This window comes from Ostrea edulis, chromosome 5 (assembly GCF_947568905.1).
Source record: "Ostrea edulis chromosome 5, xbOstEdul1.1, whole genome shotgun sequence".
NCBI lineage: Eukaryota > Metazoa > Mollusca > Bivalvia > Ostreida > Ostreidae > Ostrea > Ostrea edulis.
Window position 1 is genome coordinate 5,461,086 of NC_079168.1, and position 72,089 is coordinate 5,533,174.

The 72,089-nt window shown below is 35.6% G+C and overlaps 1 protein-coding gene across 1 annotated transcript; it reads right to left on the reverse strand.

Annotated features, from left to right (window-relative positions):
- Nucleotides 1–26,242: 26,242 nt before the first annotated feature.
- Nucleotides 26,243–50,762, reverse strand: LOC130055219 (N-acetylated-alpha-linked acidic dipeptidase 2-like). The gene is made up of 17 exons (XM_056167097.1): nt 50,513–50,762; nt 41,598–41,898; nt 40,913–41,038; nt 40,637–40,823; nt 39,734–39,830; nt 34,465–34,554; nt 34,301–34,386; nt 34,073–34,192; nt 33,880–33,965; nt 33,740–33,803; nt 33,480–33,639; nt 33,294–33,384; nt 31,391–31,480; nt 29,714–29,879; nt 29,550–29,631; nt 29,344–29,436; nt 26,243–27,036 (listed from the first exon to the last, which is right to left on the reverse strand). Exons 1-17 carry the CDS (start codon nt 50,737–50,739, stop codon nt 26,835–26,837), a joined length of 2,268 nt encoding a protein of 755 aa, XP_056023072.1. The 5' UTR covers nt 50,740–50,762; the 3' UTR covers nt 26,243–26,834.
- Nucleotides 50,763–72,089: the final 21,327 nt, after the last annotated feature.

The window sequence follows — 72,089 nt, forward strand, 5'->3', positions numbered from 1 at the left end:
CACAAATTAGTAAATTACACGCAAAAGATTCTCATAATCTGACTGTCCTCTACTTCTAAACCGTGGCCTGACCTTTGTACAATGATCATGTAGCCAGAGTATTGTGACACTTTTTTCATACTGCCCTGTCCTCCTTTCTTCTTCCTTTATTTGTGAGTGCTTGTTGTATGAATATTGTTAACTTTACATGCCTATGGAATCTCCCATATCCACTCGTTACGTTGGAATGTAGAAATTTCTAAAATCCTAACCCAATAAAAGTCAATAAACAGCATTTACTCACACAAATAATGAATGTCACAAATGATTTTTTTATTCGGAATACTTAACATTGAACAATGAAGTTAAAGATAACAAAGATCAATAGTCTCATGGATTATACAAATAATTCGACAACGGGACAATACGGACTACTGGACACACCAGCGGTGGGATCAGGTATCTAGGACGAGTAAACACCCTCTGTTGACCGCTATATACTAGCCGTGACTCCTATATCATGATCAAATTTAATAATTTGTTACGAGTACAAAACAACAATAATAACAGTCTCATCAATCAAATTCAGTAAAGTAATTTACTGTATTACAAACAAGCATGTATAAAATCTAATAAAGCTCATTTTAGTAATACAATTATCATTACTAACCGTGTGATCTGCATTGTCAATGATGAAAGAACGTCATCAAAAGCAAATCCCTGCAAACATTATTGCGTGAACATATCAGCAATTGATAAAACTAATGAAGGTTTTGTAATAACGGAGAAACACACTGGAACAATATAACAAAATCAATCAAGAAATACGACAGAGCTCTTTACACTAATACATGTACATAGCATTGACAACTACACGGCACCTGCAAGTTTTCAACTCAGGTTTCTAGATTTTGTAACAAAATACATGCAATGCTTGTTAAATTCAAAATGAATTAGGTGATAGAGATAAATATATGTAGGATTTCATTCCATTAACTTATACAAGCACCAGAAGTTTGTTTGAGCTACGTCTGAAAAGAATTGCACATACAGTGTAGTAAATGTTTATCTATAATTGTTCTGTGATATATTGATTTATAGCTGGTAAGATGTAATTCATATACAATATTGCGCAAGATCCCTCTATCGTGAAAATACGATATGCATTTTAAAGAGAAACAATTTAACATGATGTGATGAAAGGGATCAAATTTGCAAATGCAATCTATCAAAATTTTACCATGCAAATCAGAAAGGATGTCGACTGTAGGTAACGGTGAACCGAAAATACATTTCTTTGACAAACAGTATCAAACATGTACACAATTATCTGTGAATGTAGAATTTGTAGTAAAATTTAGCAAAGGATAGTCAATCAGTGAGGGTTTTTTTCCCGATGAATTCCAGGAATCACCTATATAAAACAAATTATCTTCGAAATACAATATTGTCACGTTATGTTTCAACCTTACCAATAACGTGAACACTAGCACTTTATATTGATATATTATATTGAAATGAGGTTGCAAAAACGTTAAATTACAGTCTTTCATTGCCTTGTTCAATTGTTGAAGGTGCATGTTCTGTTTTGCATCGCAAGAGGCGTTTAATGATGCTTCTAAAATCCTTACCTAGAAATGCATAAATCGCAAAATTCGCAACATAAGTTAATACGTGTATGCATTTCATAGTTTCTGAATATTTTATTTTGTTCAGAAAATGCAACCCTTTTTGTCTCAACAAAAACATCCTGATTGCAACATCTGGTACTGAGATCGTAATCACCGAGGTTATGATTAATGCGGTCACTAAGACCATCCTGCGCATATTATTTTTCCTCCTAGAATTTTGATTTGTGAATTTGCTCTTAAACAACGAGTACATTATTACTGCATCAAAAGTAACCATGGTGATAATGGGGAGAAAGACTGTGAAAACTTCAACAATGACGTGCTTTACGTCCGTTTCCGGTCTATTTGACCAAATACACGCGGAGACAACTTCTCCTGTGGTGATTGACGAATTCACATATACTTTTTCGACTGTTTGAAGATTCAAGATATATTGTAAATCAGAGACGATGGCAAAACAAATTAAGAGTATGATAGTTATTATTGTATATTTCAGATTCAATATTGACTTTGCTCTGATTGGAAAATATACGATAATGTAACGTTGTATCCCGAGGAGTGCCGTATGAAATAGAGCTACAGTTGAACAAATTTTCGGAATATGTCTTGTAAGCAGCTGATAAACAACGCAGAGAGGGTAAGCTATAAAATCATCAGCGAAACCGAAACCATAGAAATATACAGATGATATCGAAATAGCTAAAGTTTGTGTAACATTAGATATTGAAATAACAATCAAAACAACATGGCTTGCTGAGCGAAATTTACCATGAACTAAAATGGCTATCAAGGCAAGGTTCAGAGGAACAACAAACAACGCAATCAATGGCAACACATACACATTCATGAAATCTTTAAAGTCGTTTTCTTCTTGAAGTAGATTCGATCGAAGATGAAAAGGCATTATTTCAGGTGTTAATTCGTCACTTGCATCGGATATGTTTAAATCCCTCCATCTTTCTTTCCCATTCATCCCGAAGACAGAAAGCTTGTCAGCAGAAAAACTGTAAAATTCACATTTAGCTCATTTAATTCTTTAGTATTATTTTTTTTTATTTCATATACATATTTTTATTACACATACAGGGACTAATTAATCATTTATTAACATGCTCCGTATTGCAGGTGATGCATTATAACAGTTACCGTGTAACAGTTACCGTGTAACAGGTTCGTTATAACAGTTACCGAGTAACAGGTTCGGTATAACAGTTACAGTGTAACAGGTTCGGTATAACAGTTACTGTGTAACAGGTTCGGTATAACAGTTACAGTGTAACAGGTTCGGTATAACAGTTACTGTGTAACAGGTTCGGTATAACAGTTACAGTGTAACAGGTTCGGTATAACAGTTACTGTGTAACAGGTTCGATATAACAGTTACCGTGTAATATGTTCGGTATAACAGTTACCGTGTAACAGGTTCAGTATAACAGTTACAGTGTAACAGGTTCGGTATAATTGTTACCGTGTAACAGGTTCGGTATAACAGTTTCCTTGTAACAAATTAGGTAAAACAGATGCTTACACACGTTCAGTATAACAGTTACTTTGGAACACGTTTGGTATAATACTTGCTTTAATTTAAACATATTTATTGAGATACTCAATCGGATATGGCAACAGGCATAGCCTATGTAGGCCCCCTCCAAAATACAAAGGTCAAGTGCAAAGATATGCTTTGCTTTGGAACATTTTTTTTGTAACACGTTCGGTATACTAGGTATTTTGTCTTATTGTTGTATTTAGTAGAGTAACAAGTAGCACCTTAAAATGACCATTATTTTACCTAGAAGTCGATTGGTACTCGTGTAATGCCTTCATATAAACCACCCAACGGAGACGATCAGTATGAGCCGTATTATTAAATATTCACATCCAAATTTCAACGAAATTTGAACTCAAGAATCTCGTATTTGCAACCAAAAAACCTTTTGAATAATTTCGAGATAAATCACAAATAATCATATAAAATAATTTAAAGCTTATATCACTCTTTCGATGGTGAAATCATACTTCACAAGATATGTTTTAACCAGCCATTAAAGAAAATGTTAGTGTAATGAGCTACCTAAAGTAAAACTTGATCCCCTATTGAGGCGTCCCCCTATCCAGGTTATGATTTGAATAAACTTCAATCTCCAATACCCGGGGATGCTTGCATCTTGATTTGACTAATCATGACTTTGCTACACTCGAAAAGAAGATTTTCAAAAAAAATATTTCTCATACATGACCGTATAAAAGTTTAATCCCCTTCCTACCTCTTCTTTTAATCCCCTTCCTACCTCTACTTCCTACGTCTGCGACAAATTTGAATTTGTACCAGTTGTCAATGCCTGTATATCAATATATCTAATCATCGCACTGCTGCTCTTAATAATAAGATTTAATTCTAGAAATAGTCCTTCTTTTGATCCAACTTGAATATACCCTTCTCCCACTCTGTTAAGTTTGGTTGGAATTGTCCCAGTGGTTTAAGTACACAAACGATGAAACTGTGTGAAGTTAACGACAGCAACAACGACAAGACAAAGGACAGATCTCGATAAGATAAACTATCTCGAGCCTACAGCATGCTACTTGTATGTGAGACATAATACTAGGTTACCTTCTTGGCATGCTGCTTTTCCTTATCGAGGACAGTCCTCTCGATCCCTGGTGTTTAGTAAAGATTCAGTTAATGATTCGTCAGGTCTTGTGGAAATCTCAGAATGAACTTTTAGACTGTCAAATTTACATTTATAACAATCAGGGAGTTTCATAACTTTACAAAGGTGAGTTTGTTTCAAATAACAGTGTATTAATTGGGCTTTGAGATGTGTTTAATAAACCCGATTTATCACATTTTTCAAATGGAGAGGACAAGTACAAGTGATATTAACGACTTTTGGTCACGTAGAAAATTACAATTTATCAGGATGTGTCATATAATAATAATTTGCAATCTATTTATAATCTGCCAGAATGTGTTATATAATACATTTGTTCCATTTATCAACATCAGGGAAGCAGGGAATGTGTCCCAATGAATTTGTTTCTTCTTTGGATAATTTCCATATGGAGCTATTGTATCTCATTTTGTTCAGATTCGAGTGTATATTACCAGGGCTCTTTGAAAGAAATCACATGAGATAATTGTCTGTGCATTTCGATAGAATATCATTATGTTTAGAATCGCTACTGATAGCCAAAATCTTCATTTGTTTATTTAAAAGATGTTGTACAAACTGTAAAGTCCTATGAGGCAATCATAATAATTTCATAAAATACAATTATTGTTTGTTATCTTCACCTTTTTCAAATGAATTACCGGTGTAAATAAAATATACAGACGTTTTCGCTTTCTTTTTTCTTTAATATTAGGGAAGAAGTTATTTTTTCTTACAGTTCAAAATCTTGAAACATACGAAGTGTTTTTTTTTAATAATTATCATTTACAGGTTAAGTTATTTTATAGATATAAAACATCGTTTTAGAAATAAGCTGGAAGTTTAAATTTTCATAATGTATGTACATAATTAATGACAATAGGATAAAAATTTATACTAAGTTTTAAAAGATATTGAAAACGATTACCGTCTAGTGTCGTAGAATATAATTTCACATGTTGTCTTTTTTTAAGAGAATCAGCAAGCGTTTTCTATCTTTAGTGTTTCTAGAATTTATACATGTTTTATTGGTTGGGTTACTTTGTCTTGTCTGTTTTAAACTCTAATTAGTAAATTCGTAGTCATTAGTAAATTTTCTTATCTAAGCCCAGCCAATTGATAAATGCCATGTAAGATCATGGAATTTTCAATTTTCGTTTCTAGCAATTTGCTGATTTTAATAAATGACAAATTCACACATTAGTGTTCTTTATTATCCTTTTATATGTGAAATTCAGCAAAAACAAACTGCAAATTGCCAGAATTGTTTTTCGTAATTTTTGAACCCAATTATGAATATATATATAGCAATACTAACTTATCAATTAAGTTACTTTACAAGCTTCCTGTTTTATTCCAAAATTCTTTTGTCCATCCCTCCGTAAGAGAAAACTGGGATTCTACACCGAGCTTTTCGTGTTAGAGAAAAGGTCAACACGTTTCAATTTCACTCAACAGTCAGCTTGAAAAGGTTTCCAAGTGCTTTTAGGTCCGTAGAGAGGGTGCTTCTCTAAAACGTCTTTCGCATCTTAGAGTTGGGAGACACTGTCATCTTTGGATGTCTTGTGGGGAAAATGTTTCTTATAAAGCCATACTAGGCGTAAAAAATGCTTTAGTATTCTCCATTATTTGTTGACTTCACGTGGAGTAGGGCAAAATTAATTCACATATTTTTTTGTTTCTTTCTGGGGGAATTTATTTTCTTACCATTATCCATATCTTCCCTTTTTAATTGTTAGGTCATGTTCACTTATTCGGAATCTACATAGAGTTTTTCCTAATTCTAGAGATTTTATAAACATGAAAATGTGAAAATAATCTGCTAACTCCTATAAGGAATACAAAATAGAGAGCAGTGCAAACACGGGCCACTGGGTATACCAGAGGCATGACCTATGGCCCTATTCATAAAATATCTTACGACTAAGATCAAAATTTACAAACGCTGTAATTTTTTTTCATTTCTTGTAGACTTTCTTAATTAATATGTAAAGTAAATCCATGGTTTATCAAACAATAATCCATATTCATGACCTTGTGAGCAGTATTTCATGATCAGACAGAGTTATTTTTTCAGCTTGCTCGTAAGATATTTTATGAATAAGATATCATAAGATATGATTACTCATGTAAAACTTATACGGTACCAATTTTGATGCACCAGATGCGCATTTCGACAAATAATGTCTCTTCAGTGATGCTCAACCGAAATGTTTGAAATCCGAAATAACTATGAAGTTTTAGAGCTAAATATAGCCAAACCCAGCGTGCCAAAAAAGTGGAGCCAAATTCGTCCAAGGATAAGAGCAATGCATGAGGGAGATAATCCTTAATTTTGAAATGAATTTCTAAATTTTATAACAGCAATTAAATATACATCCGTATTTTCAAGCTAGTAACGAAGTACTTAGCTACTGGGCTGTAGAGACCCTCGGGGACTAACAGTGCACCAGCAGAGGCCTCGACCCAGGGGTCATAATGTAAAACTTATATGGTACCAATTTTGATGCACCAGATGTGCATTTCGACAAATAATGTCTCTTCAGTGATGCTCAACCGAAATGTTTGAAATCCGAATAACTATGAAGTTTTAGAGCTAAATATAGCCAAAACCAGCGTGCCAAAAAAGTGGAGCCAAATTCGTCCAAGGATAAGAGCTATGCATGAGGGAGATAATCCTTAATTTTGAAATGAATTTCTAAATTTTATAACAGCAATTAAGGTAACTCCATACTCGCAGTTTTATCTGATACAAGTTTAAAAAGTGTATTTATTTCCATTCATTAGAGTTCAAACTAACAAATTATCAAATAAAATATATAGGCCATCACACTTTTTAAGATGCAAGACATACCTAAACAGAATCATATATCACCGTCAGAAAATTACAATTTTCCTTAAACAGCGTTATAATTTTTTTTTTTATAAAAACTGGTTATGACGATATAATAGCATTCATAACAATTTCATAAAACCGTTTCCTCACAAAATATACAAAATGTCTGTTAAAATAAAGGAAATCTATTGCATAATAGACTTTGATAGAGAAATCAATAAAACAGAGTTATTGCCCTTGGATTCAATATTTTGAAACTTATCATTGATTATTCATCTATAACGTAGACTTTTGAAATATTTTATTTTTAACAGATTTTTTACAATAACTATCGAAAAAGACTCCAACAAAAGGTGTTCCTATCATGCATAAATCTAAATAAATCATTGATTTTGCAAAATCTGATGACATCACAGGAGGGTGGAATTACTTTAAATATACATTCGTATTTTCAAGCTAGTGACGAAGTACTTAGCTACTGGGCTGTAGAGACCCTCGGGGACTAACAGTCCACCAGCAGAGGCCTCGACCCAGGGGTCATAATGTAAAACTTATACGGTACCAATTTTGATGCACCAGATGTGCATTTCGACAAATAATGTCTCTTCAGTGGTGCTCAACCGAAATACTTCGCTGTAGAAATATTTGTTTATATGTATTTAATAGCACATTTTCTAGTTACTGCCGGAATGCGTGTTTATTCTAGATTGTATACACCGTGATCACGTGATTTCATGATTTGATTAGCCTTCGTTACTTCCGGTAAATTAGCGTCTGCCAGGAAACGAAGGTACCAAAAGCGAGTTACTACTGCTCAGCAGGAAGCTGTAGTGAGGACTCAAACAAGATGAGAAAGTACGGTTATATGAATAACATCACATTCTATCATTTTCTGACATAGACAAAAGATCCGAAACCGTTGCTAAACTTGGTGAAACAAAAATATTACGACCCTTCAAAACATCATAGACTGTGCTCTAACAGAGGAAAATCCCTACCCGACTGTTTGCCTAGTATGCCTACAACTATAAACAGCCTTTGAAGTTGAGAAGTACGAGTTCTTTCGACAAGTGGAATGTCGAGCCATACATCTTACAGTCACATGAACAGGTTTGTCATTAATATTTTATTTACAATGACCAGCTGATGACTGTTTACCATTTATTCTCATATAGACTGCATTCTGAAAAATGTTAAAAAGCTTGTTAAGAAAATTATAAACAATTACACTGGACATAGTAGAACATTGCAAAATACATGTACATTTAGTGGTGTTGGTGCTGGGAGGTGGGCATTTAGTGGTGGTGGGGGTGTTGGGGGTGTAGATAGTATGTTCTATCGTAAAAATGATAATGTCCTACGGACCCGGTGAGACCCTGTCCATTTCTTTGCAAGTTGATGGTACAGGGGTTTCAACAGTCTCGATTGAAGTCAACATTTCGCAAATTCTATGGTCGTTATAACGATCTCGTTCGTCAAGACAACCTATCATTGGGTCAAATGCTGTCTGACGTGTTTCATACCGATTGTTAAGCCGTTCTTGGCACACTGATTTTGACTGCGGATAACTCCGTTTACCTATTAATATTGAGGTTGCTGTTAAATAATTTACACTTATTTAATAAAGTGAGCAATTATTCAAGCAATATTACAATGACAATGAGTATAATGCAAGGTGAAGATAACGAACAGAGATCAATCTCATAACTCCTATAAGCAATACAAAAGAGATAGTTGGGCAAACACGGACCCCTGGACACACCAGAGGTGGGATCAGGTGCCTAGGAAGAGTAAGCATCCCCTGCTGACCGATCACACCCGCCGTGAGCCCTATATCCTGATCAGGTAAACGGAGTTATCTGTCTTCAAACTTGTTTTGAATCTTTCTTAGAATAGTTGTGATTAAACTGTTTAACCTCTTGGGATATTTTAATATCAGTTGCGTGGATATCATTACCAATCCATGATCAATATTCACAACATAAAAATGACAGTGATGATGTTCCTGATAATTAAACATAGTCACCAATCAGAATACAAATTTGCTAGCTTTGAAATATCAAGACAAATTTGGTACAGTGATCAACAACTACAAAACGAAAGGAACTTAAAACAACTACAAACCAAAAAACCTATGAAAAATGAAATATATGTTGATGAATGGATGACATGATGTCACAATGGGGATGGTATCCGACATGGTGAGATATTTTTACAATATGTTTTTGCTAAGCATTAATATGATGTATTCCTGATACGAAATATTACACAAATTTTGCACAACACAAGACAACCTTTGTGCTGGCTGGTGACAAGCACCTATACATTGTAAGGATCTGACGTCTGTCTGGCTATACAGGAATGCAGTAGGATTTAATGGTAACTATTATGAGTATTTGTACACTTTCAATATGGTTTGAAGTGAATTATCTTAACCCATTTTAGTTCTTGTAAGACTGTATACAGGTTATTGTGGGTAAGTCATAAATTTGAACGTCTAGCTGAGAATTGAGACACTTGTTCCCGTTGATGGAATGACTATATTTACTTCGATAGATCGACAATTATGTCAATAAATTTGCAGTCATCGTGATCAGAGGTTGTTCCAAGTTTTCCGATCGGGGGGGGGGGTGTGATAGCCAAAATATCAAGCCGTTTTGGGTGACAAATCTGGAGTTTTGTTCACGTTATTTCTTAATTTGTGGCGAGAGGGGGTGTCATCTCTAAATCCGTCACCTGTGCAGTGCTTCCCAAGGTATGGTACTTGCTGGACATTTGGTCCAGTAATGATTGAGATATTAATGGACCGAATCACATTTTACCAGACCGAATTCTACAGGCAAATTTTAAAAACATCTTTGTTTATTAATTCTATTTACGACTATCGGCGTTCAAACTTCAAGTGGTGATCGGAAGTAGAAAATATACATTGTACCTCGATCTAGCTTCAGTTCCACTGCAGGCTCGAACAACTAACTACATCAATTTTTCTACAAAAGGAACATGATACCCCTTGGTCTGAAAGAAAGAATGTAAGATATGGCACCTTCCATGAAAAAAAAATCAAATGAAGGAGTTCTTTACGTTAGATCTATATTTAGGTTTTAAAACCGGAAATACCTAGGGCTAACCAAATCTGAGGGCGCGTGTAAAATTCGGGTAAAAATGGTGTTCCGGCAGTAACTCTAAAATGTGCTATTCTACTGTTTTTGTTCGAGAAAGAATTCTATTCCTGTGCTTACATTTTATCCTATTGCAAAATTTATTTATCAACAGTTCTGCCTGGTGGTAATCAACGAAAAACATTCAAAACCGGCGACCATATGCAAGATATATTTTTTTTAATATTTGTTTATTTATATGTTATACCATGATAAACTTTCGACAAGATTCAACTTTACTCTAAACTAATGCAATAAATATTGATTTTAAGTAATATGTAAAATTCTTAATGCATGAGACATTGAATATCAAACATGTTTCCAATCCATTTGATATACATAATGCAATGTGTTTGATTCAAAATATAATTTCCATTTACATGATGATTTCTCATCAATCATTTCCGATGGAAGTTAAGAATCTGGAATTAAAAAAGAAATACAAATCAGGAATATCACACCAAAGCATCGCAATACAATAAATAATTATCCCCACTATTCTAAATATGTAGATCAGAATGTTCCAGTGTTCTGGAGATAAGCATGGCTGACAGAAATGAATTATACTCGTACAGTCATTCAAACTCCAATTAAATCCAAAATACATAATCATATACAGCCTTCTAGTTCTGTAGTGCACATGAAATTTTGAGGGGGAAATATAGTTTAAAATTTAGATATTAGTCATATTCAACAGGTAGAATGTTCCTTTAAAGTCAAGATGTCAAATGAAAACTTCTGAAGTTTGACCTACCGGAATTGTTATTTTGTGGATATACAACAAAGAAATTTTGATTTCCTTCTAAAAGAAGCAATTTGTTTAATTATAGTGACTTGTACATAATCAGACATTATGTAAAAATGTAGTTTAAAAATGAATACAACACCCCGCCCATCAGGCTTATATACATGTACCACTTTTAACGAAACACTTGATGCAATACATAAATCAGCATGGTACACAGAGCATTTCATCAGCCCCCTTAATATATTAACATCTAATGTCCAGAAATGACTACAATTCGTTAACTCAGCAACATTTATATACTAAATGAAGTATCGTTGCTGTGGCTAAGTAATAGATAGCAATCCTATAACACTGAAAGCAGGTCACGGTCACATACCTAATATTTCAATGTACATAAATCTTCGCACCAATACCCTGCTACTGTGTCTTTGAGCAGGTAATATTAGATATAGTCCTAGCCTATATATGGATTTTTATCATAATGTAAGATGGAACATCTCATTAAATTCTGCAATAAACTGCAATTTCTAACAATAAATTTGAATAATTGTAAATATGTGCATTTAAATTATCTTTATTTGTTCAAACCTGAAAATAACCTCTTAAACATACAACGTTTAGCAAAATGTCCATCAGATTTGTGTGTATATGGAAAATCATATCTTGATTACTGTAGATACAGAATCGATCATACACACCTTATGATAACCTATAGGTATATGCCATACATGCAAGGTGAAAATAACGAACAGTGATCAATCTCATAACTCCTACAAACAATACAAAATAGATAGTTGGGCAAACACAGACCCCTGGACACACCAGAGGTGGGATCAGGTGCCTAGGAGGAGTAAGCATCCCCTGTTGACCGGTCACACCCGCCGTGAGCCCCATATCCTGATCAGTTAAACGGAATTATCCGCAGTCAAATCAGTGTGCCAAGAACGGCTTAACAATCGGTATGAAACACGTCAGACAGCATTTGACCCAATGCGAGGTTGTATTGACGAACTAGATCGTTATAACGACCATAGAATTTGCGAAATGCTGACTTCAATCGAGACTGTTGAAATCCCTGTACCATCAACTTGTTTGTCAGTAGCTTACCTCGATTTAAAAACTGACTATACCCAGAACAAGCTCTTGCATATCGAATCAGTTGAGATATATAAACACCATATGCAGGTGATAATGGATTATTGGTACATAAATGTGGGAAGTTGACGATGGAGAAGCTGAAATCATCCCGTTTGTCATACAGTTGAGTTGTGAGTTTGCCGTTAATATCTACTTTCAATAAAATATCTAAGTATGAAGCAGAAGTGGACGACTCTGTGGTGTCCTTTATTTCGAGCTCACAGGGATATATCAAATCGACATATGAATGAAAGCTATCATTGTTAATAGACAAAACGTCATCGATATATCTAAAAGTCGAATTGAAGGTCACAGCGAGAGATTTTTTCTTCTCACGTAGAAGTTTTTGAATAAATTCTGCTTCATATGAATATAAAAACAGGTCAGCTAACAAAGGAGCACAATTCGTGCCCATGGGAATTCCAACAGACTGTTGAAAGACCTGATCACCAAAGACCACGAAGATATTGTCAATGAGGAACTCTAGCATATTTTTTTTATTTCAACTTCAGAGTACATGTAAGTCTGGAAACTTAACACTTAATGATACATAACCATACTGTTTATCTGAAAGCCCCTAGCTTCCCGATAAACGATGCATTTGAATAAAATGAACGTCAATCAAAATTCATGAAGCTTTTATTAAGTGAATACTCCTTGAATTCAACATCTCTCTGAGCATATGAGTATTTCAGAATTTTAAAAATAAAAAATGCACACTAAGTTTGACTGCAGATTGTTCTATTTACCTAGTCAAGATATGGGGTTCACAGCGAGTGTGTCTTGTCAACAGGGAAATTCAATGCTTACTCCCACCTCTGGTATATCTAGAAGACTGTGTTTGCCAAAATTATTATTTTGTATTCCTTATAGGAATTATGAGATTGATCACTGTTCGTTATCTCTACCTTTTCATAGCAATGAAAATTGTGACCAAGTGGCAAATATTGAATTTTGAAACAGTAATATAGACCAACATCATACACTGTTTGTTATCCTCACCAAGCATACATGTATCACGTCTAAGTCACAGAATTGCTCTTAAATTAATTTGTCACTTGGAGAAAAGTAATACATTATGAATATATGTTTCATCGGTGAATCAGATAGAAATAGAATATGTTAGCCGGTAAAACCCAGGAGTGACACACGACACATATGTAATCACATTGCTTGAGGGTATTGTGTGCGCATATCTGACTTATTTGTAGATATAATCACACTTATTCTGTTTATAGGCCCGGGTCTTCCTGTGATTAAGTTTCAACGTATATTAATGAACTTCCGGTTACTGCTCGCGGGTATGTTAAGGCAGGTCATGCTCCACTTATGCACGTAAACTGCATATTTTTTAAAATCTGTCGTCCTCAGAGAAAGGGACCTACTAGATTTTAAAAACTATTTTGGTTGTTTACATAAAAATATTTTGAATAATACAACATGACAAACATGCGCTTCTGTATGACGTCATTGCATGACTGTTATAAATAGATCACGGATATACGTTAAAAGAAAATGGAAAAGTAGCACACTACCCCATGATTTAAATATTGGCCTAACTGGCGATAATGGTGGTTAAGCACCCATAATTTATCAGAATTACTGATAAAACCTTACACTTTCAGTAAAATATATTTATTAAACATTTAAACAAGAAAAAAGAAAATATGCATTATTTAATATATGAAATAATAATAATAAAAAAAGTAACAATGAAATTTTTTTTATCTTTTGTAATACTGTTAACAAATGTATTTGTTACAACATTTTATAATCCATTATTGTTAACGTCGAATAACGTCAATTTCAGCACACTCGAAAGACACTGGTATTCGAACTTGAATTAACAAAGTTAATAACGCGTGTGACCACCATTTGCATTCACACATGTTTGACAACGGTACCTCATTGATACCACTAAAGTGTTCAGAAATGCTTGAGGATGTTGTTCCAGATGTTGGTTAAAGCCTGGCCTAAATCAGCCAATATCACTGGCTGATTTGGTAAACGGCGTAGACGTCGTTCCATTTCATCCCAGACGTGATCGATTGGCGATAAATCGGGGGAAACAGCTGGCCAAGGCAAGACATCGACATTCTGTTGAACAAAAAAGTCCCTGACTACACGTGCACCATGTGGCCCTGCGTTGTCTTGCTGCAGAGTGATGTGATTTTGCTGTCTCTGTATGAAGAGTATCACATGGCGCTGAATAATTTCGTCTCTATAGCGTACGCCGGTGAGATTTCCATTGACAATTTGTAGAGGGGTCCTTCCACGTGCTGTTATTCCACCCCACACCATAACGCTATCTCCACCGAATTGTCGACGTTGCACAACACAAGCGTCCTGGTACCGCTCCCCAACGCGACGATACACTCTACAACAGCCGTCATTGCTATCTAAATGAAATCTGGATTCATCAGTGAACAGAATGTCGTCTGCATCACGCTAGTCTAGCGATGCGATGACATTGAAGCAGTATCGGGTGCACCGCTGGACGTCTTGGTCTGATGTTGTGCTCGCGTAGACGATTACGCACAGTTCTTGGACTGATTGGTCGAAGTCAAGGAATGCTACGAGCAGTCAAACTTGTTGTCTGGAAACAATTTCTCAGGTGCACAAGTCTAATGTGGTTGTCCTGTTGACACGATGTCACACGAGGACACCTAGAACGTGGTCGATCCCGAGTGTTACCAGATTGTTGGAAATGTCTCCATAATAACTGGATGGTGTTCCGATGAACTCAAAGTGTCTTGTTACGATATTTTGTGCCATTCCAGCTTGAAGCATCCCAACAGCACGATTATGTTGGTTTTCGCTGAGTCGTGGCATGCCAAATGGGTAATTTTTGTCAAAACTAAAGTGCTTTCGTCAACGATTGGTGTCCAAACAAACCTTTTACACTTCTTACTCCAAACAGTATTGGCCAGTAAAACTTGTACATACGAACACTTCAATAAACAACATGTGTTTGCTAACCATGAAAAAGTTCGTGCATCTGAGTCGGGTACTATCCGATATTGTTAAAAAAAGCATCACCTTTATGGATTGTTTAGATTTTATAAATATAAAAAATAAATTTAGAAAATTTAAACTAAATTTTACAATGCACAGTTTCTTTTTTCCGCTAGTATATTTATTAGTGCTGGGTATTGCGACCCGAAAATCGTATTGCGTTACATTGGAATTTTATATTTTGTATTGCAATATATCACAATACTATAACAATTTTTATAGTTTATGAAACAAAAGAAAAACAGTTATCTTCTGATATTTCTTTAATTCTACATGAAATACTATTAATAAACATTGACAAATTAATAGCTGAATCAAGAAATGGTTTAAGGTGATGGATGTTTAGTTATTACTGAAGCTCTTGCTAGGATATTTCAATTCAAATCAACCACTATAAATCATTGCGGAAAGTGAAACAGGACTCGGGGGAGGGGGGAGGGGGAGTAGAAGTCGATACAACCTGACACTATCCCGCTTATTTTGGCTCTAAATGATGCTAAAATTGCAGTGGGGCCTCCGCATGTGACTGCCTTGTAGTGCCACCGTTTTTGTTACAATAATCACATACAAGTCCGTGTTTCCCCAACTCCCTATTGTGTATTCCTTATAGGAGTTCTGAGATTGGTCACTGTTTTTTTATACAGCCATATCTGTTACAACTATTTCGTTTTCTTTCGTAGTTTGAAGTGATACATACTATTGGAGCCTTTGATCTTTCATTCAGGCATTCACGATCGGTTCAATTCGCCGCCATTTTTAACTTAAATCAGGGGCAGCTAACTTATTGAAGGAATTTACAGAATATTGAACCCGAATCGGTATTTACGAAAACATATCGCGATCCATATTGCCAACAGCGGAATCTGGATTCACCGATTAACCGGTAATATCACACAGCACTAATATTTACCTCTGATTAGTTGAGTAACAAAGTTAGAAATCCATCTTATATAGCAAAAATAAAATATCAACGAAAGTCATTTTCCTTTTGCTACCAATTAGTGGGAGTGAAAGTCATTCAGAACCGTTAACTATATTTTGATTTCTGACGACCATTTGAGAGCTCCAGTAGAATAGGGCTAAAAATGATACACATCAATGCAAGATCTCTCAGGCAAAGGTCATGAAATTTAAATTCTAACCCGGAAGTCAACATCAAATATTTGTAAATACCGTAATTGACGAGAGATGGAGTACCTACCTACATTTGGGAAGATCTTACAATTACTCAGGTTGAGCTTGACGGAATGAAAGCCAGCGATTAATTGTTTTCTTCGAACTCCTGCTGCCAAAGACAAAACCAGTGATTGTTGGATCGTGTTATAGACTCCCAATACAGTCAATCTTACTTGACGGATTACAAGCATTCTAGAAGATGGATTTCATAGCCCTGTCGCACTTGAATGAGGAATGATCCCAATCAATAATTATGTAACTTGTAAATACATATAGTTTCATACCAATTGGTAGGCTATTCGTTACATACTGATTTTGACTACGGATTACTCTGTTTACCCGATCAAGATATAGGATCATACACTTTTAGTAAACTTGAAATCACAGAATTTTTCCCAAATCAATAGCATTAAAACCTATGACTTTTCAACACTATACACGACCATTCCTCACGATAAATTAAAGACTAGACTTTTTGACATCATAGACATTTGCTTCTTCAACAAAAACGGAAAACGGAAATATTCATATCTAGTGATCAGTCATTCAAACACTTACTTTGTTAAACACCACTCTGATTCCACGCACAAGTACTCTGAAGTTGAAATAAAAAATATGCTAGAATTCCTCATTGACAATATCTTCGTGGTCTTTGGTGATCAGGTCTTCCAACAGTCTGTTAGAATTCCCATGGGCACGAATTGTGCTCTTTTGTTAGCTGACCTGTTTTTATATTCATTTGAAGCAGAATGTATTCAAAACCTTCTACGTGAGATGAACAAATCTCTCGAACTCACGATCCCTCGGTTATGAAGCGAATGTTCTACCACGGAGTTGTCGCGATCGGACCTTTGGAGACACAATAATGATTTCAAAGTTTACATAGGAAAACGCAGGGATACTTTTTTAAGATATAATTTTCAAGAGAACTACAAGGTTACAATATGTCGATGAAAATGCAAATATCTTTGTGATAGGTAGATTGATATTGTTTAGATCATTGTCTCAGCAACAAGTACGGGTCTTTTCAAGCATATTCAGGGATGGAATTTCTTTCTTCCGTTTTTCATGCTTTTATTTAAAAGTTCACAATGTATTCATGTCACCCTACTCATTACAGGTTTCGCTGCTAGTGGTTTCATGGATACTAAAGCAACTTCTACAAATACACTATGTCTCCCCCATGACCCAGACACGGCTCCCGTTGGATTGCCTTCCTATGATGATTATGGACGCATATATGGATCTGAATATCAAATCAATTTCAAAAACATCGCTGTCAATGATGACGTTCCCTGTGTTGTTTGCTATACCACACAGGCAGTGTCTATCATGATTTCGGCCAAAACATCCTGTCCCTCCTCCTGGACAATGCAGTATACGGGATTTTTAGCATCTGGCTGGACTTACTCCAATCAATATGGAGTTGAATATTTGTGCGTTGTCGGAGATCCTGAATACATGACAGACGGCACCAGACAACATGACCAGAATGGCAGACTGTTCTATCCTGTCCACTCCGTGTGTGGCTCCCTGCCATGTCCACCGTACAAGGATTCTCAAAATCTTGGTTGTGTGGTCTGTACTAATTCATAAATATGCAAAAAAACTTTCTACGTTTTATTATGAATTTATGAATTAATGCCTCTTTGGTCAATAAAACAAATATATACGGTAAATGTCATTATGACATTGATTGAATCCGGACAATTTGATTTCATCCATCTACATTTGCAGTATGTGAAATGATCTCCTCAATACAGAAAGCTAATATTCATACGAATGGATTATTTTGCAAGTTTTATTGTTAGTATCGAGTATTTCATTATATCAATGAGAAGATAAAAAAAAAATTTAAATAATTTTTTATTTTATTTAATATTTTTTTTTATCAACCTTCATATTCACAGTATCTTTACAAAAGCAAACAATATCATATACGTTCATGTACATATATACGCATACATATACACACATGTACAAACAGATATATATATATATATATATATATATATATATATATATATATATATATATGAAAGTTTTGGGCGGTTTTTTTATAGAAGAAAACATAGGTTAGAGATAAGAGTTTGAAATGAAGGAAGAAAGTCATTTACAGAAGATAGAAGAAAATATTAATGACCTGTTTTTATATTCATATGAAGCAGAATGTATTCAAAAACTTCTACGTGAGAAGAAAAAATCTCTCGCTGTGACCTTCAATTCGACTTTTAGATATATCGATGACGTTTTGTCTATTAACAATGATAGCTTTCATTCATATGTCGATTTGATATATCCCTGTGAGCTCGAAATAAAGGACACCACAGAGTCGTCCACTTCTGCTTCATACTTAGATATTTTATTGAATGTAGATATTAACGGCAAACTCACAACTCATCTGTATGACAAACGGGATGATTTCAGCTCCATCGTCAACTTCCCACATTTATGTAGCAATATTCCATTATCACCTGCATATGGTGTTTATATATCTCAACTGATTCGATATGCAAGAGCTTGTTCTGGGTATAGTCAGTTTTTAAATCGAGGTAAGCTACTGACAAAGTTGATGGTACAGGGATTTCAACAGTCTCGATTGAAGTCAGCATTTCGCAAATTCTATGGTCGTTATAACGATCTAGTTCGTCAATGCAACCTTGAATTGGGTCAAATGCTGTCTGACGTGTTTCATACCGATTGTTAAGCCGTTCTTGGCACACTGATTTGACTGCGGATAACTCCGTTTACCTGATCAGGATATGGGGCTCACGGCGAGTGTGATCGGTCAACAGGGGCTGCTTACTCCTCCTAGGCACCTGATCCCACCTCTGGTGTGTCCAGGGGTCTGTGTTTGCCCAACTATCTATTTTGTATTGCTTGTAGGAGTTATGAGATTGATCACTGTTCGTTATCTTTACCTTGCATTAGTAAAGACACTAACTTTAGTTTTTCACTAAGTGCATACCGATTTTTATTGTGAATTGCTTCGTTTAACAGATCAATATATAGGGCTTACGGCGGGTATGACCGGTCAAAAAGGATGCTTACTCCTCCTAGGCACCTAAGCCCACCTCTGGTATATCTAGGGGCTTGTGTTTGCCCATGTCTTAATTTTGTATTGAATGCGATCGATCACTCTTCATTATCTTTACCTTTTGATAGCAGTGACATTTGCGACCAACTCACAGCTCTTGAACTTGAAAACAAATAGGGATTGCACATCAATTTCTTTTGATTTGTATATTTGGTCAGTATATACTATGTATTCGAAATATAGTACTGACTCTATAGATGCAAAACTTATACGGACCAAATTTGATGCACCAGATGCGCATTTCGACAAATAATGTCTCTTCAGTGATGCTTAACCGAAATGTTTGAAATCCAAAATAACAATGAAGTTTTAAAACTATCATAGGGAAAAACAGTGTGCCAAAAATATATAGATACATACCGACATCATGTGTCGGATCTAACAATTGCTCTTATAGTTAACTTTTTACTCGGAGAGCAGTGATAGATGTGCTTATGAATGTTTCTTATATCAGTGAACCAGAGAGAAAGAGGGTACTTTAGCCTGGTAAAACCCACGAGGGATACAAGTGATACAAGTACCAATAACCACATTTCGTGAGGGTATTGTGAGCTCATATTTCACTTATTCGTGGATGTAATCACACATTTTCTTATTCACACTTTGTTTTCGTGATTAAGTTTTAAAGTATATCAATGGACTTCCGTTTCAACTGTTTACCTTTACAAAATTACTCAGTTGCAATAAAAACATGTAGTAAATAAGCCACGTTCCACTGCTTGAGAAATACAGGTGCGTCTCAAAGGTTTATATGATATGACTAACACTCTCTAGATTGCTAAAGGGGCAGATGAAAGGTGAAGGTAACGAACAGTGAAATATGATGGCAAACCTTTACACACCAACATTGACTGTTTTCATCATTGTCATATTCAGCATCACCAGATATTTGATGATTCCAAAGCATTACAGAAAAATCACGTTCAACGATGACAACACAGAATAATACAAGGAATTCAATATTTTTCATATCTTGCTAGCCACAACTGATACCACACTCCATAAAACCTCAGCACATATTTACTTCTGGTTCCAAAAGTTGAGTAACAAAGTCAGAAATCCATTTTATCACAAAACGAAAATTATTTTCCTTTTGGTGCTTATTAGTGGTATTGAAAGTCACCCTGGATCAAGAAAACAATCCGATTTGTAACGACCATTTTCGGTGCCTTGGTAGAGCAGGGTTACATGCAATACACATTAATGCAGTATATCTCAGGCAAATTTTATGAAATTCAAATCATCAATCTAAAAACTTTTAGTCAATTTGAAATCACAACACTTTTCGCAAATTAACAACTTCAAAACGGATGGCTTTTCAACACTTTACACATCAAATCAAGATGATATATCAAAGACAAAAATAGAGAGAAAAAATATTGGTATCTAGTGATTAGTAATCCAAAATCACTTTATTGACCATCACTCTGATTCTACGCACAAGTACTCTGAAGTTGAAATCAAAGATATATTGGACTTCCTCATTGAAAATATTTTCGTAGTCTTTGGTGATAAGATACTCAAACAATATATTGGAAATCCAATGGGCACGATTTATGGTCCTTTGTCAGTTGACCTGATTTTAGATTCTTACAATTGGGAATTTATTCACAAACTTCTACATGAGAAAAAACTTTTCTTGCTGTGGCCTTCAACTCCACATTTATTTAGATGTATCGACGACGCTTTACATTTATCTACTAAAAATGATACTTTTCATTGATGTGTCGGTTCTATATATCCCTGTGAATAAAAGACACAACGGAGTCCTAAACAACTGTCTCGTACTTAGATATTTTATTGGAAATGGGTGTTAGCAAACTAGCAACTCAACATTTTGACAAACGGGATGATTTCAGCTTCTCCACTTTTGACGGGGCAGCGGGAGTATAATTGCAATTGCCAAATGTGAAATTATTACCAAGTTTGTTTAAAATACAGTTGTAATGAGCCTACAAACAAAGACAATGTTGTTACAATCTTTATCAACTGGAAAAACTACTCAATTGTAATATTTTAATACTTCTGCACGTGTCACTGATTATATAATATCTTAAAGTCTTTTATAAACCAGCGTTTCAATGAACAGTGTCAAAGATTCGTACAACTAAAATGATAGAACTCCGCAATCCAACAAAGACTAATCGAAAACGTCATTGCAGTAAATGTTGAATAGGGTTTTAAGAATTAATAAACCTTTTCACGTTTTATTCAATGTTTCTATTCGTATTCATTACTACATGTATATAGCTCATGAAATTGGCATGCATTTATCAAGTCTATTCGTGTATTGCTATCGTATTATAAATGAATCTTTTAGGGATAGACTATTGCGCATGAGCAAATTCTGAACTTTACCTTCTGCATCCAGTATGGTGCAAAGGTTGACAGTCTTTTTTGTAAATATTATTTATCATTTAGTTAGTACTTTATTTCACTGAAAATACATTTGTAAACAAACGGATCATAAATGCCCTTTTAAGATGGATATCCTACAACATTTCTTACCCAAAACACTGCTTTTAAATGCAGTTTTACAGACAGAACAAGCATGAGTCTGAAGAGAATGTGGTTAAAAATTGACTTAATAATAAATTAGTAATAATAACTTTATTTTGTAAAGCGTAAAATCCATACTGTTCAAAACGCTATTTGAATAACCATAAAATAAGTAAAATAAGTTTTAAGTTTTTGTAAGTCGGTTAGCTTGAAGTATAAATTAATGGTATCGATAAGTTAAATGTTTCGGGACAATCTAATTTACATATTACTTATTCAAAGGGTTTATTACGGACACTCAATCATCGTATTTCATATTGAAAGGTCAAGCTCAACTATATTTAGCTATATACACATATGTAGCTTTATAATGAAAGATGAAGATAACGAACAGTGATCAATCTCATAAACCCCATCAGCAATACAAAATAGAAAGTTGGACAAACTCGGATCCCTGGACAAACCAGAAGTGGAATCAGATCCCCGTGCCCAGGAGGAGTAAGCACCCCCTGTCGACCGGTAACACCCGCCGTGAGCCCTATATCTTGATCAGGTAAACGGAGCTATCCGTAGTCAAAATCGGTGTGCTTCAATGATGATCAGCAAAATATTGAATAGTAGTGTTTGCCCAACTATCTATATTGTATTGCTTATAGGAGTTATGAGATTGATCACTGTTCGTTATCTTCACCTTTCATGAATACCATATGTGTGTGCGATACATCTAGTTTCAATTTTCAATGAATATATTTACTTAAGGAATATTCTATCAAAGATATGGAAGTGGAAAAATGTAAATGCATTTTAGTTTTACCCTACTTATTGTAGAGAACAGAGGATGATTTCCTTCGGATTCAGCTAAAGTAAGTTTAAGTAAATCCTACATATGCGTCATGGCTTCAAGTCATTTTTAGAAGAAAAAAAATTAAAGTTTGTATCACATATATGTTTAGTATACAGATTTTCATGTATATTCCCTACCCACATAGTTCAGAACCAAAGAACTGTCCCTGTTACCTAAACATTAAAATTGTCAATTTGTACTGTGTTTGTTTTGGGTTGAATTTATTTCATTTGCATGTTTATCTATTCACTCATTCATGAAATGCAAAACTGGTGTACTGCAGATTTCCGTGGATTCCAGACAAGTGATTACTCCAAGCATATATACATTCATACAAATGCTTTTCAAAATCACTATCTTTCTGCGTCAAATTGTTTCTTCTAGTTTTATAGATTTTGCGAAACATAAATCAATTAAATAAAAAGTAAAATCAATTGAGCATCAAATAGACGATATGTAAAAGCGAAATACTGGTGTCTTTGACTGCAACCGTTTAAAAATATTAGAAGAGAAATCAGACGCTATTTACGATGACAGATCCAAAGGTTCTCAAATAAGATCTAAAGCGAAATGGATTGAGGAGGGAAGAAAACCTCAAAATATTTTTAATCCTTCAAAAAGCACAATCAATCATCAAACATAATTAAGGAATTTAAATCACAGACCGGGAAAGAATAAACAAAACAAATGCAATAATGGACGAGATACATATTTTTTGTAATGAACTTTATACAAGTAAAAACATATCATATGAGAAAATTGAACAATAGTTATATCAAATGAATGGTCTTTCAAAACTAAATACTGAAGACAAAAAGTTGTCAGAATCATTTTCTACGTGTGGAAAGTGTAAAGATGCTCTCAGTTATCTGGAAAAAGGGAAATTACTTGGACTAGACGATCTTCCAAGTGAATTAGATCAGTGTTTTCGGGAACAGCGTAGTCTTTTCTTCTTTTTTTTTACAAAGCCCTTAAAGATATTTTTGATAAAGGGAAAATTTCATATACACAGAGATTTTCTATTATATCACTTACATATAAAAAGAAGAAAAATGAATCTAAAAATTATAGAACAATAAGTTTGATAAACTTATGTTTTGTTTTCACAAAGACTTCAGAATATACTGTCTAAATTACTGAATGAAAATCAGACTGCATACATACATTTAAAAGGAAGCGCTAGACTAATTCCCAATATTAGAGGGGGAGAAAAACTCAAAATATTTTTAAGTCTTGAAAAGCACAATCAATCATCAAACATAATTCAAAAATTAAAATCACAAGACGGGAAAGAATAAACAAAACAAATACAATAATGAGTGAGATGTATTCTTTTTATAATAAACTTTATACAAGTAAATACATATCAGATGAGAAAATCGAACAATAGTTATATGAAATGAATGGTATTCCAAAACTAAATAATGAAGACAAAGAGTAATCAGAAACGTTTCCTACATATGAGGAGTTCAAAGATGCTGTCAGTTATCATGATTATGAAAATATTTTTAAAAAAATCAGCTGGACTAGATGGTCTTCCAAAAGAATTCTATCAGTGTTTTTGGGAACAGCTTGGTTTCTTATTTTTACAAAGCCCTTAACGATATTTTTGATAAAAGGAAACGTTCAGATACACAAAGATTTCCTATTATATTACTTATATATAAAAAAGACGAAAAAGAGAATCTAAAAAATTATAGAACAATACATTTGATACAGACAGATTACAAAAGCATTGCTTTCGTTTTCACAAAAAGACTTGTTAATATACTGTCTAAATTACTTAAGGAGGTATGCTACACCGGAGAAATTTGATGTAGATGAAAAGTGGAGGATATGTAAAACAATATTTTGAAGTTGAACATTTTCAAATTTACTTTATTTTGTCAAAAAATACAGTTTTAGTAGAAGGTAATCTGAAAAAAAAATTAAAACCCCTGCTGGATTCGAACCTGCGACCTACAGTTCAGCAGTCAACGTGCTAACCTACTGAGCCACTCGGCTACGTATTTAAATGGAAAAGGAAAACTCAAATATTGCTGACATCGATTTTGTCATCCATGTTTTTAAAGGAAGTCAGCCATTATGACGATGTAGAGTACTACCTTAATGACAATCGGACTGCGTGCATAAAAAGAAGCGCTAGGCTAATGAAAGGTGAAGATAACGAACAGTGATCAATCTCACAAATCCTTCAAGCAATACAAAATAGATAGTTGGGCAAACAGGGACCCCTGGACACACCAGAGGTGGGATAAGGTGCCTAGGAGGAGTAAGCATCCCCTGTCGACCGGTCACACCCTCCGTGAACCCTATATCCTAATCAGGTAAACGGAGTTATCCGTAGTCAAAATCAGTGTGACATGTCAGACAGCATTTGACCCAATGATAGGTTATATTGACGAACTAGATCGTTATATCGACCATAGAATTTGCGAAATGCTGACTTCAATCTAGACTGTTGAAACCCCTGTACCATCAACTTATTTGTCAGTAGCTTGTCTTGATTTGAAAAGTTGACTATACGCAGAACAAGTTCTTCCGTATCGAATCGATTGAGAAAAATGAACACCATATGCAGGTGATAATGAAATACTGCTACATAAATATGGGAAGTTGACGATGGAGAAGCTGAAATCATCCCGTTTGTCATACAGTTGAGTTGTGAGTTTGCCGTTAATATCTACTTTCAATAAAATATCTAAGTATGAAGCAGAAGTGGACGAGTCTGTAGTGTCTTTTATTTCGAGCTCACAGAGATATATCGAATCGACATATAAATGAAAGTTATCATTGTTAATAGACAAAACGTCGTCGATATATCTAAATGTCGAATTGAAGGCCACAGCAAGATATTTCTTCTTCTCGCGTATACGTTTTTGAATACATTCTGCTTCATATGAATATAGAAATAGGTCAGCTAACAAAGGAGCACAATTCGTGCCCATGGGAATTTCCAACAGACTGTTTGAAGACGTGATCACCAAAGACCACGAAGATATTGTCAATGGGGAATTCTAGCATATTTTTTATTTCAACTTCAGAGTACTTGTGCTTGGAATCAGAGTGGTGTTTAACAAAGTAAGTTTTTGGATGATTGATCACTAAATATGAATATTTCCTTTTTCCATTTTTGTTGAAGAAGCAACTGTCTATGATATCAAAAAGTCTAGTATTTAATTTATCGTGAGGAATGGTTGTGTATAGTGTTGAAAAGTCATAGGTTTTGATGTTATTGATTTGGGAAAAGTTTTGCGATTTTAAGTTTACTAAAAGTTCTTTAGATTTTTTTTAGAATTCACATTTGATTAACACCACTTCTGTGTATAGTATATTTGGAAATTAATATTCTATGGAGGGTATATAATTTGTCTGCCCAACTCCTCCCACAGTTTTCAAGTGAGGACCATCTTATTTTGTGGAGTGTTGGTTTAGGTACTGAAGATGTGCATGTCGGATGGATTTTGATTTTCTGCAATTTTTGAGAAAATTGCAGGTTGTTGAACTTAGTCTATTTGGAAATTAATATTCTATGGAGAGTACATAATTTGTCCGCCCTACTCCTCCCACAGTTTTCAAGTGACGACCTTCTTATTTTGTGGAGTGTTTGTATAGGTATTGAAGATGTGATGTTGTTTATAAGATCTAATTATTACGTTTGAAAGAAAAAAAGTCGAGGCTAATGTATGTGACATCACAATGCACAGTTTACGTCATGTTATCCTCATATATTCCCGATCTGATATTTGGATATTATTGGCCGTTTAGCGCAAGGTGAATTTCATAAAATAATATATATTTTCAAGTGAATTGAATTTCTATTTCTAATTTACCATACTTAACCGAACTAAAATTATCATCTGGGACACGTCAAAAATGACATGCTTCGCTCGGTCCACCGGTCACATCGAACATTTATTATGAAGACATAAGTGTGTATTAACATTTTTTTTTTTAATGTTTTTGGAATATGATATTCCAAATGAATCAATGTATGATCTTAGATCAGTTTGATTCTCCTATATAGTATTTACACATTTCTCATCGTTTCTGACTCGTGTTAAGACATGAACTTCGAGACGTCACGGAGTGTGGAGGCGGCGGACTCAATTGTATGAAGAATCACAGTAAAATGTTTCTTAACAATGTTCCATCTGCTCTGTTCATCTGAACTTCCTTCAATCTCAAACATACCATCAGCCAGCCCTGGAAAACTGCTTCCAGCGTATGTATTGACACTACTCTCCGCAAACAGAACGTGCCTATTGAATATGAATATCGTTTAAAAACTGCATAACGTCAAGCTGTAAATGATATGGATGCATTAGTTTATTGACAGAAACAAGAATTCTCAGATTATTGTTACAGCAATATATGTGCCTTACCAGCTCCCCAGTCACCAAAAGTTAATCCTATAGAACGGGTTATAACTCGTGTAATAAAGTGCACCGCTAGGGTACATGATTCGCCGGTCTGGAACCACATATGCATGATGCATGTTTGCATACTTGAAGTCACAAGCTGTGACACTTTCAATTGCAATTCCAAAATGAGGCCACAGTGACCTTTCTCGGGTTCAAACACAACTCCCCTCAAGGTGCCTCATCTGATGGTTCTACGCCACATAGTACTTAGGATATGACCCGGACAAAATTTGTAAATATTGTAAAAATAAAAGTCATATCATGTCACACCTTTCCTCCAAGATGCATTAACTGACCAGGTTTGATAGCTTCTGTCACAGAGTTCTATACATGATGTGTACACGATCTGAGTGTGTATAGCTTATATATTCCAAAAGATGGCAACAGTGACCAACGTTTGGTTCGCAACACACCTCCACCCACGTTTGATAGCCCTAGGCCTCACAGTGTAAAAGATATGACCCGTACACAGAAAAGCTAACACACAGACGGACGGATGGGAAAGCCTACATTATAACACGACCTGTTTTACATGTAAGACGGACGTAAAAAAAAACGAGGATCAATCACGACGGAAGTGGGTCTATCCTTATCAACTTCCTTACCCTAAATTTAAAAATAAAATGCAGATTTGAATTGTGCTGGTAATAACTCTTAAAGATTTTTTAAGAACATAGAAACCCATGGAATTGTTACCTCTGACCTCAAATACCTGGTATTTCAAAATAGCTAAAATATTGATTGCTTTCTTTTGTTTGTTTATTTTGTGAGAAGTTGGTGCATGCATATACCTCGACGTCATAGTCAAAGCGGAGAAGGGTGCACAACTCTGGAAAATGTCTATTCCAGAGAGTTACAATTGAGTCAACCTTAACGAAATTCAAACTACCAAGAAGCTTTTCATCAATGTATCCAAACATGATGTAATAGATAAAACTAAATAAAATACAGAAAACAAATATCACGTAAAGAGCAACATTTCTCATAAATCCGGATCAGCCATGGCATAAGTCAAACCTATCAGTAGTAGTTACATATGTAGCCAAGAAGCTTCATAGCACGTTTCAAATCAATGTCTCCATACATAATGAAAACAAAAATACACAAATATCTCAGAGAAAAAGGTTATAACATGTATAATTTAATGAATAATTCATTATATCGAGAGGGAAAAGGGATGCAAAACAATTATGTAAGGGACTACAATTCCAGTAAAACTGGGTCGACCAAGATGGCCGTCAAATTGACATGTAAAATTCATATAAAATGATTGAGAATTTGTATCACTTTGGTGAAATCATACTTCATGAGAGATGTGTTGACAAGCCATTAGTTAAAATGTTGGTGTAATGAGCTACCTTAATTAGACATCAAACAGAATTCCATGTGAATGAAAAGAAAACAAAGCATATGCATGAGAGCTAATTCAAACATCCATAAACATTAACAAGCATGACATTAAGAGATCAGACAGCAAAATAGCAGTAGATAAACACCTATCGTTAGATGTTAGATACAGGTTATCGGAGGCAGGCAGGTGGTCCTTTAGTGCCCTCGGGGACATTTGGAAGTCTCTTCACAGATTCGTCTAAACCAGAATATTGAAACATTATGTGTTGACCGATATGACACATTAACAGGATGGACCACATCAAACCTATGTGTCGACGTGGTATCGTAAAAGCAAGCTGGGGTAATAGATATGGAGGAGAAGGGGAGTAGAATGGCGAACAAAACAACAAGGATGGGGGACCAGTTAACTACACTGGCCAAAGCCAGAGTGTATGGAGAACTTTGGTGACAAGTGCAACTCAGCATGAAGACGAAGACTAAGTTTGTTGATTTCCCTCAGAGACAGACAGTTACATGACGCCTAAGGCTGTAAAAATGAGAGTACTTTATCATGCCAAAGCCTGTCGCTACATGGGGAAGTCGTTTTTACGATCATATCCGAAGGTAAGTGGCTTATGTTTCTAATGCTTGGGGCTTGGTGAAGGAAAACTCACTACCCATGTGAAAGGTCTTAAGTTTGGCTTGTAAGTCTAAAGAAAAGAAAAGGTGCGGAAAGCTATGTGGGACAGATAGAGTGAGCAGAAACATATAACCCTCCAGTTTTACCGATAGGAGACTAAAAAGTGTCTATACCTGGCTAAGGGGCGCCCTGGTAGACCTAGGGAATCAGTAAACGCCCGCTCCAGTTGTAGAAGCTGGTCGTTGATTTTCCGAATTGCAAATGGACTGTAAATATGATTGACAAAAAATATTTTGTTCAATTATATTTCAACACAGAAAATGAGAATTTGATAAATCTGTGAATGAGTATTCTTAAGCTCTTTGACATATAAACATACTCTTTCTTGTCTACAGAGTCCACGTATGTTTGAAATGCAGCCGTCTCTGATGTGAAAAGACGTGAAACGTTGTAAAGTAATTCTGTGTAAAACAAAACTCATTATCAGAAACTCGTACATATAAAAAATATGAACAAAATAGATAATAAAGAATGAAAGCTTGCCAAATTGAATGCCGTTTCTTCGCATCAAGTGTCCAAAATCAGTGTCGAGTTGTTTGACGAGGTTATCGAGTTTGTCAGCGTAGTCCTGAACTTTGAAGGGAATGATTAAGGAGTCGGCAAGGTTTCGTGCTATCTCAGCCCACGTTTGCCCCACTGCTCGATGGTACTACAGACATAACGTTTTAAAAAAATGAGGTATTTATTTTATGACATACTTATATGGAGAGCATTTGTAAATATGTAAATATACATATACACACACACACACACACACATATATATATGGACCGATGCAGAGAGAAAGAGCACGGAAAAATCCTGGATGCACCGTTTGAAATCATTCCGTCCAGGTGGAATGAATAATTTGAATGATTTCACGCGCATGAATCCAGGATAAATCCTTAGTTAAAATCAGTTTCCATAGCCTAATCGCCAAAATTCACCCGATAAGATATCTTATTTTGTTTGATTAATATAAATACAATTCGTTTCCCCGGTTTCAAGGCTCTGACCTTGAGTTCCTTTATTTAACCTTGAGTTCCCTGTTTAGCCATAGCGAGGATTCCCAGGATTGCGATTGTTGTTTGACCTTCAATACTTCCTAATTATGTTAGAACATCGTAAGAAATCATTACAATTATGAAATTTTATAGCTCTTTCTCTCTCTCTCTCTCTCTCTCCCTCTCATTTTTAAAATTTTAAAATAAAAAAAGGGGGGATGATAATAAAGGAAAAAATATATTGACCTTGAAGACTAGTATTTTATTAATATATCATCTTAAGACCTCTAAACTATGGTAAAACATTATTCTAAATCAACATAAATTCGGATTCGCATAGCTCTTTATGTTGGGTTATCAGAATTTCTAGAATGCGGCTTCAATTTGTCTGACCTTGAAAAATATATTACCTTGAAAAATAAAAATATTATTGAATCTTTTTCCTTAGACTTCTCTCCCATTCACCTATTCGATTGTTGATTTTAATGCTAGATCAGTGTCTTTTGATTGACTTTGTTTGTTGTTTAATCGTGTTCTTCTGGCAATCATTATTTTTCGCTGTTCACCATATCCGAATCATCAATGGTACGGACTACCTAATATTGTTTTGAACTTAATCACTCCATATCATTATCTTCCCACCATTTTATTCCATAATCACATTGTTTTGTAAGATTTCCCTCTAAATTTTTCTGATTTCTGTAATTTTTCAAGAATAATTTTATTTTCATCCCGACCCGACCATGGTACAAACTCTCTAAACCATAGTCAGTAAACACGCTTTACAACGTAACCACCACCATTTTTATCACTCAGTACAATAGTGTATCACTCTTCTCACCAATGTAGTTTATCGATACTTGTCGTTTTTGTGTGTTATTTGTTTATGTAATTTATGTCTCTTGATAAAGACGCGGGTTGCGTCGAAAATTTGAGTTTTAAATAACCAACAGTGTCGTGGCCTTTTCAGTGCTTTTATAAATTTCTTTACTGGCCTTGTATCTTCTCAGATCCGACACTTTAAGAAAGTAGGGTGTTGTTGGGTTTTTGTGCTTTTATATATATATATATATATATATATATATATATATATATATATAAATTGAAACCAACAGCAGAGTAGACGTAATATATGTCATGTTTTAGTACAGAACAGTAGTCGACGGTTAATAAATACCTTGAATCCGCGGTCCATAATCTCATCCAGCACTTTGAAAGTTTCGTATTTTGAATGATAAAGTGGGTAAGAGGATATCTTGTATCTGTTCTGTAAACATAATTATTCTATGTAGTGAATTGAATCAGCTAAGTGTATGTACACTATGTCGACGATTAAGGTATCAATCCAAGTTGAAAAACTCAAATTTTAGACGTCTACACAGTGTCCATGTTTTTGGAGCTTCTTTGTGAACGGTTATCACCATAACCATTTTGCTAAACAGAAGACAACGACGTTTGCTGACTTGGTTCTACTCTCCCTATCTCAAAATCAACCTATATATGTTTACAAAAAAATAATTTTCAACATATAGAGATCCTAGAGGTTAGTCTTGAATTGACCTTCTCTGGGGATATCCTACCTACACTATGTACTGGGAACTTCTCTGGGGATATCCTAGCTCCACTATGTACTGGGAACTTCTCTGGGGATATCCTAGCTCCACTATGTACTGGGAACTTCTCTGGGGATATCCTACCTCCACTATGTACTGGGAACTTCTCTGGGATATCCTAGCTCCACTATGTACTGGGAACTTCTCTGGGGATATCCTAGCTCCACTATGTACTAGGAACTTCTCTAGGGATATCCTACCTCCACTATGTACTGGGAACTTCTCTGGGATATCCTAGCTCCACTATGTACTAGGGACTTCTCTGGAGACATCCAAGTTTCACTATGTACTGGGGACTGACCTTCTCTGGGGATATCTTAGCTGCACGATGTACTGGGAACTTCTCTGAGAATGTCCTAGTTCTACTATGTACTGGGAACTTACCTTCTCTGGAGATATCCTAGTTTCACTATGTACTGGGGACTTCTCTGGGAATATCCTAGTTTCTCTATGTACTGGGGACAGACATTCTCTTGGAATATCCTACTTCCACTATGCACTGGGGACTGACCTTCTCTGGGGATATCCTAGTTCCACTATGTAATGGGGACCGACTTTCTCTCGAGATATCCTAGTTCCACTATGTACTGGGGACTGAGGGTGGGGTTTCACCTCCTCCTTCACTCCCACACCTTTCATATATCCCTCCCTCTTCTTCCCTCTTTCCCTGGTCCCTTTTTCACCCCCTTTTACCCTGCCTATCTCCAAATGTACTGTCGAGGCCCATACATATTTTTAAAGGGGTGCACCTAGGATGTACGTTTTTCTGTAAAAGGGAAACTGCAGTCCCATCATGGAACAATGTAATCGTTTTTAAGTAAACCTTTCCAAACAAAGGGAGAAGCAAGCCTTGTAACCCAATCAAATCCATCAAAATGCCCAACATTTTATACTTAAACTTGTTCGTAGAACAAGCCAAATAACAATTTTAAGAAACATTTGTCGCTTGTTGCAATCGCATCTTATTGTGCCTCAAGCGAAAAACAGCCAAAAGGTATTACGATACATTGACTATCAAAAATGTTTTTCTTTCATTTTTTCATCAATTCCTACACGAAACGATTAGATTCAGGTAACTGGGCTTGAAAGTTTTCGAGAAATGCGTATGTTTCATAAGATCCAAACCGATCGGGTGATGACCTGAACAGTTATACTAATAATTAATTAAAATAGCGCGCAAAGAAAATGCTTAAGCTGTAATGGATAAAATGGTCCGAATTTTCAAGATCCATGTATTTCCAGTTCACCGTGATGAGGGACCAAAATTCGAGTCCATACTCTAAGTGTAGTAGTATATAGTGGGATCATTTAAATTCAGAGGATCAATTCTCGTAGATTGCTGATTTTTTTTTAACTGGTTCGTGATAAAGTAGATTAGACCCATAAACGTTTAAAAATCGAAATGGCGTAAACCTCTTAGTCTCCTTAAATGGAATTTCTAATCTTGAAAGTCTGAAAACATCTCACCGAGTTGTATGTGTACCCTATGTCAAGACATGGTAGGCCAACTTGTGTGATAAACGAAGCGTAATCACTTCCAGACCCCATGTCAGAAATTCTGAAATTCAAAGGAGAGATACTGGACATTGCATTTTTGAGACCAGATAATTAATCTTCAAAGATTAGGTTAGAAGTTGGCGAGAAAGAAAATACCGCGGCAAAGTGTTGTTGACATTTGGAAAGCTAGACAGCCATCTGTCAAAGACAGTTTTCGTTGTGGTGTGTTCCAGATCGGGGTTTGGAATCTTTTTTGTTGCATCATATACAGCAGCATTTAAAAGCGGTGTGCCGAGTGATCGAATCGAATAATTACCTAATTCATAGACAATATGTGTAGATATATAAAACTTAAAATAAATTCCATTTCTATTTTATCAAAGCTCTTCATTCTTGGGGTATATAATGAAGCATACCTTCTACTGCAATATCCACATTCAAATACGCAACAGCACGAGAGGCGAGATTCTTTACGTATTGCTGAAATGAAGCGATACAAGTTTGCAAGATACTGACGAAGAAATGAGAATTTCACTAGATTAGCACAGCACTGCACCTCTATCCATTCAGTAGATCCTATGAGTCCGTATTCTTCTGCACCCCAGCTACAGAACACAATCGTTCTCCGTGGACGCCATTTGTCTGTAACAATATTTAAAAAGGTATAAAGATATTATAACTCGCATTTTTCTCTCATTGTTTTTATGTGCAATATTGCACTTTTGAGCATAGTCTTTTTTTGTACCCACTTGATTGAACAAGGTTTCCCATCACTCGGGACACCTCTTTCATTACCGCTGTTCCACTCGAAGGATCGATCGCTCCAAACACCCAGGCGTCTCGATGGTTTCCTAGTAAGACATACCTGTCTTAAAAGCAATGTGTGGAAATATGGTTTACTGCAGTTTTGAAAACAGACGGACGTACAAATAAAATATATTCTATCCATTTGCCAATTCGGATAGCCTGACACTTACCAGGTTCAACTTTTCCTCGGATAAGCCCAAAAACATTGTAGGTTTTTCTCCTTTCATTTTTAGTAGATATTCTCATTCTCACCCACCTGAAAAAAGAAAGAAAGAGAGGATATAGTGTGAGAGAGACAAAAAAGCAAAACATCTGATTCCATATTTTTGCATACCATCCTGAATCTTTCAATTGCCCGCCATATCTGTAGGTTATATTAAGTGCTCCCTTCCAGCTGTCCGGGACTTCATCACCGCTCATATATCTGTGATAGATAGTGTAATATTTATATAATTTAATAACTTTTAAAGTGATGATTTAACAACGATGCTGATTGCTTGAAAAATTCGTTTGATTTCTTAGTCAAAACAATTTCGTCCGGAGTTCATCTGCATTAAGCACGCGGGACATTTTTTCTCTGGAATGTGTCTTCCTCGTTCTAAGTTTAGCGCCATTAATAGAACGAGAACTTCCACACAAGCATTGTAAACGAAATATATTCGTGTGATTTTTTTTATTGCTACCAAAAATGAACACAACCAAAGATATGAATAACAGGCTTTCATGTGACATTTTGCAATAAATAAGGGCCATTTTTAGGGCAAAATTAACAAAAAAATAAGGGCCTTTTTAAGGATTTTTAGGGGCTTTTTAGACAAAAATAAGGGTTAAATTTACAAATCAATAGGAAAGAAAAAATGTTTTACTCACCATTTGCAAGAGCAATGATACAAAAACTAATTACCCACTCAGAAGCTCATACCAGTGGTCATCAACAGCCATATTCGGCATTCAGTACAAACCATGATATAATTCAGGTGGACTCCCATGGCTCACAATCAATGCTGAATATAGCTGATAACCATCAAGATGTCTTCTGAGATGTACATTTTAGCAACATATTCATTTTCTGAAAGTATACTAAGACTAAATTTAATAATTTCAACACTTACTTTATGTCAAATTTATCTATACTTTCAAAATTTGAAAATGTAGGAATTTTGACAAAAAATTGGGGCTTTTTTAGGATTCTAAAGCTCAAATAAGGAAAATAAGGGCTGTTGTAGGAAAATAAGGACCCGCTTGAAAGCCTGGAATAAGATACATATTAATTTAAATAAACAACACACATAGGCCTAGGATGACGTGGCAGAATAGTTGACATAGGACAATATGCCCCAAAATTTCTATTATCTGACCGATACATAAAACGTCAAAGGTAATAAAAAATGGCACACAACACACTGGCTTATCATGGTTTATCCACATACCAAATATCAAAGGCCTATGTCAAAAGACAAAATAGTTATGGTCCGGACAAAAATGCCAAAAAAGTCTATTATTTGACCTTTACCTAAAAGGTCAAGGTCCAAGGTCATCAAACATGGTACGAGACACACTGTCTAATCTTGGCATACCCACATATAAAATATGAAAGGCCTATGCCTACAAACTTTGCATGAGAAACGGAAAAAGAAGAAGCGGAAGAGAAGAAGAAGAATTCACACTTAAACAATATGTCCCCTTCTGGAAAGGGGAGACATAACTATCATAATCCCACAAAGTCTTACATATACCTGTGATAGATGGTCATACATTTACAACTATGAGTTATACCCACAAGGTCTTACTCTAAGATTTCAACCTTGACACAATCTAGTCAGATAGTGCAATTTCTTGAATCTTGAACGTATTCACGTCCTGTTTTCGCCTTTCAGAATAAACAGATTTATACATGAACATGTACTATTGACATGCCCTCAATAATATATGCATAAGTGATATTGAATATCAAATATATTTATTGATACGGGAGAGACAGAGCTAAGGAAACGTGTCAAGGGAGGACAATTATAAACCGTTTGACCTGCGTTATGAGGACAAAAAACAAAAGTCAATTGGAATCATTTCAAACGAAAGCGTCAACGCGAACTAAACGCGTTATAATGCGAAAGAAAGGCACAATAATGAGAAAGAGAGGCACTATAACACAAAATAAAAATGTAATAACGCAGATTGAAAAGACGTAATAACACGGATTTAAAGATGTACAAATGTTGTTTGTTTTACGTTCCGTCTGGAATTTTTCACTCATTGAAACGAGACCAGCTGTAGGTGAATTACCACAAATTTATACCTATGTTTAGCACTCATGGCCGTAGCAGTGAGGGTTCTTTAACATGCCAACGCCTGCCGTGATACGGGACCTCCGTTTTTAAGGTAATACCCAAAAGACTCGTGATTTTCACTCCTAAAGTGCAGATCGTTTGGCGAAGGAGCAATCACTACCCATGTTTACGTCTTAGGTTTGACGTCGCCATGACACGAGCGGGGCTCGAACTCACAACCTCCCAGTTACGAAGCGTACTGAGCTACCGCGACCAGTTGGTGACAATAAAGCATATTCAAACCATAAAACATATTATAATGAGTATACATCAGGTAAAATGAAGTAACAACAACGAAAGTCATCATACACTATAACATGATATTCAACATACACTGTTTATACACTTTCGCGTTACTACATCTTTCATTTGCATTATTACGTCCTTTTTTTGCGTTATTACGTTTTTAAATACGCGTTATTACGCTTTTGGTTCGTGGCATTGTACAAAAGGGTGCAGAGTTTCATGCATGATGTGATGCAGCATGAGTAGATTCATTTTGGAAAAATGGAATTTCTATGGAAGCTTCATCAATTTCAACCTTTTCTTGGGAGCAGAAAGATGAATTATTTCCCTATCTTTTTGGGGTTTCCCTGGACTGACTGAATGTGACTTAAATTCAAAGTGGGATAAACATTGTTATTGGTAGGTTTGCTATCTACGAAATGTAAAGAGTATATTCTTGAATCAGACTTGGGAGTCCACATCTTTGATGGATCATTTGAAATTTTTACAATTGACTGTTTTCAACCAACACTGTCACTCCACTACATTATCCTCAGATGGAAAGGTAAATCTGAATGACAGGCCACATGTATAGGGATATCTTCCATCATATGTATTGTGAAGAGCACACACCTTATTCTTCACATTCTTAATCTATAACCACTGTTATAAAATCCAGTTACATAACATATTGTTGGGTACTTATAACCATATTTTGTAATATATTCTTTTTTAAAGTAAAGACTGGTTTGTCGCATGAACTCGTAATGTTTAAATAGTTTTATTTTATTTGGATGTTATATTTTATGCTCTGATTAATCTTATCATGTTTTACATTTTACATTGTTAAAGCGCTTAGAGTAATTACAAATTATATAATGCGCTATATAAATACCGCACATTATTATTATTATTATTATTATTATATTCTATAACCACCGTTATAACATCCAGTCACATAACACATTCTATAGCCATCATTAGAACATCCAGTCACACAACATATTCTATGTTCACCTTTAACACGACCAGTCACACAACATATTCTATGTTCACCTTTAACACGACCAGTCACACAACATATTCTATAACCACCTTTAACACGACCAGTCACATAACATATTCTATAACCACCGGTCGAACGTCCAGTCACATAACATATTCTATAACCACCATTAGAACATCCAGTCACACAACATATTATATAGCCACCGTTAGAACATCCAGTTATGTAACATATTCTATAACCACCGTTAGAACATCCAGTTATATAACATTTTATATAACCACCGTTAGAACATCCAGTTATATGACATATTATATAACCACTGTTAGCACGTCCAGTCACATAACATATTTTATAGCCACTGTTATAACATCCAGTCACATACCATAGTCTATAGCCACCGTTAGAACATCCAGTTACATAGCATATTATATAACCACCGTTACAATGATATAAGTGGCATACAGTCAATTTTTAACAAATCACATTAAAGCATAGGATGGTAAGGTAGGATGAAGCACATAATGTTGAGAATGACAGTGGGTTAAATATTGCAGAGCGACCCATGTAAACATTCACCAGCAATTGCCGATTTCATACTCGCTTTCCTTGATACATTGTTGGGTACTTATATAGACTTGGAGCTATTTGAATGCACTGGTGGCTAAAATATATACGGTTTGAATGTTAAGAATCGGGAAAGTTGGTCCGAGTTCAATATCTTATTGAAATAATACTTTTATTATCATGTTCATTAATCTTGTTCAGTTGCTAATATATCTATATTTATTGTACGGCATAACTGTTATTCACGAATAGACATTGAAGCAGTTTCATAGTGGTATTGTAATTACAAAAAAATCGGGGGGGGTGGGGGGTGGCAACCCTTTCATGACCGTTTCACCCACTTTTAATATTACACTATGCACACAACCAACCCTGGGATTTCATTACTCAGCTATTGAGTGACATCCTATTAACTCTTTATGAGATTCTGTCACAAGACTTTAATTTTAGAATTTTTCAGATAAATTCACAATTAATAAAAAAGAAAACAACAGCTTCATAACAGAAGCACATCCTCTTATAAATTCAAGAGACAAATTAATGATTTGCGTATTGTGTCCCTAAAATGAGAAGTTGTTCCCATCCTGATCATGACCTATGAGTATGACAGCGACTTTGATTTCATAAAGTACTAGAGCACAGTTGATCAAGGAGGATTTATATATACATGTATACTAGAAATTGTGTGGGTAAAATGCAGTCAAAAATACCTTTTAGGCTTCAAGGAGCAAGTCAATAAGTTCTTGTCATAACGTCATTACAATAACTACATGTGTCAATCTTTTTTATTTGCTTCACGTAAGTAGCTTTAGTGGAAAACATGAAAATTCATTGTGTGATCAAGTGGTTTGAAAACGAAACCGGAAGTGGCTTTTAACCCGTTAGGAAGGGTAAAGGTTGTAAAAAAGATATGGCTGCCGTAATGCTGGATAGGTCTATAACTATCTATGATAGTACATGTTTTGCCTTTACATTTGTGTATTCTATCCTAGAGACTGTGGTCCCGTGGGGATCCGTGTTAGAATAGATATCAGTACCCTTTGCTTGTCGTAAGGGGCGACTAAATGGGGCGGTCCTTCGGATCAGACCACAAAAACCGAGGCCCCGTGTCTCAGCAGGTGTGACATGGTAAAGATCCCTCCCTATTAAAAGGCCGTAAGCGCCGAGCATAGGCCTACATTCTGCAGCCCTTCAACAAATCTCGTTGGTTAGACGAGAGAGAGAGAGAGAGAGAGAGAGAGAGAGAGAGAGAGAGAGAGAGAGAGAGAGAGACAAAGACAAAGACAGAGAGACAGAGACAGACAGACAGACAGACAGACAGAGAATGTTGAAAATGTAACTATAACTTAACAAACCTAGCTGTTTCTTTAATAGACAGAAATATGATTATTTACGGCTAAGCACCCAATCATGGTACGATATTTCAGTTACACGGAATATTCTCCCAAACTAGACAGTCCCTAGACTTCCTACATTACCCAATAAGCGTTTTGGCAACACCATATCCGATGGGATGAGCTGTGATCTTTGGAAGCTGTGCTTCTGGGTCACTTTCATTTAGTCTGTATGCATTCTCTACAATGACAAGCACCAAGTGTATATGACATGTTGTGAATGTTGACTGTGGTGAAGTGTAACAATATATCGGCAAATCGATATATTGCGTATGTAGATGTGGGAGATACGATAACATCAATTCATGCATATGTAAAATGGAATATCAAAATCTAGAATTTTGTTAGAAACATAATTACAGCTGGATTACCTGGAGTTTTGTTTAGGAAACACCTAAAACTATGTTACCCAGAGTTTTCTTAGGAATGTACCTGTGGCTAAATAACCAGGAATTTAGTTAGGAACTCACTTGAAGTTGGATGACCTGAAGTTTGTTAGGAACACACATGTAGCTGGATTACCATGAGTTTTGTTATGAACACACCTGCCGCCGAGTCACCTGCAGGCATGTTCACGAAACTTTCCTAAGATATGTCCTAAAATATAACTTAGGAAAAAGGTTAGGAACTTAGGACACGTCTTAGGATGTTTCTCGACGATACCTTCGGAACATGATAAGTTGGGGCTTAGGACGTGTACTAAATACTTAGGAACATTCTTATTCCCTTACATATATTTATACACCTGACTTAAGATTAAGACACGTCTTAGTCCAAAGATAGCTTCGTGAATATGACTGCTGGAGTTTGGCTTGGGAGACACCTGCAGCTAGATAATGTGTTGTGTGTAATATGTGTTGTTTTTGGAACAACTTGTAGCTAAATCACCTGGAGTTTCGTTAGAAACACACCTGTAGCTAAATCACCTGGAGTTTCGTTAGAAACACACCTGTAGCTAAATCACCTGGAGTTTCGTTAGAAACACACCTGTAGCTGGATATCCTGGAGTAAGAGGATCGCCATTTCTAAGAAATATTGTCCCCCTCTGTGTTCCCGTATCTGGCAGCCACCAGTCGTGAGGATAGACCTGTGAATTCTCCCCGTCTACAGCGTAATCTGCGGGGTCGGAGTACATAATAATTCCTTTAGCTCCATGCAAATGTGCTAGATGGGCCTGAATCATAAAATCATATCTTAGAATATCTGTAAGAAAATCACACTTGTTTGACAAATACATAAGAAAATTTTGTTTGCATAGCAGACCTTGTCCCCTCTGAAGATCTTGCCGTATCGAACCAGTACAATTTTCCCCGTGATGCTAATATTGGTGTTGTTAGCCAGCCATCTGTAATCTTCAACTCTGCCATAGTTCACATATACCAAGTCTGTCTGAAAATTTATTGTGACCATTCAAGTGATTAAGGGAGCTATAGTCTTCTTTCTAATGTTTATTACATTTATTATTTGGTCACATTATGAATAACGTTTCATAATATTGCTTGACGTCATAGGGGGCTGGCGGTAGAATATAGAACAAAGATTAGACAGCTTCAAATCCTTCTTCTAGAACGCGTGGCATCATGTTAAACAGAACATGGTACAGAAATGAATGCTTTCACGATCTATAGGACGATGAAACACGGTATCTGTTTCCTACTTGTTATATTTTAAGTCTTATGATTCATCAAAATGTTTGAATTTATCAATTTTAACTCAAAATGCTGTCCCCTGTGCAATATTTTCTCACATAATGATCCTAGTAAACCAATCAATTGTAATTAACAACTGTTATCGAATTTGGGTACATAACATATTTTTGTACAAAGTTTTATTGACTTAAACTTTGAAATTTCCGGTGGGAGTATATTACACCTACATGTGTGCTGTCTACCACCCGACACGAACTCAGCTTGTAACGCTTCGGTGAAGTAAAGATAGATTTGCTTACTGAATTGATATCTCCAGGTGCAGAATACGCATTAAATGGAGGTACAACGTTTGACTTGTTTTCACTGGGGTCCAATATTGGTTCATACAGGGCAGACTGCCAGACCACGTGATCTGTCGAATTGTAGACGAAGATCCTATTCATCTTGGTTTCGTCGTTGGTATCAGGGTAGGACAAGAGAACTTCGTATGGCGTGATGAACACTTCATCAAGACCCACTGATTTCCAAAAGTCATGGAGTCCCTTAGCCTGTTCATAATCTGCACTGGTCCCTGCAAGATGGGGTAATTCTGACAGCTCTCTACAAATAAGATGATATATTCATTTCTAACAGTCCTCACGCTTTATTGTGTTACCATATCACTAGCAACCGTTTTGTAAAGTATGAGCTGGAAGCGGTTCTCTTACTAATAGGATGTTATAGATAGAACACTGTTAGTATGTGACCATAGACGTAATCGTTCTTTTACAACGATTTACTAGCATGGTACATGCATTGCGTACGCACTTTGAGGTCCATGTGGTTCGAATTCGCCTCACGCCACAATTCTATTTTTATTTCCCATTTGCAACACTTTTTTCAAATATCATCATGAACTCTTTTCCAAAGACGTTCTGGAAAGGCAAGCACAACAATTCTTGTATGGCATGCTTTTTTTCGTCGCACATTTGCTTCCGAAGAGTAACTCAGCATGAACGATTATTGTCTTTGGAATACACAGTGGGGACAATTGTACTTTACTGTGTTTGCATTATCTCATTTAATGCCTTTTATATAAAGAATGGATGTGCATCTAAACTACATTATTGAAGGAAAATATACACATGATTATATATGAAAAAAGTATTTAAAATGGGAAATAAAGAATAAGAATAGAATTGTGGCGTGAGACGGACTCGAACCATGGCAAAAATAATGACAACATATACTTCTTCCAGCGATGCAGTCGAGTTAGCTATTCTAAGCACAATTGATACTCGTGTAAATATGAACCAGGTTTTAAAAAAAAAAACAGTTCCCCTGTTTTATTTATTTATATTTTCAAAAGATCTTTCGTGACTTTCCACCTTAAGACAAGGTTGCCTCTAAAATGCTATTGTAAATTGTTCTCAATATTGTCACATTTCACAATTTTTCAAAAGGTAGAGTCAGGCCTGCCTTGAAGGACTTCAAAGCCAAAATTCATTTAAAAATAGGTGTTTAAATGGAGAAAATGCTATTTAGGCCAACTTTGAAGGTTAATTTTAACATTGTAGATAATCAATTATAGGTTTGAAATAAAAATATGAAAAATTCATATTTATGTACGACAGACCTAAGAAACTTGATATAACAGTGTGATTTTTTCAGGATATTTGTTTTCTCCCATAGGTCTGGTCTTTTGTTAACCTGCATGCATCCTTTTCAAATATAGCATATCATAAGATAAATTATCCTTCATTTCTTCAGTGATTGGAATTAATTGTGATAAGTGAGTGGGATTGATTGAGAAAAGTGAGTGGGATTAATTGTGAAAAGTGAGTGGGATTGATTGTGATAAGTGAGTGGAATTAATTGTGATAAGTGAGTGGAATTAATTGTGATAAGTGAGTGGGATTGTGATAAGTGAGTGGGATTGTGATAAGTGAATGGGATTGTGATAAGTGAATGGAATTGATTGTGATAAGTGAGTGGGGTTGATTGTGATAGTGAGTGGAATTGATTGTGATAAGTGAGTGGAATTAATTGTGATAAGTGAGTGAGATTGTGATAAGTGAGTGAAATTGATTGTGATGTGAGTGGAATTAATTGTGATAAGTGAGTGGAATTGATTGTGATAAGTGAGTGGAATGAATTGTGATAAGTGAGTGAAATTGATTGTAATAAATAAGTGAAATTGATTGTGATAAGTAAGTGGGATTGATTGTGATAAGTGAGTGGAAATGATTGTGAGAAGTGAGTGGAATTGATTGTGATAAGTGAGTGGGATTGTGATAAGTGCGTTGGATTGATTGTGATAAGTGAGTGGAATTGATTGTGATAAGTGAATGGAATTGATTGTAATGAATAAGTTGAATTGATTGCAATAAATACGTGGAATTGATTGTAATAAGTGGAATTGATTGTGATAAGTAAGTGGGGTTGATTGTGATAAGTGAGTGGAATTGACTGTGATAAGTGAGTGGGATTGTGATAAGTGAGTGGAATTGATTGTAATAAGTAAATGGAATTGAATATGATAAGTGAGTGGGATTGTGATAAGTAAGTGGGATTGTGATAAGTGAGTGAGATTGTGATAAGTGAGTGGAATTGATTATCATAAGTGAATGGAATTGATTGTAATAAATAAGTTGAATTGATTGTAATAAATACGTGGAATTGATTATAATAAGTACGTGGAATTGATTGTGATAAGTGAGTGGAATTGATTGTGATAGTGAGTGGAATTGATTGTGATAAGTGAGTGGAATTAATTGTGATAAATGAGTGGGATTGTGATAAGTGAGTGGAATTGATTGTGATAAGTAAATGGAATTGATTGTAATAAATAAGTTGAATTGATTGTAATAAATACGTGGAATTGATTGTGATAAGTGAGTGGAATTGATTGTGATAAGTGAGTGGGATTGTGATAAGTGAGTGGAATTGATTGTAATAAGTAAATGGAATTGAATGTGATAAGTGAGTGGGATTGTGATAAGTGAGTGGAATTGATTGTGATAAGTGAGTGGAATTGATTGTGATAAGTGAGGGGAATTGATTGTGAGAAATGATTGGGATTGTGATAAGTGAGTGGGATTGTGATAAGTGAGTGGGATTGATTGTGATAAGTGATTGGAATTGATTGATACAAGGCAAATTGAGTCCTTGACTAGTTTACTCTCTAAGTAACGAGCCGTCTCCTTATTTTAATTTTCAAAATAGGCACAGACAGTTTATTGCCAAATAATGGGCCCCTAAAGACATAAACATGTATAAACATTAGAATACAGTTAAAGGTACCAAGGGACGATGCATAGGGGATATTTGTCATATAGTCAAAAATATCATTATTATATCTAATCCATTTGCATACAACTTTCATTCATGAAACTGTAATTGATAAAAACATTAACAGATATGTTCCACCTCTTACCAATAGTTGGGGTTCAATAATATTCATACATTCGTAATCACCAAATAAAAACTAAAGAGATTAAAAACTTTTATGTATACTATGTAAAATGTATACAGTACCAAGTTTGATGTACTAGATGCGCTATCTAATACAGATACCTGTACATAATATGTAGATTCTCTATACATGAACTATTCACAATGATTTTCAAAATATAAACCTGAATATCAAACTCACTCGTCATTGTCATAACTGTCCTGAATACAGATTTACAAGGATACAGTAAAATAGTCTTCTTCTTTGAAGTTGGCGAAAATGAGAACGCATATTAGGTTTTTCTCATGCCTAATATACAGAGATAGATTGTTTAACAAAAAAGTTAGCCTACCTAACCTTGATAAAATTCATACGTTAATTACTTTGTGGGAGGTCACTTTAAGAATTAATATCATTTTATCCAGTATACATTTAAATCTCAAAACTACAGGTTGTTTTAATCACCACGATGCTCCAGTAATCTCATCACTCCACCTTTGACGTTCGTTATGTATACTATAACAGTTATTATATCTGAGTAATGCATCGTAGAGGAGGGGGTTTAACACATCTCTTACTGATACAACACAGTGATAGAACTCTTACTGATACAACACAATGATACAACTCTTACTGATACAACACAATGATACAACACTTACTGATACAACACGATGATACAACACTTACTGATTCAACACAATGATACAACACTTACTGATACAACACAATGATACAACTCTTACTGATACAACACAATGATATAACTCTTACTGATACAACACAATGATACAACTCTTACTGATACAACGCAATGTTACAACTCTTACTACTGATACAACACGATGATACAACTTTTACTGATACAACACAATGATACAACTCTTACTGATACAACACAATGATACAACACTTACTGATACAACACAATGATACAACACAATGTTACAACTCTTACTGATACAACACAATGTTACAACTCTTACTACTGATACAACACAATGACACAACTCTTACTGATACAACACAATGATACAACTCTTACTGATACAACACAATGATACAATTCTTACTGATACAACACAATGATACAACACTTACTGATACAACACAATGATACAACTCTTACTGATACAACGCAATGTTACAACTCTTACTACTGATACAACACGATGATACAACTTTTACTGATACAACACAATGATACAACTCTTACTACTGATACAACACAATGACACAACTCTTACTGATACAACACGATGATACATCTCTTACTGATACAACACAATGATACAACTCTTACTGATACAACACAATGACACAACTCTTACTGATACAACACAATGATACAATTCTTACTGATACAACACAATGATACAACTCTTACTGATACAACACAATGTTACAACTCTTACTACTGATACAACACAATGTTACAACTCTTACTGATACAACACAATGATACAACTCTTACTGATACAACACAATGACACAACTCTTACTACTGATACAACACAATGACACAACTCTTACTGATACAACACAATGTTACAACTCTTACTGATACAACACAATGACACAACTCTTACTGATACAACACAATGTTACAACTCTTACTGATACAACACAATGATACAACTCTTACTGATACAACACAATGTTGCAACTCTTACTACTGATACAACACAATGTTACAACTCTTACTACTGATACAACACAATGATACAACTCTTACTGATACAACACAATGACACAACTCTTACTACTGATACAACACAATGACACAACTCTTACTGATACAACACAATGTTACAACTCTTACTGATACAACACAATGACACAACTCTTACTGATACAACACAATGTTACAACTCTTACTGATACAACACAATGATACAACACTTACTGATACAACACAATGGCACAACTCTTACTACTGATACAACACAATGATACAACTCTTACTGATACAACACATTGACACAACTCTTACTGATACAACACAATGATACAACTCTTACTACTGATACAACACAATGATACAACTCTTACTACTGATACAACACAATGACACAACTCTTACTGATACAACACGATGATACATCTCTTACTGATACAACACAATGATACAACTCTTACTGATACAACACAATGACACAACTCTTACTGATACAACACAATGATACAATTCTTACTGATACAACACAATGATACAACTCTTACTGATACAACACAATGTTACAACTCTTACTACTGATACAACACAATGTTACAACTCTTACTACTGATACAACACAATGATACAACTCTTACTGATACAACACAATGACACAACTCTTACTACTGATACAACACAATGACACAACTCTTACTGATACAACACAATGATACAACTCTTACTGATACAACACAATGACACAACTCTTACTGATACAACACAATGATACAATTCTTACTGATACAACACAATGATACAACTCTTACTGATACAACACAATGTTACAACTCTTACTACTGATACAACACAATGTTACAACTCTTACTACTGATACAACACAATGATACAACTCTTACTGATACAACACAATGACACAACTCTTACTACTGATACAACACAATGACACAACTCTTACTGATACAACACAATGATACAACACTTACTGATGCAACACAATGACACAACTCTTACTGATACAACACAATGATACAATTCTTACTGATACAACACAATGATACAACTCTTACTGATACAACACAATGTTACAACTCTTACTACTGATACAACACAATGTTACAACTCTTACTGATACAACACAGTGATACAACTCTTACTGATACAACACAATGATACAACTCTTACTGATACAACACAATGATACAATTCTTACCGATACAACACAATGATACAACTCTTACTGATACAACACAATGTTACAACTCTTACTACTGATACAACACAATGACACAACTCTTACTGATACAACACAATGATACAACTCTTACTGATACAACACAATGATACAACACTTACTGATACAACACGATGATACAACACTTACTGATACAACACAATGATACAACTCTTACTGATACAACACAATGTTACAACTCTTACTACTGATACAACACAATGATACAACTCTTACTGATACAACACAATGTTACAACTCTTACTGATGCAACACAAAGACACAACTCTTACTGATACAACACAATGTTACAACTCTTACTGATACAACACAATATTACAACTCTTACTGATACAACACAATGTTACAACTCTTACTGATACAACACAATGTTACAACTCTTACTGATACAACACAATGTTACAACTCTTACTACTGATACAACACAATGATACAACTCTTACTGATACAACACAATGATACAACTCTTACTGATACAACACAATGACACAACTCTTACTGATACAACACAATGATACAACTCTTACTGATACAACACAATGATACAACTCTTACTGATACAACACAATGTTACAACTCTTACTACTGATACAACACAATGATATAACTCTTACTGATACAACACAATGATACAACTCTTACTACTGATACAACACAATGATACAACTCTTACTACTGATACAACACAATGATAGAGCTCTTACTACTGATGCAACACAATTTTACAACTCTTACTGATGCAACACAATGTTACAACTCTTACTGATACAACACAATGTTACAACTCTTACTGATACAACACAATGTTACAACTCTTACTAATACAACGATACTTTTGACCTCTTTTGGCCCGTTATTAAAGGGGTTGAGTCCTTAAACTTGATATTTTCGAATAGGTCTTAACAGTATCTACAACTTTTGTTCTGTATTGTTTAACAAAACGTTTTAGTCCTTTATGAATATAAGATAATGAGTTTTAGGGGTCATCCCTTGAATTCCTTAGAAGTGAATTTAAGACAAAATTTGTAGACGGCATATTGTTTAAAGTCCTATTCTGACCAATTCATCTACATATAATGCTTTACAAAATAGTTTTCGTTTAAGAGAAAGAAAGCATCAAAGTTTCGTATATTATTCCTTTAGAAATCCATTATCACGTAAATCAATTATCATTTTGCTGACGTCATCACTTACAGATCATTACAACAAACAATTTTGCTTCAATAATGCTTAACCACTTCTTTTTAGTTTTTTAGATATCAAGAAAATACTTTCAACCCTTCTCGGCCCCTTATTTGAGAAACTTGCCCCTAAAATGTGGTATTTTCGAACAGATCTTGTCATGATCAAAGGTGAAGATAACGAACAGTGGTCAATCTCATAACTCCTATAAGCAATACAAAATAGATAGTTGGGCAAACACGGACCCCTGGATACACCAGAGGTCTACAAACGTTTGTTATTTATGCTTTTACAAATTATTTTCATATAGAAAGATATTAACAAAATTGTATACAAAATTGCATAAAAAGTTTGTCGTACATTTTTTAGCCCAGGCGAGCTTCAACGCCTTTTACATCAGACAAATCGCAATGCGCTATATCACATCTGCTAAGTCTCCTCTACATTCGTTGAAAATTTGAAGATGACATCTTTAATGGTGTTTGAAAACACTATAGGGCAAAGTGGCCCTCTGAGAGTCGAAAAACTGTCAATGTCGTACGTAACAATTGACGTAATCAAAATTTAAAAAAAAAAAAGCTATCGAGTTCAAGTGAATATCTAGCATCTCTGAAAATTTGACAAAATATCGGCCGACGCATATTCGAGAAATCGCGTGCACATAGTATGTAAGAAAGAAATAATGATAGAAAGAAAAACCTTAGAATAGCAATAAGGTATACCGTTTAAAGCGGGCTGAGCTTTTTATTCAAACAATCTTAAATTTCCTTCACCAAACGACGATCTGTGTCAAGTTTTATTGAAATTGGTCTCGTGGTTCTTGAGAAGAAGATGAAAATGTGAAAAGTTACAGACAGACGGAAGACAGAAGAAAAGATGATCATAAAAGCTTGCCTTCTGCTTAGAAAATGAAAATTTGAACTTGACATTTTCTTACATTTTACACTTAAAACTTCCAACAGATCAATGCCAGTTTTGATAAGAATGTATGGGTTTTTTGTGGTGAAGGTTTAACTGCACTTGTGGTTTATAGAGAATTTCCTGAGTAAACACGCCCCTGCACGTGTGTTTGTCATTCTTACTTTGATAATGTGAGAGGACAGGGATAACGTCGGAAGAGAGCACATTTATGGGACTTTATCTTTGTATAGGTTAAAACCCGCAAGGGCATGTGTATTTGTAAACATATTTACAGGTATCTTATCTAGATCTTATCCGGGAGCTGGCAGAAAATTCACTTGCCCTGCCCTGTCTCTCAACGCACTCCAAAATCGAGGATAATGGATTTTTATCACGTCTAGGTACATTTTGTACAATGTACATGTATTATAGGCAATTCATGTCGGCCATCTACCTGAAAGACAAACACTTTGAAGACAGCCTATCTAAACAAACCTTATTTATATTGATATATTCTGACAAATCAGCATATTAATTGATCTCAAAAACACGTAACAGACTACTCCGATCCGTGATGAAACATTCATCATATTGCAAATGGTTGCCTGTAAACGCAGCAAAACAAATGAAAGAACGGAACAATGGCCGCTAGTATACAGTATTAGTTTCTTAATTTCTTAATAATCCTTTTTCGAACCAAAAAGGTTGAATGATCGATTGTTCCAGACAGAGCAGTAAAGCAAGGTACAGCGATTAGAAAGTAACTGACCGTAAATACTGTCTGATGTTGTCGCTGTTGATCTGACCGATGATCTCCGAGGAGATCGCCGGGTTCCCGTCTTGGACAATGGCGTCTGAAATTCCTGGAGCATTTTGATCACCCTTGTCTGTAAGAAATCCGAACCGCCCAATAATCATTCCAAAACCCAGTCCCACAGCGGCCGCTATCAGCGTCCAAAGAACAACTCTCCTCTTGGCTTGAGAGTGCGGATTCATTTTACATAGCTACGGATCTCAGAAAGATTTTCTCAAAGAAGGATCAATGCACCTGTGATGTTTGGATATACCGAAGGTCAAGGATGTCATAAATAGTGGCTCTTTATTTTATCATTTTAAAATCTGTTTAAGGCATATACAGACAACCCTGAACGTACTTTATAAAAGTATTTCATAAGCTACTTAGTTGTATGACAAATATTCTGAACCCGGTTGTATGCACGAGTCATAAAATTAAATGTGACATTGACCCTAATGGGTTATTAAATCGATAATATGGCATTGCATTTGTTAGGTAGAATTTATTTTGCCGTCCTCGGAAGGTTACGCAATGCGCATGTCACGCGACACATATTCTGGTTGCTATGCAAATGTAAACATTTCGACACATTTTGTTTTCGGTGACTTGCAATAAAACAGGTCCATAAGATGATATTAAATAGCTTACATTATTACTGAAAATCCTCCAGGCTGTTATTTAGGGTGCTAGTACCATCTGTAAAAGGTTGAGTTTTCTTGATTTTTGGAGGATTGAAGTCTGGATTTGAAACTTGTGTTTTCGCGTCAGTTGCAAAGTCTGAGTTTACTGATTCCGGATTATAAACTTCTTAATAATTTGACAGAAAGTAAGAAATGGATCGGTGAATTCTTTTAGAAATATTTTCCTGTCACAATATTGGGCAAATTAACTGTCATACAATACTATCTGTGTTCCGTGTGTTGGCAAATATTTTTAAGTGCCCTCCAAGTTGACTTCATCGTGTTTGTATGGGTACAGGTATTCGGATACACAAAATTAACGCTGTGGACCATAGTAAAATTATTAAAGCCTTCTTCACCGAGGGAGCTATATGCTCTCCAACAATGGCGTATGATAGTAGTGTCCAGCCTTATGTGCTTCTTAATTACTGTCACCAGAGTATCTGACAAAAAAGAGCAATTTTTAGAATCCCTTTCAATTCCCCCAAACACCCACACCCCGTCCACACGTCTTCCGTTGTGATATTTCCTTTTTCCAAATTTTGATTCATCAATCTCAACAATTTTTCCAGGCCCCCCGATGATATTACTGCCGTATTTTTCCAAATATATTTCGCACACATCTTGTCCACAATCATACCAATCTGTTATAATTTTTTGAGAAATTTCCAGTTCATGAATTACAAAATCTTGCGAACATTTATAAACCCCAAAATATGTAATCAAAATGATTTTTTCCAATGTTAAATTGTGATTGTCAAACCAAGTTGACTTTCTAATCGAAACTTTCCTGTTGCATTTTTTGTGGCTACATTTCCAAACGTGGTTATCGCTACTGTAAGACGAGTTCTTTCGAAGTCCAAATACTCCAAAACCACACAAGATTTAGAACTACAGTCACGAAGATTCAGAATAAGACATATTGTATCAGCCAATTGATTATGCTCTCCAAAGCATCGCATATTTTCACAAGATCTTTAAGTTTCATTCGAATATTTGTTTTCATTGAACACCTGTTGAACTGTCAAAGTCGTAAATATTCGCTTTCCGCAGAATTGGCGCGTGCGAAATTAACAACAGATGCCATTTTGAAGAATTATGTAAATATCATTGTTTATTGCAAGGATTTAAAATTCCAGTTAAAACTATCGTTTAAAACGTAGTTTTTAACATGACAAAATGTCAAAGAATTCAAATTTGGGGTAAAATACCTGAAAAAACCCGCTTATTTTTCAAATATGGCAATCGCCAATCGATTGCTTATTATAAAGAAGACGTCTTCCGCGTACTATGTTTTAGCGCGTTTTCTTTATGGGCACCGGCAAAGTAAATTAGTTCTATTAGTAAGGATTGATGTGTTCACCCCAACCGTATCACAAAGAACTTCAATAAGACTTCCGATAAAATGTACATAGCATCGTTTTTAAAGACGTTGACTTCTGAGCTTTTGAGCACAACTGCGCAGGGTGCTACAACTAAGTATTTACTGATTCAATACTGATCCCATCGGTGCAAACATATTACGCATCTATTACTGAACCCTACATATGTATCTAGAATGCAGTTGAAAAAAATTGTGTCCAATTCAAATTTTGAAAGGGTTTTGCAGGGACTTTATTCTGTGGCGGAAGGATTGATTAATCAAAAACCTCTAAATCTGCCTGGTATTATTGCAGTTTCTGTATCATCCGATATATCTTCTATTTTTATACTCCTATACATGTATTTCAGTTTTATGATTTATGATACAAGTAGTTAAGACTTGTAACTAGTTCAAATGTTGTAATTTATTAATTTGGTTGATATATTTTTTCCAAACAGAACACCGATTCTTAAAAAAGTTTAAATAAATTTTCTCGAAATTTGGAATTAAAATTCAGTATCTTCCCCTATAATTTAAAAATTTGGTGTCTAACCCCAACTTTTCTAAGTTCCATTTTAGAATTTAAGGCAAGGCTTTGAAAATTAGGTGAAATTTTAGAAATTGACATTGCTCCTAAAATGTCGTTTTGATGAAGTTCCACCCTCCTGTGACGTCATAAGATTTCGCGAAGTCAATGATTTATTAAGATATATGCATAACAGGAACATAGATTTTGTTGGAGTCTTTTTAAATGGTCATTGTAAAAATCTTGTTAACCATAAGATATTTCAAAAGTCTAAGTTATATATGAACAATCAATTATAGGTTTCAAAATATCGAATCCAATTCATTAATTTGTTTATCAGGTCCATTATGCGATAGATTTCCTTTATCTTTCACAAACATTTTGTATATTTTTTAAGAAACAGTTTCATGAAATTGTTATGAACACTATTCTATCGTTACAACCAGCTTGTGTGAAATTTTGTTAATGCTGATTAAAGAAAACCGCAATTTTGATAAAGGTATATGTGTGTTAATTGATAAAAAAAAATGTTAATACCGCAACGTACCTATTTTATCATTTTTATTTGTCACTAAGATATATTATTTGAAGAATCAACAATCAAATATAAGATTGAACCTATAATTCTACAAGGGTGGAAGTACCTTAAACTCCCAATATCGTGAATTTTTTTGTATATCAAGTGCAAAAAGGTCATTATTTATTTCCGTTACTGACTAGTATTTAACTTTTTTCTGTAATATTAGAAAAGATGATTATGTATCTATTTGATGTGATGATTGATTTGTGTTGCTTAAGTTGTGTTGACACCAACAGACAAATCAAGCAGTGTAGTTTCTATTGCAAGATCATGCTACATGCATATCCGTCAGATAGGTAGCATTCGTCCATTCATCTCTGAGATCCCATGTAAGATACTTGTGAACTCTTTGGTAACACCGATATTAGATTATGAAAATGCCTTATTATATGGAGTGAACAAGCAATACACGAACAAACTTCAGCGTGTACAGAATACTGTTGCCAGAATTGTAATGCGGACCGTAAAATACAAACACATCATGCCTGTTCTGATCCAATTGCATTGGCTTCCAGTCGAGTACTGTGTTCAATACAAAATTCTGTTGTATTTTTGCAAGTGTCTTCATAACCTGGCTCCTGGATATTTATCAGAACTGATAACATCATACATACCAGCGAGATAGCTACGATCGGAATCAGTCTCTCTGGTTACCTTTGATCTTCCACCTGTACTTGAATGTGAAAACATACCTAACAATGTATCGGAGATTCCTACACCAGAAATAGCGAAATCTGTTCTATACCTTAGTGTAATAGCATCCAAAATTCCAAAGTTTGATTCAAACTTGAAAAATCAGCTACTAATTGGTAGAAATGTGCTTGAAGCTCACCATGTTGAAGAGCAAATCCTTGGACCCCAGGGAGTAGCGTTTGCTCAGAAACTTGGATTCGGCTAGGCCATCATTGGTGAAGTGTGTCTTGGGAGGATCCACCAAAGACCTTCACTGAATGTGAAAAAAGTCTCGATTCTAATTAATAATGAAAGAGTGACATGTAATGGACCTTGTCCTAGTTATATGCAAGTGAAGGAACAGATCTCGTCAGGCTACAAAGTTAGTAACGACGTTTTCTTGAGAACCCCAGAGGACGATCGTATTGGCCTATCTGTGGAAGACAGACTGTTTTTGCAACTCATGTACAAAAGGTTTTCAAAGAACAGTGAGGGTTAATGGACTGCTCATCTACCCTTCCTACAGCTTCCTGCTGACCTACCGAACAACAGACCTTACGCTTCGCACAGAGCACAGCTTTTGCATAATAGTATTCAAAGAGACTTTGTTAAAAAAAAACAGTTTGTGATATTCATGAAAACAAGTACTGGAAAGTGGCGCCGCAGAAGTTACAGCTGATTCAACTAACACTGCTTGCTGGTTCTTACAGCTATTTGGTGTACGAAACCCAAAGAAACCTAATCAGATAAGAGGCGTGTTCGATTTTTCAGTCAAATATGGAGGAGTTTCTCTCAATTTCATGTTCATGGCAGAGCCAGAGATGATAACTAGCTTCCTAGGAATTTTGCTGCGCTTTAGGAAAGATGAGGTAGCTATGAGAGCAAGACATTGAACAAATGTTCTACCGGTTTCGCGTAAATGAAGATCACCGTGATTTCCTACGCTTTTTTCTGGTACAGGAACAACAACCCTGATGATATCTTGATAGAGTATAGGATGACCTCCCATGTATTTGGAAGCAGTCCTTCACCGGCGGTCGCCTCTTATGGACTACTCAAGACAGCGGAAAATGCAGAACCTTGATGTCAAAGATTTTGTACATCAATACCTTTATGTTGATGACGGGCTCATTTCGTTACCAATCGAATCCGATGCCATTGAGCTAATGAAATGTACCTAGTGTGTCATGAAAACAGACGGTCAGATTAGACTTCACACAATAACGTCCAATAAGGCAGTTGTTATGAAAACCTTTGACATTAGTGATCGCCATGGAGACGTAAAGCAAATTGGCAATAATCATTTAGTTCACCAATCTCATGGACTATGTTGGAATTTGAAAGACGATACCTTTGTGTTTAAAGTACCGAAGACTGAAACACCTTTCACCCGTCGTGGTTTACTTTCCAATTGACGTCATTGCACCTATCCTTGTTACTGGTAAAATTCTCCTTCGAAAGTATACTACACAGGGAATAGACTGGGATCAACCACTGCCTACAGAGTATACTACACAGGGAATAGACTGGGATCAACCACTCCCTACAAAGTATACTACACAGGGAATAGACTGGGATCAACCCCTCCCTACAAAGTATACTACACAGGGAATAGACTGAGATCAACCCCTCCCTACAAAGTATACTACACAGGGAATAGACTGGGATCAACCACTCCCTACAGAGTATACTACACAGAGAATAGACTGGGATCAACCACTCCCTACAAAGTATACTACACAGGGAATAGACTGGGATCAACCACTGCCTACAAAGTATACTACGCAGGGAATAGACTGGGATCAACCCCTCCCTACAAAGTATACTACGCAGGGAATAGACTGGGATCAACCCCTCCCTACAGAGCATCTTCATAGATGGAAAGAATGGCAATCTTCTCCTCAATGCCTAAGTGACATTGCTATACACCGTTTGCTATTCCATACGTCAGTCAGTTCAGCCAAGGTGGCAACAGTTCATATATTTTCTGATGCGTCATAAAAAGCAACAGCTGTTTCGGCTTACCTTAAAACAATGGCTTTTAATGACCTTAGCAGTGTTCGTTTCTTGATGGACAAAGGCAAGTTACATGTAGCACCACTCAAGGGTATAAATATTCCTCGTCTGGATGTATGCGTTGCCGTCTTAGCGGCCGAGCTTGCAGAAATAATATCTGTTCAACTTAACATTCCATTACCTACATGTACCATGAAATCCTATACGGACAGTCGAGTAGTCTTGGGGTATATCAACAACCACATCCGAATATTGTATACATATGTAAACAACAAGGTTGATTGAATTTTGAGGAACTTTATTTCTAGTGAAAAGAACCCCACTGATTCTTGTACATGATGTGTGACATCTGTGATCAACGTTATGAGGCTACAGTGGTTTATTGATCCTCAGTGGCTTTGTAATAACTCGGAACCAGAAATAACACCTACTCAGTATCCTTTCATTCAACCTGAAAGTGACCAGAATGTTAGATCTCTTGATGTGATAACCGCAACTTGTAGTGTGTAGTTTATATGTCCTCATTACAATCCAGTCTTGGAATCAAAAGATTTGAACAATTTTCCAATTCGTGTGACCTTTCTGGAATCGCCTAACTTCAGCGATTTTGCAGCAAATTAATAAATCGACATGATCAACAGCAGAAACCTGTCAGAGTCAAACATGTTGAGGAGATGAGGATAGCTGAGACCTTTGCACTGAAACAAATACAAAAAGAAAGTTTTTCTAAAGATGTCAAAAACTTATTGGCTAGAAGTCCCTTAACTAAGGATAGTAAAATTGCAACACTTTCACCATTTTTGGATAACAAAGGACTTCTTCGAGTAGATGGGTGGATTAACAAAGCTACTGGTATACTACCTGCAAAAGAAATAAACCCAATCATCCTTCCTAAAAACAGCCATGTTTCTTTACTTTTGATTTGTCATGTTCACGATCACGTAAAACATCATGGAAGACTATTTACATAAGAAACTCTTCGCACTAAATGTTATTGGGTACATGTAATTGGAACTAAACATATGATTGCTTCTATGATACACAAGTGTGTCACATAAGATGTCGGATGTTCCCATTGACAGAATTACTCCTGGACCCGTGTTTACATCCGTGGGGATTGATGTTTTTGGACCCTGGGAGGTTTCCACACATAGAACTCGTGGAGGGGCAACAAAGAGTAAAGGATGGGGTTTGATATTCACCTGTCTATGAGCTAGAGCAGAACATATCGAGGTTTTCGAGCAAATGACAAAGATATTCATTCATCAATGTTTAAGTAGATTCATGGCAGTCCGTGGCCCTGTGAAGTTTATAGGATCAGACTGTGGCTCAAATTTTATTGGAGCAGCAGAGGAGATGAAAGTTGATACGGTAAAAGTTGAAGAGGAACCAGTGCAGCAATTTCTGAACAAATCTGGGATTACTTGGATTCTCAACGTACCTCATTCTTCACACATGGATGGTGTATGGGAACGAATGATAGGAAAGACTCGGAAAATCCTTGACTCCATACTTTTTGAATCGATTACTAAACATCTTACTAATAAAACTCTAGCGACATTTTAAGGTGAAGTTTCTGCTATCATAAACTCCCGTCCAATTACCTCCATTTCATCAGATCCAGATGAACACCATTGATGCTTCTCACTGGAAAAGTAGAATTCTTATCCGCCGTGTCGGACTCACTTAGACCACAATATGCTTACCGTTCTCAGCGGAAACGTGTTCAAATTCTTGCTGATATATTCTTGCAACAATGGCGTAAACAATATTTGAATATTTCACAGACTAGAAGAAAATGGAATAGTGAGAAACCTCAAAGTAGACGAACATAGAAATCGTTGGCCAATGAGTGATTTTCATCGTGTGTTTAACAGTGAAGAGGACCTTGTGCGGAAAGTAGTCGTGCGAATCACTCAAGGCGACAAACCAACTTTCTATATCCGTCCTGTACATGAACTGGTGCTCCTGCTCGAATCTCAGTGATATCTAGAGACTTTCTGTTGAATCTCAGTTATATTTAGATACTGTGTGTTGAATCTCAGTGACATTATCTCTGTGACATTTAAGGACTGTTGATTTGTGAAACAAACCTTTATTGGAGATAAACGTATAAACATGTGTATTTGACAATTTTTTCATACTACACTTTGCTTTTACTATATTATTTTGTATTTTGTCAAACATGGAAGTAGTGACATTTACTGAGGCGGGGAGCGCGGTGGAATGTATGAGTTATCCATCTTTGCATACTTTTTTTCTATTAGAGTTTTTTTGGTCTTGTCTTGGAACTCTTTGGAAGTTATTATTTTGCACGTTGCTCCAACGTAACAGTGTGGCCCCGCCACACGTCAGACTTCAATTTTGGCTACAGTCATTGTATCCCCGTCCTTGCAAAATGTAAGTTGTTTTCCTACATTTACATGCATATTATAGAATGTATAAGTGTATTTTGCATGGTGTGTTCGTGTCCATGTTTATTTCATCCTGTAAATTGTTACCCAGGCTGGTCTATGTTAGACGCCATGTTTTCTCGTGTTTACATTCTCTAAGTTGTAAATTCTCGAATGATTTCCTTTACATTTGCATACAGTGAAATTATATGGCAATACAGCAATACTTCATTTAAATTAGATTTATTTCTCATTGTTTAAATATTGAATACATATGTGCCCGCTAATTATAAGTTGCTTATCTAGGACAAAATGCTGCATTATTTTCATTTTTCATTATATTTCTAAGTAATGTTTATTTTCTGTAATTTATGATTATTCATTTACTGACATTTTGTTTTGTTGAACTGTAATAATTGATTTGTTATAAATAATGTTTCAATTCTTTACCACACATTCACACGATGTTCTGAATAAATGACTTCATCCATAAACATCAGATCGCGTTTGGTTATACCAAATGGCTTCCAGCCAGTACAGACAGAATGAGATGACAAATAAATGTTCATTGCATATAATTCACAACTTTCACCCTAGCAGGCGACGATAGTGTTTTCTCCTTTCTTTTAAATACAAAAAAAACTTATTTACACTATAATCATGGGTCCAGGATTTAGTTATTCCTAATGCAAGGTGAAGATAACGAACAGTGATCAATCTCATAACTCCTACAAGCAATGCAAAATAGATAGTTGGGCAAACACGGACCCCTGGACACACCAGAGGTGGGATCAGGTGCCTAGGAGGAGAAAGCATCCCCTGTTGACCGGTCACACCCGCCGTGAGCCCCATATCCTGATCAGGTAAACGGAGTTATCCGCAGTCAAATCAGTCTGCCAAGAACGGCTAATCTCTGATTCCCTACAAAATAAATGGCCTTTAGGAACTCTCCTGATTTCAGTGCATTTGAAATATAGCCATACATATGGACAATTTCCATTGTCGCATCCAATGACATTGTCATTGTCTTTGTTGTATGGAACCCTGCAGGTGCAAATTATCTCACAGTGATCTTTCCCAGAAATGCAATTTTCCTGCTGACCTGTAGATGGAGTTGATGAAGCAGTTTCCGCAATGATCTTGAATATATCTTTCCTATAAGCCCAGGAAGAATGGTTTTCTTGAAGAACATTCACACTTCATCAGCATTTCCTTATAGAAATTAGCGTTGAACACAATTCTCTCAACACAAAAGTATTCTAATGTCCATACAACAAAGTCACAATAATTAAAATTGCACATCAGTAGCCATATTCGCTAGCCAAGGGTTTACGATCCGCTCCACTCCTCTACAAACGTAGAGAAGCGGAGCGGATCGTAAACCGTTGGCTAGCGAAGATGATCAGTAGCTGGCACTGAACTTGATAATAGAAGGCATGCTCCTTATTCAAATGCATTTCTCATATACTGCTTTGTAGGCAGTTAGCACCATTTAGGTCCGATTCTCTTCGGCAGTAGGGGCAATTAATCTCTAACAAAACTTCAGCATCACAACATTGGCACACAACTTCTTTATCTGTACTAGCTCCCATGAATGGATACTTTGGGTTATCACAAATCCACTGTCATGCCATTGACAAATGGTGTACATGGATGACATTGCGTGATGTAGGGTACCTGTAAAGTGCGAAACGAAACGAAATCTACCAAAACGAAACAAAATCTACCGAAACGAAACGAAATCTACCGACACGAAACGAAACAGATTGTATAACCGAACTTTTTTAATTATGATAATTATAATGGTATCTTAGGGCCCTGTGAAAGTTACCACATATCAATAAAATTCGCCTCCCCTTTGATGTAGGCTTTCGGCTTGACTGTTACAAAGTTTTAAAAGTTGGAAAGGGGGGAGTAAGCACAAAGTACATATCCGTAGTTGGTTAAATGCCATGTACAATTAGTTTCGGATTCATACATTTAAGAACCGAGGGTTACAGTCTCAGAGATCTGGGGAAACACACTATACGAGGGGTGGGGTCGCCGACATTAGATCCGCCTTTGGGCATAGATACATTGTTTGAAGAAGCCGGTGTCTGAGAAAATTGAAGGCAGAAGAGCTCTTAACCTCTTATTTTATCTCTAACTGCTGAGGTGCGAGTACTTTCAATAATGGAAAAACTCTATACATTTGGGATGTTGCTAAGACGGGAATTGAAAACGGGACGGAAAACGGATTTTTTTTAAATGCAATAATATTAGGAGGAGGTCGACATTTTGTAAACTGAAAAGGCTTATGAACAAGGGGATTTTAAGCAGAAATCACAAAGAGAACGGGAGGATATATTCAGAATCCACCATTTGATATACTACATACAAATACACAATATCCACATGTATACATATATTTGTCTTTAGAGCAAAAAATACTGAAACATGTATTTATGCCCAAAATCGGATTCAACCCCGACGACCCATCCCTCGTTTAGTGTGTTTCCCCAGACCTCTGACCTGTGAGGACTGTAACATTCTGTTCTGAAATTTATGGATCAGAAGCTAATAACACATGGTATTTATGTTCTTTGTGCTTACCCCCCCCCCCTTTTCCAACTCTTAAAACTTTGCATCAGTCAAGCCGAAAGCCTACATCAAAGGGGAGGTGAATTTTATTTATATGTGTAAACTTTAACAGGGTCCTAAGATACCATTTTCAATTATTATAATTAAAAGAGTTCGATCATACAATCTGTTTCGTTTCGTTTCGGTAGGTTTCGTTTCGTTTCGGTGGGTTTCGTTTCGTTTCGGTAGATTTCGTTTCGTTTCGGTAGATTTCGTTTCGTTTCGTTTCGATTTCGTTTCGCACTTTACAGGTACCCGCGTGATGTATTCAAACTTTACATCCTTCTCATGATCACATTCCCAATGAGGTGAAGGACTTGGAAAATGGATAACATATGTCTCTGATGAGATTTTTAAATGGGTTTGTCAGAATGAGAATTGCACACTCTTTTGGCACGGGAGGCTGTTATCCAATTGATTTGGAAATTAAATCATTGTTTGATATTGGCCTGTTCACGGGTGACAGCTTCACAATTTTTTTAGTTCCATCTTCACTCACAAATAATGTTTCAAATACTTCCTTACACCGTTTGAGTACCTCATCTTTGCACATAGATCCATATTTTTCTTTATATAGTTCAGTGAGCACTTTTGGAAAGTCTCTGTCTAAAGCCCACAGGTCTGTGTGTTTGGAAAACTGTGGAATTAGTGACAATAGAGCAGGCTTGGTTCCGGTGAACTCAACTTCTTATAGAATATATATGGTCTAACTCTGCAGTATTTGGCTCTTGCACTGAATATATCTTGCGTTATGGAGGCCCAGATGTAATTTGTGATACGTCATCAATTGCTTGATAAATTCAATTTTCTTCTTCTATGTCTTAGCAGATGTGAAATCAATGTCCTGAATCCTTTTGTATTCTGCTCTATTTACACAGTTTGGAAACATTCAGTATGATTTCTCCTCTGTCACGGTGTTGCTGTTCCTAACTTTAACTGAAGTTTCTACAGCAAATAGAAGTGCTTCAACATGAGAACATACTTCCTGAATTCCTGCCATACATGTGCAGTGTGCTGTACTGATGGAGCCATCTCTCTCCACAATCAATCAAGGTCTCAAACTTGGATCAGACATCTGTTTCGAAAGCTTCACTTTCCTTAAGATGTTTGAAATGCATGCGTCTTAATATACTCACAATTTTGTATTATAATTGGTCAATACTTAATTCCATCTCGTATATTAGCTTGCATCATGTATAAAACATTTAGGTAGAATGCATGAAGTTAAGTATTGCATATTGCATATTCTTGCAGAAAAAATATTAAAATTATGGATCCCTCAGGGGACGTTCAAACCCTCTGTCCACCCTCGTTTGCAATTTTGTATACAAATTTGAACTTTCAAATCCTTGAAGGAATTTTGGACCAAAATGAAAAGCTGCTAAATTTGTTGGGTTTTTTTAAATGCACCTCTTTCATTAATTGATGTGACAAATATATTCAATATGCACACACACACACGCGCGCGTACACACACACACACACACACATGCACACAAACACGCACACATACTCACGCATACACACACACACACACTTCAAAGTGAACAATTTCACTCATTTCTCTGATATATATATATATATATATATATATATATATATATATATATATATATAATTCTCCTGTCCATGTTTTAGTCTCTAGGTTAGAAAAAAATAAATGTTTGATATCTTGGAAAGGTTTTTTTAACTGAATCCGTTCCTATTCATATTGAATATAGCTGAATATGGCTGTACTGACAAGCTGATAGACCTTATCCAAATAACCTTATATAAATATATATATATATATATATATATATATATATATATACACACACACAAAGCACTTGACCATGTATCCATGTTGTGGATCAGACACTTTGAGGTATCGGGTGTTGTTGGAACTTCAGTGCTTTTATATATATATATATATATGTGTGTGTGTGTGTGTGTGTGTGTGTGTGTGTGTGTGTGTGTGTGTGTGTGTGTATTTTATCAGTTTCCGTGATTCTATGTTTTTGCACGTCTACCCTAGACATGATCAGTACGGGAATGTCTGATGTTGATTCAATTTCCTAGGCTGCTTATTTGTTTTTTGTTTGGAGTTGGTCCACTTTGTTTACTTATTCAAACTTGTTATTTACATTATCTTTCTCTCATTTTTGTTCATTTCTTACTTCATTTACATAGTTTATTTTTATTTATTTATTTAGTTTTGTGTGTGTGTTGATATTTTTTACTTATTATTAACTTTTATAAATTATTTATTCTTAATGCATAGTTAAAATAGAATCTCCCTGGGTACGAATTACCTTTGCTATTTGTCAACGTAATTGGATTAAATCGTTCCACTTGAGATTAATGAAGTCTATTTTTATCACTTCGTACATTTTGGATCAGCTCTTTGGACGAATAAGGCATGTCCTAATTCGCTCCATTTTTAACATTGATTGGCAAGCCTAAAGACCAAAAAACATGTAGTCTGCGTTGTAAATACGTTTGTAGATTAGTGTAGTTGTAGTGCTAGATGTATTTATATGTAGTTTTTGTTATTATTCTCTGTTGATATTGGCCACATTATGTAATTCTTTTCGATTGTCCTGAAGAAGTGACTGGTCGTCCCGAAAATTTGACAATCTGGTTGTTCGTGTCGTTGGTCATTTTAGTACTTTGTATAATTTTTTGTATTTGACCTTGTATCCGTGTTGTGAATCCGACACTTTGAGGTATCGTGTTTTGTTGGAATTTTATTTTGTAAACTGAAGTAAGGTATAATGATGTAATCTTCCGCGTTTCCTCTATTCACAAGCCTTTTAAAGATATCGGGCTCGGGATTTTAAAAATCCTGAGTCTTCCTTCTTCCGTTGGCTTCTTTCACAAGCAGACGCTCTGAATATCGCTAAGATAAATCTACTTTAATCGCGACTTTTTCTTCGATAAATTCGTGTTTTTTGGTTAAATATTTGATTACTTGCTTTAATAAACACGTTGTGTATACTATAGAGCCACGTTTTGCAACTTTTTTGACACGCTGTGTTGTGATTATTTTACGGCACGTTGTGCATTATGGAGAAAGGCCATTTTGACGACCATTCTTCTGATTGTGACCAATATGAGTCGGGTTAAGAATCGAGTAGGGAAGATTTCAGTGAGGGTGATGACAATGGGGACAGTTTGTCAATACATGCTGACAATGAGTCAGACTCTGAAAGATTTGACTCTACTGAGGGTGAAGCATCGTTCATGTTGGAGGGGGGCATGGCATCGTACTGTAGAAAGTACTTCTATAAACATCTGACAGATGAGAGCATCAAGAGAAATATTCTAGATGATGCTCCTGTGCCTTCAAATGCTTTCTGCAACCCTCCAAAGGTTGACGAGTTTGTTGAAGATTTCATAGACTACAACTCTATGAAATTTCTTAAGTTGCATGATAAAAGTTTAGCTTTTATACAAAAGAAAATAACACAAGTTATGGGACCATTGGTCAAAGTTTGGTCAGCCATTGATGGGGCTAGGAAAGGACAGGAAGAAAATGACAATATTTCAGTCATGGATATGCTCAAATTAGTGGAGCAAGTGGTCGTTCTGGTCGGGCAGGCAAATTCTACTTGTTTGTACGAACGACGCCTGAACTTCCTGGCCAAAATCATGAAAGATGTTAAAAAGGCCAAAGAGCAATTAAAAACTTACGAGCATAATTTAGCTCAGGAGACCGATACCCTGTATGGTGACACCATATATAAAGCCCTGGATCGTAGATGCAAGAGCAAGAAGCGTGCAAGGGAAATATCCCGTGAGATCCAATCAAAGCGTAGACGTTTTGACCAGCCCTTTCGGGGGACGCCCTCACGTGGATACTCGCAAGGTCATAGCCAAGGACGTGGGGGCAGAGTCTCGACATACCAGTCTTTCAAGCAAAGTGGGCAAGGCCCAAAGAAGGGAGGTTCTGCATTTAGGATCCCCAAGAAGAACAGAACTGGAGACAGCAGGTATGAAATCAAAAGAGGACATACCTCTAGTTTTGCAACAAATAGTGAAAATCTCGAGTCTGAACAAACTGCATGCCTCAGTAAGTCAGATAGAATTCAAAGAAATTTTTCAAAACGACATTCCCTTGGGGGGGGGAGATTAAAACACTTTCTAGAAAGTTGGAAATTGATAACAAGAGACAAATACTTGTTGGAGAGTATTTCCGGATATCAGATAGAATTTCATACAAAACCAATTCAAACAAATTCACAATATCAAATCGTTCTGCCAGAAATGGAAACAAATGTTCTAAATTCAGAAGTAGAGGAAATGTTATCAAAGAGGGCAGTGGAGTTTGTTCAGTCTCAGACAAAAGATCAGTTTGTCAGTCATTTGTTTGTACGCCCCAAGAGGGATGGGGGAATGAGACCAATCTTCAACCTGAAAAGCCTGAACCAATATGTCACTTACAATCACTTCAAGATGGAAGGCTTTCAGGTTGTGAGAAATCTCATACAGAAGGGGGGTTGGCTATGCAAAGTAGATCTCAAGGATGCATAATTCTGCATACCAATTCACTCAGATCACAGAAAGTTTCTGAGGTTTCGTCACAAGGGTCAGATACTGCAGTACCGGAGTCTACCCTTCGGACTTGCATCAGGCCCACGGATTTTCACAAAAATTATGAAACCAGTTGTTGCCCTACTGAGGCGAATAGGGGTCCGTCTAGTGATATACTTAGACTTTGTTGTGGCTCCTTCACAATCTGGGTTGGCTTGTATACTGGAAAAAATCAGTTCTAGGTCCCAGTCAACAACTAGAATTCTTAGGTCTTACAATAGACTCATTAAAAATGGAGATAACTCTTTCAGAAACAAAAGTGACTGGTATAAAGCAAAAATGTTGAAATCTACTAGGCAAGGAAACTGTATCAATTCAAGAATTAGCAAGTTTAATCGGTACATTAAATGCCACAGTAGAGGCAGTTATCCCGGCTTCTATTTATGTAAGAGAGTTACAAATGTTCCAGATCAAGTGTCTTCTGAAATCACAAGAGAATTATCAGAAAATGATTGTTTTTCCCAAAACGTGCTAAGAGGAGATAACTTGGTGGATCCAGCAGCTGGATCAATGGAATGGGGAAAAAATTCGAATGTCAGTGAACACGGATCTAATAATAGAGACAGATGCCTCAAAAACGGGGTGGGGGGCAGTCTGTCCCATTCTATCAGTAAAAATGGGAGGACCATGGACTCCATTAGAGAAAGAACTGCACATCAATGCACTGGAAATGAAGGCAGTTCAATTTGCAGTTCAATCTATGACGAAGGAAAGCAAAAATATTCATGTTCATATAAAGTCAGACAACAAAATAACAGTGGCCCATCTAAACAAGATGGGGGGCACCCATTCAGGTTTGTTACTAAAAATAACGAAAGAGATATGGTCATTATGCCTATCCAAGCAGATCATGCTTACTGCAGAATATCTCCCCGGGAGATTGAACATTCAGGCAGACTCAGATAGTCGACACATGAAAGACTCCAGCAACTGGATGCTGAATCAGGGGATTTTCAAACAGATCAATCAGAGATCAATCAGAGATGGGGCCCATTAGAAATGGACTTGTTTGCAGATCGCCTGAATGCTCAGCTACAACAGTACATGAGCTGGCGCCCAGACCCACAAGCAAAGGGAACAGATGCATTTCAAATACCATGGCAAAAACTAAAAGGGTGTGCATTCCCCCCATTCTGTCTGATAACAAGATGCCTAGCAAAAGTGCTGAAGGAAAAAGCAGAAATAATAATAATATCTCCAGCATGGCAAACTCAGCCATATTATCCAATACTTTTGGCACTGTCAATAGACAATCCAGTACTGTTACCTCCCATTCAAGATCTGCTACTATCACTAGAGGGTCAGATGCATCCACTAATGAGAACTCACACGCTGAAATTAGTGGCATGGAAAGTTTCAGGAGAATCAAGGAAGCAGCAGGAGTTTCTAAACAAATTTCCGAACTTTTGGCAACAGGATGGCGGAAAGGAACTCAGACAGCTTACAATAGCTGCTGGAGACAGTGGAATAGCTGGTGTCACACACGGAAAATTGATCCATTTCACACCACTGTGGAAAATATAGCTGATTTCTTAGCAGAGCTTTATGCTAGAGGATATGAATATAGAACCATCAATAACTACAGGTCAGCCATTTCTGCCTTCCATGCAAGGGTAGAGGGGAAAAAAGTTGGAAAGCATGAGTTGATATGTCACTTAATGACAGGGATATTTAACAAAAACCCACCAATTCCTCGATATACACAAATGTGGAATGTAAACAAAGTTCTATCATACATCATCAGTATGGAAAGTGATCAAGATCTTTCTCTTAAAGAGATTACATTGAAATTATACATGCTTATGGCACTTGCATCTGCAAGTAGATCATCAGAAACCCATAAACTGGATATTGGAAACATGAGCTTATGTAGTGATAAGATTGTCTTCACTTTGCCAAAATTGCCTAAATCAAGACAAGTTGGACAGAATGCAATAAGCATTGAATTTGACAAATTTGAAGGGAATGAAAAATTGGACATTATCTCATGTACAATAATTTACCTAGAAAAAACTACAGACCTTAGAAGAGATGAGACACAGCTCTTTGTAAGCTACATCAAATCTCACAGAGCAGTTAAATCCTGCACAATTGCTAATTGGTTAAAATGTTTCATGGAACTGATTGGAATAGATATCTCAATTTTCAAACCTCATTCTACCAGAGGTGCAAGCACATCAAAAGCAAACAAATTTGGATTGTCAATAGATCAAATCATTTCAAAAGGCAACTGGAAATCATGCAAAACCTTTCAGAAGTTTTATAATAGACCAATAAATGAAGAAAAGGACACTTATCAGAGCTGTGTCACGAAATTGTAGTTTGGTATATATATACATTTTAGAGACTTTAAACAATACATCATTATACCTTACTTCAGTTTACAAAATAAAATTGGAAATTTTATAAGTGCGCTTTAGCGCACGCAATGAAATTATAATTTTATGAGTAAACTGAAGTAAGGTACTTCCCACCCAACCCAACCCAAATACATATACATGCTTCCAATACATATATCCAAACCAAACCAAACCAACCAACAACAAAAACCAACCCCCCCCCAAAAAAAAAAAAACAATATAGGATATATATATATATAAAGAGGGTTAAGAAATAAAAATATTTATGATATATCTTATATGTTTACTTTGCAGACAGAAAATCTGCATATATACATATAAGCCTATGTAATATTAACAGAAGAAAGTGGTAGCTAAATGCATTCATGAATATTATAACAATTTGTTTTTGCAGAGACTCAAAGGAGAAGTAGCTAGAACATAGAGAGTGAGAAAAAGAATCCAAGTGACAGGAACTGTACTTTGTTCTTGACAACAACAGACAGTTGATGTTTGTTTCAATGTCTTTTTGTATTAGATATTGTCTGTTTATTAGTAAATACATTAAGTCGGATTGTATTTTACCTGGTTGTCAGTCGTCTGTTCATTTCGCCAAACGTCAGAAGGAAGACTCAGGATTTTTAAAATCCCGAGCCCGATATCTTTAAAAGGCTTGTGAATAGAGGAAACGCGGAAGAATACATCATTATACCTTACTTCAGTTTACTCATAAAATTATAATTTCATTGCGTGCGCTAAAGCGCACTTATAAAATTTCCAACTTTATTGCATATATATATATATATATATATATATATTCACCTTTCATACAGCTATATAATAAAGATATGATAATCAGTTATGCATGCAGTAGTTGTGAAATATCACAGTTGCATTAAAGAAGTGTTTTCTTGGGTAAGGAATTCATTTACAAGCCTTTGAAATATTTTAAAAACATTCTGTATTAAAGAATAATAAAAATATAAATATTCACGTTTTTTTAAATTCGCGGATTTATCTAGACCGTGAATATAGCGAAAATTTCCACCGCGATTTATATTTCCAGTATATATACATGTACTCATATATAATATTTCTATTTTTATCATTCTTTAATACACAATATTTTTAAGGGAGGGGGGGGGCTTATACGTGTAGTGATTCGAATCCGCGAATTTATGAACCGGTGAATGTATCTAAAATTTGAAAACCGCGAAAATTACAACCCGTGAAATTATTCCCCTATTCAGTATATATATCTTTTCCTCGTTGTAACTGTGGTGCTATCAAATTACTAATTGACCAAAAAATAAGGAATGAAGTTTTATTATGATATCTTAAAGAAGATTAACACGTCAATTTCCTGTTCATTTTCGCTGCTATTCGCCAGATCAGTAGGGTTCATCCAAACCATCTAGTTCCAGGTGGTGGTATTTTCTGTAAATTGAAGGAAAAAAACTTCATCATTTATTTAAGAATGAAAATGATATAAATTGAAAACCTAGTTAATCTTCACTAAACTGTTTCACAATACAAGAATTATATTGTTACAAGAGAAAACTTGCGTAATTGTTTTTACCATTTTGAATGCGATCTCAGTGGATGCATATGCCCCCCCCCCCCCCCCCCACCCACCCACCCCACACACACATATGCGAACCTATCATTAAAACAATGAAATTCATATGATAATCCCCTTGTAGCAATGGTATTTTCCAAAAGAGAAAATTAGAACAATTTTTATAATATTGTACATAATCCTAGTTGTAACACAATGATAAAATATTTCAGCATTCACTTATAATCATTGAATAAAATTGCAACATAATTGATTCCAGTCCCTCTCCCTGTTGTTGTGAGGATACATTAATTAAGATTGATTCACAAAACTAGAATTAATTATTGATTTTTCAGTCGCTAATAACAAGTGACATGGTTGGTTATCATGAGGGAGGGGGGGGGGGTGTCATCGTGGTTTGCATTACCGGACATGTTAAAAGGAAATGAATTTAAGCACTTATTATTTTTAGGCGCTGGAAAGAAACCGGCAAAGATTTTTTTTTTAAATGTTTTCAATCCGACCGAATTCCATCGATTTTTTGCAATTTCTTAAATAGCACTAATTCAGTACCTTTGATCCCTCACATATTCTAACAATTTTTAAAAAGTTTGTCTCCCTTTTTTCTTTTTAGAATAACAAATTCCTATTAGTATTTTAATCAGATTTGTGGTTTGCAGTCGATTATACGCAATTTGTATTCGATGTCATATTACGTATGCCTAATGTTTACGTATATTCAATATTGTCCCGGTAGCTCTTTCTATTGTAAGGGGGGAGGGGTAGCTGCAATAAAGTTGGCAATTGATTTGAAATGATAAAATTGAGCAGAGAACAAACTTGACTCACAATGGAAAGTCTTCGATTCCTGACCCGAATTTCTCCAGTTGGAGTATTTTGACTAGGGACTGGTGTATCGATAAAATCCCCATCTGTAATGCTCCTTCTATTAATCCTAGCTATGCTGTGGTAGTAATACATTGGATAAACTGATTCTGTGAGGGCGTTGAATAGACCACAGGAGACGATGATAATGGACAGTAATACCTAGAGAAATAATAAAGTAAAGATATTTATTCACGAATGAAAAACTCAAATGATTTGAATACTAGTATTTAAAAAATGTATTAGTGATATATATCTATGTATTTGTCAAGAAATCTGTTATCAAATTCCCATATCTCTGTACAGAAAAGGTTTCAATGCATTGACAATATTCTTGGATCAATCATTGCATTCCCCCTTCTTTCTTGTTTGAACATCAACATTAACTTCACTATCCTGTTCATCAATACGTGGTTTGTATTTTTACCAGATGTATCGTAATTGACCTTACCATTTTGAATACGATCTCAGTGGCACCTCGGATAGCAGCAGACGTCACATACCATACAACTCACAAAATCGTTTATTATATACACAAGTACTACGTCATCGGCGGAAGTAGGTGTGTCTTCACACAACCACTCCCAACGATCAGATCAAAGCACAATTTAAACGTTTGATGATATTCCTCAGCTAAAAATATAGGACCTTGAAATTTGATTACTATTAGGTAACATGTGCATAAGACATCGGAGAATTGTTAAATAATTCCGTTGATCACAAATGACAATCTTTTTATACTGTGGCTATTTATAGGCAATGTTTTATGGTGGCGCTTCTGTTGGTCTTTAACGTAACTAATTATACAGAGGGATCCTAGTGGCGGGATTTAACATGCAGAAAATCAAGAATTTCATCATAAAAATTAAATTGGTATGATTGTAAGCAAATTCTACATTTCAGAGATTTTCGGTACGTTTTATTCGAACATAGACATTACCGGGGAAGGAGATATTACTTGCCGAAATTAGAATTTAATCTGATTGATATTATGAATATCTTACAATGGAAGGAAGGGGATGGAAGTAAATTGAAAGATACACTTATACGTGCCTTGAATTCTATATGGGGATATTCAAATTCATGTAATGTCATCAATAGAAATCAACTTCACACTTAAAAAAAAATAAAAATGGAATTGCATCATTGCAGAATAGGTCCAATTTCAAAATTATACTATGTAACATTGTCACTCTTTACTCAAAAGTGGTACATTTTGTCTTTCTCGATTGCTTAATGCACAGGTAATTTTAAACAGAAATTCAGTTGGTACTACCTGTATTTTTAATATTTAATGAAGGGCTCACATGGCTATGCAAACGGACATTACAGCGTATATAGTGC

Bases quoted from the DNA above. Each gene is read 5' to 3' on its own strand.
- LOC130055219 (XM_056167097.1), bottom strand. From the start codon at position 50,739: ATGAATCCGCACTCTCAAGCCAAGAGGAGAGTTGTTCTTTGGACGCTG. The intron at 34,555-39,733 runs GTAATGTAGGAA...TATCTATCACAG, and splicing joins GTTGCCAAAACGCTTATTGG to ATATATGAGCGGTGATGAAG. The intron at 29,632-29,713 runs GCAAGCTTTCAT...TGTTTTACACAG, and splicing joins AAGAAACGGCATTCAATTTG to AATTACTTTACAACGTTTCA.